Source organism: Ochotona princeps, chromosome 7 (genome assembly GCF_030435755.1).
Source record: "Ochotona princeps isolate mOchPri1 chromosome 7, mOchPri1.hap1, whole genome shotgun sequence".
Lineage (NCBI taxonomy): Eukaryota > Metazoa > Chordata > Mammalia > Lagomorpha > Ochotonidae > Ochotona > Ochotona princeps.
Window position 1 is genome coordinate 31,590,010 of NC_080838.1, and position 72,089 is coordinate 31,662,098.

General features: G+C 38.4%; 1 protein-coding gene across 1 annotated transcript; it reads left to right on the forward strand.

The window, feature by feature from the left end:
* The first annotated feature begins 6,950 nt into the window (after positions 1 to 6,950).
* On the forward strand, positions 6,951 to 42,367 carry QRFPR (pyroglutamylated RFamide peptide receptor). Its single transcript, XM_004594535.2, has 6 exons — positions 6,951 to 7,305; positions 33,054 to 33,212; positions 35,918 to 35,979; positions 39,560 to 39,795; positions 41,164 to 41,261; positions 41,967 to 42,367. The coding sequence occupies exons 1-6, from the start codon at positions 6,966 to 6,968 to the stop codon at positions 42,365 to 42,367; spliced, it is 1,296 nt and encodes a 431-aa protein (XP_004594592.2). The 5' UTR covers positions 6,951 to 6,965.
* The last annotated feature ends 29,722 nt before the right edge of the window (positions 42,368 to 72,089 follow it).

Here is a 72,089-nt window from a genome sequence, read left to right on the forward strand (position 1 = left end):
AGCAGAGCTGGGTCAAGCTAAAAAGAATATTCAAGAATTGAAAGATACTATTCAAAGGCCAAATATAAGACTTAGGTGAGTTCCAGAAGGTGCAGAAAGAGCAGCTGGGTTTAAAAATGTATGCAGTGAGATAATAAGGGAAATTTTTCCTAATCTAGAGAAAGATTTAGGAAACAACATTCAGGAGGGGCATAGAACTCCCAACAGGCTTGATCAAAAGCAATCTTCATCAAGACACATGATAATCAAGCTCTTTTCAATTGAACATAAGGAAAATATCCTTAGATGTGCACATGAAAAAAAAAATCAATTGACATTTAAAGGAATGCCGATTAATCTCACAGAAGACCTCTCACAGGAAACTCTACAGGCAAGAAGAGAATAGAGTGTCATTTTGCAGATTCTAAAGGCGAAAAATTGTCGGCCCAGGATAATGTACCCAGCAAAGCTTTCCTTTGTCTTTGAAAGTGAAATAAAATTCTTCCACAGTACAGGAAAGTTAAAAGAATTTGCCTCTTCCAAACTTACCCTACAAATGATACTTAAAGATGTTCTCTTAACAGAAAAAAGCATAACACCCACCAAAACCAAAGGCAAATGTGAAGAACATCCCAGTAAAATAACAGCAGAAGACTAAATCAATGAACAACCCATTGCCAAAATGACAGAACCAAATTACCACCGATTTATATTATCCCTGAATGTAAATGGCTTAAACTCATCAATCAAATGTCATAGATTAGTAGACTGGATTTAAAAAAACTATATGTTGCCTACAGGAGACACACCTCACCAACAAAGATCAGTGGAAACTGTATTTCATGGATTTTGATTGCTTTTGTTTCATTTCTTCAAAACTCTTTCTCATTAAATTCTTCACTGACTCATAGATCATACAGTAACATCATTTTCTTCAAGTTCATGTTTTTCATTTCTTCAGTGACACATTGGTCATTCAATAGCATATTATTTAATTTCATGGTGTTTTCAATTTCTTTTTTCTTTTCGTTGTTGATTTTGTTTTGTGGCTTTTCATTTAAGGGGATGTACAGTAACTGTGTAAAGCAGAGTATCACATCCAGATGTGAGAATACAATGCAGTATGCATCTCTACTTCCAGACAAAGATGGACTTACAATGAAACTGTTTACTATATCTTGACAATAGGATTCTGGACTCTCTGCCATTGTCCATGCCCACAATGATGAACATATGACTGTTTGTGAAGAACTATATTATAGCAGTAATATAGGGTAACCCAGTGAGTGAGTAGGGAATTTGGAAGGAGATAAGGGAAATTCCAGGGCCTATTGAACTGTACCATAAATTAGTAAGCAGAAGAAAAAGAAGAATTAGAATTAAAATAATAATAATAAAATGACGTGGAGTGAGTAGCTTGAGGATCAGGTGTTTAGTTTCTCATAATCCCAGAAGCCGGCAGTGGTTTGACTTCTGTGAAGGCTTTCCTCCCTCCTTGCTCTGTTTTCACAGGGTCTTCCTTCAGCATGTACTTGGAGTGGAAATCAATGGTCTCTATCATCTTACACCCATGTGACCAACAAGTATTGCATTAGATTCCCACTTTCATTACCTCATTTACTTTCATTATTCTAAAGAGCCTTTCTCCCATTACAGCCCTGTAGAAATCAGGGATTCAGTGTATTAATTTTATGTTGACAACATTCAATTCATGGCAATAGCTCTACAGTATAATACTTACACTATTATTTTAATGATAAAGACTAAAGCAATGATGGTGGCAGTAGCAGAGTAGATATGATAACTCCTTTCCATAAAATTTCTCAGTATCTAGAGAAATCAACTTGCATTACAAAAAAAACCCTTCTGTTACAAAAAAACCCCTTCTGTTACAAAATGGGCAGGTTAGATTCCAAAAGAAACAATTCAAATTCTTATGTTGTTGGACTTCTCTTCTGGCAGTAATGAGTGCAATCCTGTGTCTCTTTGCGTGGGGGTTGAATAAAGATCAGTAAGATGAGAACTAAATCGTATCTGGAGTCTCGTAATCTAAAATTTCAGTCTTCCAATTTTAATGAAAAACAGCTCATAATATCAAAAGCCAGCAATATTCCAGCTCCAATGCAGAAAGAGAACTAGTCAACATAAGCACCAAAATGACAGAGTTATTGGAATTAGTTGGTATGAATGTTAAATTTGCTATCATAAAAACATTTCAATAATTGTAAACTTTACAGGAAATCAAATTATAGATTTGACGCAAATAAATAAAATGTTTCAACAAAAAATAATAAAGTAGAAGAAATAAAGAAGCACCAAAAACAAAACTGAGAATTGGGAAATAAAATAATTAAAATATAAAACTCAAGAGATGGGTTCAACATAAGAATGAACAAGAAAGAGGAAAAAATGTGTTCTAAGAGATACAAATACAGAAAGTTTATGGGCACATGTTGTTTTGCATCAGATTAAGCTGCTGTGTTATATTACTGCAGCCCTATTGAAGTCCTCCTATTCTATTGTATTTGCACTCCTACCATTCTTGTGGGGGACAAGGTTGCAGTTCCTGTTTCCGACTTTGGTGTGGCACAATTCTGTTTGTTGTTGCCATTTGGAAGGTTGAAGGAAGTCATTGGTGGGTAGATGGTTTCTCTGTTTCTTTCTTTTAATTGTTTAAATAAATATGAAACTCCTTTTAAAAATGAAAAATAATAAATAAACACAGACATTTCTCAGTCTTGACAACAAGGAAAAAATAGACCTTTCCTGGTTGGGCCAAACCTCAGAAACATATGAGACCTTAAAAAATATTTAACCTTTGTGTCATCAGAATTACAGGAGAAAGGAGAAAGAAGACAGGGTTGAAAAAGTGTTTTTGGGTGAATATAGCATAAAAATTACCAAAATCTGATAAACAGCATAACTGTGGAAGAAACCCAGGAAACCTAAATCCAATAAGTCCCCCTAATTCCCAGGCCTCCCAAAGCAATACCAAGACACATCATGGAAAATTTTGGAAAAGCAGACAATAAAAGTTCCTTGAAAATGTCTTGAAATGTCTTGAAATGACATCTCACCCATGAGAAAAACCCATTGAATGAAGGCATTTCATCTCTGAAACCATGGAAAATAGAAGGAAGTAGATAAACCTTTTTCAAATGCTAAAAAGCAAAGAAAAATGAAAAGGAAAAGGAAAAAAAATCCACTCAGAGTTCTGTACCCAGTGAAAACATACTTAAGAGATGAGGGACATAAAAGGAAATAAAGTTTCTACATTTGATTCAAAGTGGTAAATGTTGACAACAGTGTATGCTGTCATGTAATATTGTCGACATTTTACATATAAAATGCAATAGCTAGAACATTTGTCAGAAAAAAGGTATAGAAATGAACACTCAAACACACAAAGGATAAATCTAAACAGAATGTTAAATGTTCATGTAATTCATAGATATATGGAGAAAAATGTCAGAGAAACAAAAGGCAGTGAGAATAAGCAGAATGTTTACATATTCGCAGACTTGAACTCCAAAATATCAATAATTAGATTAAATGGAACTGCTCTAACTCAAAACTGACATTGGCAGAGTAGTAAAACACATGGACAATGACACAGGATATGCTGCTTGTAAGAACATCACTTAAACTACGGATGGATTGAAAGTTAAAAGGGGAGGGGCAAACATGTTATGCCAATGTTAAAGTAAAACAGCAGTGGCTATATTGCTATGAGATGAAACAAACTTGAAAACAAGGAAACTTATTTTTGACAGAATATTAAATAATGAGTCAAGGCACTAAAAATGCATGTAAGTTCTACAGATGCATTCACTAGCAAAAGAACTGAAATTTATTCAGAACAAAAGTTGACAGAACTTAAAGGAGGAAAGACAAATGAATAAATACACAATAAGACCTGAACAACCCCCTGCCAACAAATAACTGAATTAGTGGACAGGAAATCATCAAGGATACTGAAGAACACAATTGCACCCTCAAGTAAAAGAATCTTTTCATTGAGTTTTCCAACTAAAACAGCAGGATACCAGAATATCTATTTTTTCCTAAATTTCAGCTGCAAGATTCAAATCATCACACAAAGTAGATCACATTTATCTATAATAGTTATGAATACAAATACAATTCCATGTGCAAATGCACCAAGCAATTGCGCTATATCATGTACTATATAATGACATTTCAGTCAACAATGGACCACATATACAATCGTCCTTCGATAAGATTTTAATAGTGTTAAAAATTCATGTTATGTAGTGACATTGTGCCGCTGGAGTTTAGTATCTTAATGCAGTTTTCATATTTTTGTGGTAATCCTGGTGTAGATAAACACACAACACTAATCACTTTTACAAAAATATATCATGCGCAATTATGTATAGTACATATTGCTCAATAACGGCAGTAGGTGATGATGTATTATGCATGATATTTAATGATGACTTATGTATAATACTTCTTCATTTTGAAGTGTATCCCCTATGTCTATAAAAATGTGTAAACCATATATATCTATATAACTAGTGTTTCATGAAGAGGCCAGATTAAAGGGTTGGCCGGTACCACCCAATAATGTGTGTATGAAAATCCAGGTATCTGTGAATACCCAGGTACTGTACAATATTTACACAATTATGAAATTCTTTGGATGCATTTTTCAGAACACATCCACATCATTGAATGATGCATGATTTTAATCAGGTTCAAATCTAACAGAATACATACTGGACTTTGCTGAAAATTAAAAATGTCTGAAAGAAATCAAAGATTAAACTACAGGTGTGTTTCAAAAAGGAATAAATAAAAAGTTGAGTTATGAAAAGATAAGCATGTTGTACTGTAAAAATTTAAATTATGTGCATAGTGTGTGTTTTTTAAATATTATGCACTTCCCATGAACTTTTTGAGGGCCCTGTGCACATGGAGAGACATTCTACTCTTGCATTTGAACACTCAACATGGTTGGGTTGTCAGTTCTCAAAAGTCCCAACAAAGACTGAAGACATTGATGAGTTTATTGTAAAATTGTATGGCTTAATGGCATAAACAAGACAAGAAACGGATAAATAGTTTCTCAAAATTAAAAATCTTATTCTGGGAAAAGTTCCTGGTAAGAGAAAAAATGTGCGACAGACTGGAATAAAATATAATCTGATTGCTTACTTGACAAAGAATTTGGACTTGGTAAATGAGAAGAACCCTTGACTTGACAGCAAATCAACCAGATGAAAGCTGTGTCACTGCCAGAGGTGCTGAGGGGTTAACAGGTGCAGGAGTTCCATTTCATAGCCATTACGGGAAAGCAGAATAAGACCCCAGGGGGGTGTCACTGTACATGTATAAAAAGGCAAAAGGAGATCACAGCACAGAATGCAGCCAGGGTGTGGAGAGGCTGACTCGGAGGCACTGCTGGCAGAATGTTGAAATGGTACAGCCACTCTGGAAAGCACCTTGGTAATTTCTTGAGAATTAAACATAAACATCTCAGGCCAACAACCAGACTTTCCCATGGAAATGAAAACTGTGGGGGCTTGCCTTGGGTGCTGACTTGCTTCCCCAGTGCCCCACTTCCAACCCAGCTTCCGTCCAATGGCCTGGAAAAAGGAGTGGAGGATGTCCCAAGTATCTGAACAGCTGTCACTCATGTAGGAGACCAAGATAGGGCTCCTGATATGATGACAGCCTGACCCAGCCTGGTCGGGTGTGCCATCCCAGGAGTGAGCCAAGGAACAGAAGATGTCTGTCTCTCTCCCGCTCTCTGTAGTTCTGATTTTCTATTCAACCAATAACTCTTTCTTTCAAAAAAGACTGTGAATACAAAACCTTGCACATAATTCTGCATAGCAGGTTTACTTGTAGCAATCCCAAAATGGAAGTAGCCAAAATGTTTGTTAAAGAAATTGTGGTGCTTTCCAGGCAAGAAAAAGCAATAGCTAGTCACGCAGGTAGTAACTGGGATGGATTTAGAGCACATTATGCTGAACGAGAAAATCAGTATCAAAGGGTTACATATGGTTTGATTCCTTTTACGTAATCTTCCGTGGAAAGGTCAGAGATAGAGCGCAGATCAGTCACTGGCTAGAGTTACGGATGATGGAAAGAGGATCAGGTCTGCCTAGAAAGGGGTTGCAGGAGGGGGACACTTGTGGCCTTGTGAGTTTTAGTTTGGATGGTAGTTACATAACATGACGCAGAATAGTGTACTCTCGTTGTACCTATGCGCAACTCGTGGCTCAGCCTTGTGCTGTAGTTAAGGACGATATAACCAGCCAGGGGGTGTCTCGGTGAAGCGTAAGCGAGACCTCAGTGTACTCCTTCTGCAACTTCCTATGTGCAATATATATAGTAATTGCATACAATAGCTGAAATCTCCTTTCTGCCTTAGGTGGCTGCGGCTCTATTATTTCTCAAGAAGTAAAACCACGAGATCCTGGAAGAACCCAATATCCAATATTTCCTCTCCTCCCACCTCCTTTATTTTTCTTGTTATCCCAGAAGCAGAAAGGAGTTGGGCAGTAAAAAGGTGGGTGTGGGGCGCGGAGGCGGTGTCCGCCCTGTGGGAGCCAGGAGCTGAGTGGCCAGAGCCCAGATCAGCCCCACCCTCAGCCGCGCCCAGAGCGAGCCGGCTCCCGCACCGCGTGGCCAGAAGCCTGGCGAACAAGAGGCGCTCCCGGGCTCGCACAGGCGCAGCTCTCGCCTTGGAGAACCAGTGGAGAACTTTTTTTGAACTGCAAGTATTTTTTTATCACTGGGTTGAGTGTGCTGTGATTTGGCTTCCCGCCTCTTTATTGTGGACTGAATCCCATCTCCGCTTTCCTGCTCCCAAACCTCCAGGTGCGTCCAGGAGCCAGGAACCCAGCACGGGAGCGCAGCGGTCTTCCGACTGGTGTCCCCACCGCACATCCCGTGCCTGGACGCGGATGGGCAGACGCAATCCAGGGTTGCAGAAGTCCCGGTGAGCGCGCGGCATGCAGGCGCTCAACATCACTCCGGAACGGTTCTCCAGGCTCCTGCGGGATCACAACCTGACTCGAGAGCAGTTCATCGCGCTGTATCAGCTGCGGCCGCTGGTGTACACGCCGGAGCTGCCCGCGCGTGCCAAACTAGCCTTCGTGCTCACCAGCGTGCTCATCTTTGCCCTGGCGCTCTTTGGCAACTCGCTGGTGGTCTATGTGGTGACCCGCAGCAAGGCCATGCGCACCGTCACCAACATCTTCATCTGCTCCTTGGCGCTCAGCGACCTGCTCATCGCCTTCTTCTGCATCCCGGTCACCATGCTCCAGAACATCTCCGACAACTGGCTGGGGGGTAAGCAGCGTGCCCCACTCCTTCTCTGGGAACTCACGCTTGGGGTCCCAGACAACGCACACAGATCACACGCTTGCCTCTCTAACATTTCTCTGCGTGTCAGATTGATCCTGTGCCCTGTCGTGGAACTTTTCTACCTGCGACCACCTGGAGATAAGATTTGGAGGGAGGGGGGCTGGATGTGGAGGGTTGCTTCTGATTCTGTCCTGCGTTTCATCCTTGTCCCTTAGAGATGCCATTTGGAAACTTTTGGAAAGTTCCCCAGAAGTGAGGTGGGGAGTTGCACCTTTTCCCTCTTATTTTAACTCCGAGTCTCAACATTGCTAGATTCAAACCCCTGCGCTCATGGCCACTATTAAATTAAAAGTAAAATAAAAATATCACAAATAACTTTTAAATGAGATTTAAAAATCCTGTTCCTTTAACTTCCCATTTGCTTGTGTGGCTTCTACAAGGTTTCTTGAATGTGCAAGAATATGTGTTTACACATATTGTTAAGAAGGGTCAATCCTTCTTAACAATCAGATGAATGGAGTCCCATGAGGAAAAGGGATGTGAAATGCTTATTCCCACTTGGTCCGTACAGTACAAGTACGTTTTGGTCTCTCTCCTTAGAAATACACCAGGAGAGAGGCTAGTTTTGCAGTTTGTAAAGAAGGGGTGTGTGGCAGGAATAGATGCTGTGTTCCTCCAAATAATCAACTCTTTTCCAGGACTGCTAAAGTGTGTCCTATTGTAATCCCTGCAGCAGGAGTTTAATCCCAACTCTGCTTCTAGAGTGCCTGGGGGAGGAGCTAGGGGTTGCACCCTATTTGTACAGGCAGGTGAATCCTTGTGGACACACCAAGATTCTCAGCCAACAGTCAGAATGTGAAATGTATTATTCTCCTTCAGGCGTTGTCATTTGCACCCCTCTTCAACTCTCAGGGAGTGCTGCTTACCCCCTGCTCAACTTCGATGGGGGAATTTTCAGGTATTTTCCTTGACATTGCTTTTTTTTTTTTTTTTTAACTTATACTGAGTCACTGATCGTGGATCCAGAGGCTAAAACTCCCGTTCCCGTCTTATCTATCATATAAGTATTTCCCAAGCATTACAGAAGGAGTGCATAGTACTCACTTGACAGTAACTCAGTGTCGCTGTACAGGACTTGTTAGGCACTCAGATGACATCTTGGCATTTGGGCATTTCAAAGTTGCCTGATGTAACCAACTTAATAGAATTAATAGGAAAAAAAAGATTTGGGGTCATTACAAAGAACTTGTAGTTTTGAGGAGGAGGAAGGGGTTTCAGTTGTGAATGTCTGTGAAGACACTGATGCCAAGCCTGTGCACCCTGCTGGCTGACAGTAGCTTCACTGGTAAAGGTGAGCACAGCTGAACAGTGGATCCAAACACCCGGTGATCTACACTGCTTTCACTGCTCAGTCAGTCAACGTTTCTGGGCCTCAGGCTTCCTTAAATGACTGGGTATTAGAGACGTTGGAGTGATGGAGGTGGATATTTAGCCACCACTTGTCCTGAGGTGAGGTACCAAGGGCAGATCACAGAGGGCATCTCAGAGGTTTCAGTCACAAAGTTTTCCTCAAGATTCCATTTCGTGCATTCTCTTTGTGCAGGACATTTCACTTGAGCTTGCAATAATCAAGAAAGGGTAGCATGTTCTTCACATATTTTGTGGGGCTAATGAGAGATAGTGTCAATTCTTCTCACAAATGTTTACCTGGAGTGTCCCGTGTTATCTAGGGCCAGATTCTTAGAATAAACAGTATTTATAAGTTGAGGGGGCAACCCTAAAAATGAAGTTCCAGGGACAAGAGAGAACTTTCAGAAAGCTGGAGTCAGCTATGAGAAGAGAATTGCTTTACATATTATAGGGTAAACTGATAACTACAAAACCACCTTGCTAAATCAGCAAAAAGCAGACAAGGCAAGGTAACTTAAGAGTGAAAATTAGTGCAACATTTATTGTTTTATAAAGCAAAACATTCTACTTTGGGAATGCAGCAATCAATAAAGCACATTTTTGCTCTTGAACGTCTCAGAGAATAGGAGATTCCTCTAGATGAACAAGAATAGATTTTGATAGAGGAGGATCTGTTTGGAAGCATCAGGAAGGCTTCCCCAAAGAGGTGGTGCTTGTTTGAGCTGTTCTTTGAAGAATAACTGAGGCTGTGCTCAGCAGAAAGGAATGGATATATCCAGGGAACAAACCGGAGGTTAAAGAAAAGAAAGAAGATAATGGGTTCTAAGAACACTATGTAAGGCGATTCAGCAACACACAGTTTGTGCCAATGGTGGGGAATGAAGTAGATGAATGTAACTGGTAGGAGAATTTCTATGAAAATTATGTAAAAAGCCCATCTGTCTTCAAGGATGATAAGAAAGAAAAAAAAAAAAAACGGTGAAGACCACCAGGTAGCAGAAGTAGCAAAAGGAAGCCTCTTCCCTTTCCATGAAGGCAGGGTGGGGCATGAGGGGTGTCTAATGTAATTGGTGTGAGTGAGATGACTGTATAGCATTCTCAGAAGTTCCCAAATTTAAAAAAGATTGCAGTTAAGTTTGAGAACCACTGATGGAGTGTAAATGCTGACAGCACTAAGATTCGGTTCACTTTGAAGACTAAAGGAAAGAGTGGACATGCAGTTTTATGTACTGTGGTGACCAACACATGTACCAACTCAGAACAGGCACTGTATTTTAAAGAGGATCAAGGGGCGTTGGAAAGTCTGGGAAGCAGATATTCCAGAACATAGCCTGATATACCTTTGCCAACACCCTTCATCTTTCTGAGTCGCCTGAATTGAATTTAGAAAGGCGTGGAAAAATGAAGATGTGTCAATATAAATATTCAAGAAAAGACTAGAAGCTGTTCTTTTGTGTGGAGCCTGAAACTCCAGTTATTCATAGCAATACCCCCAGAGTTTTGCAGCCTGTTTCACACAGAGCCTGTGACAGATGTGACTGTGTGATGGAGTAGGACATACCCCCCAGCTTCAACTCAACAGAATCCATCTCTCTTTTCAATTTTGTTTTTTTAAAATTCAAAAGTCAAATTTAGTTTTTTGAAAGATTTTGCTCTAAATGACAAATAGGTATCTTACTGGAAGAGAGCAAAGGAAGGAAAGGAAGGGCTTTCAGCATACGCAGCATGAAAAAGCAAGCATGCTCTTAGGAAGTCAGAGGTGAAAAATTGTGAAATGGGCCAGAGGAAATGGCTGAATGTTTCTTTGGTGAAAAGATTGCAATTTTCAGAGGGGGTAGTTTAGAGCAGAAGGCATAACCTGAAGTCTCTTCAGTTCTGTTTTATTGTTGCTTTTTTTTTTTCACAATTTGCAATTGTTATCCTAATTTTCCTTTTTCTGTGACATTTCACAGTTTCTGGGGAAATTCAAATTTGATGAATTTGATGTAGAATCAAAAGTACTGTGAGCCTTAAAAAAATCTTTCAGCAGGAGTGATGAAAGCTACTGATCAAGAATACTTTCTTTAAAGTAGAGAGGTATACACATATATGAAAGAAATCAAAGTGTGGCCCAACAGTGATTGAATTTTGGAAGCAAAACCAGAAATTGTGCTGCAGGGTTAGCCACTGGGTGATGTTCTGTAGAATCTATGCTATGCATTCTTTAGCAAAGAAAATATGTTGTAAGTCGTAAGAACTACTCTGTTCTCTGGAAAGGTGATAGGATGGCAATAACAAAGATGGGATTTGTGGAAAAGTTAACACTTATTTAGAACAGCAACAGTTTACAGTTAAAATAGTGTCAGGAAAGGATTTAGCAATAAGAAAGCCTGAACATTTTCATTGTACACCTGCCATAATGGTAGGGTCATTGGGGGAGACAGTAATGAGGATTTGGGGAAGGGAACCAAAGAGGCAGGGCCACAATGACTCCTACCTGGATGACCTCGACACAGTAATTTCGAGGTGAAATTGCAGGGGACACTCATGTCCCTGCAAGACAGCGGGGACTGTATAGGGAAGACTTGCTGGTCTGTTGGCAGGGGATGCCTGTGGGAGAAAGGTGCTACTTTGAGGCAGTTTCTTGACCCTGTTTTGGGGAGACTGACTGATTCTTATCTCTCTCCTTAGCTTGGCTTCCCACCTTGCTTTCGCTGCAGGCACAGCTATAGGCAGGCGGTGTACAACTGTAAGATAGCTTGTCTATAGCATACTAGTGGTTGTTCCCCATCAAAGCATCCTGTTGCTGTATGGAAATGGGATAAGCCAAGTTAATAATTAAAGTGTAACCCCAGTGGTCCTCTTAGCTTCCAAGTTTCTTGGTTACCTTTGATCGCTAGACCGGAATTTCCCTGAAGAAAGGCACATGAGGCAACCAGGTATGTTTAATGGAGTCTGTCTCGTGTTTCTATTACCCTGAATCCAATGAGCAGGGACTATAAACTTCCTGAGCTGCTTGCTTTTGTCATCAACATTGCTGATGGCCTTCCACCTGGCCAAGATCCTGAAGGAGGATCTCCCAGGATGAAGTTGAGCCTTTCATTATCTAACCTCTCTTGGTCTGGAATAGTGTGAGCATCTGCCTCTCTGCTGCCCTGGCTTTCATAAGTGGGTGCTTCAAAAGTCACATGGGATCATTGGATTTCTTCTTTTTTTAAAAGATGTATTTATTGTTTTTATTGCAAAGTCAGATATACAGAGAGGAGGAAAGACATCGAGGAAGATATTCCGTCCAATAATTCACTCCCCAAGTGACCGCAATGGCTGGTGCTGCGCTGATCCAAAGCCAGGAGCCAGGAACCTCCTCCAGGTCTCCCATGCTGGTGCAGGGTCCCAAGGCTTTGGGCCATTTCCGTTGCTTCCCTAGGCCACAAGCAGGGAGCTAGAAGGAAAGCAGAGCAGCAGTGACATGAACTGATGTGTGTAGGGGAGGCCATTGCTTGAACGTGGAAGGATATACACCTACCAATCATGCTGGCTCTTAATTCCATGTTCCCTGAACTTTCTGATGCACCTATTTTATACTTCAAGGTAGACTAACTCCCCTCATGCTGAGGTTGGGGTCCCTCTCTTCACTGAGCAGTTGTTAGCAGTATGTGAAACGGTTTAAGGGACTTCTTTGCAGTTTTTCATCGTTCTGTCTGCATCTCTAAGAAAGATTAAACAGAAGGTAAACTCATTTTTCACTGTGAAAACTAAGGTTCTCAACAATTAATTCCCAAGTACTGAAGTAACAGCTTGTTGTTTTATCTCTCTTTGTAGAATTACATTTTTTTCTCCCCATTCCTGGGTTTCTGATAAATATATTTCCTGTCATACCAGAAAGACTGTGGAGTTAGCAAGGATAATAGCAATCTTAAGATAACATGTTCTCACATCCTAGGAGAAATAGAAAGTCAGCTTAGCTTAGTGAAACTGAAAACTTATGGTGGCATCAATTCTGGGTCCTAATAATGCTCCGCTATTTCTTACTGTATTAATTTGGTTTTAAGTTAGATGACCTGGTGTCAAATCTGCTCATTAACCATTTGGTCAGAGAAATATATCTGCTGCTGCCCTCTAGTGGTCATTGAAGCAGTAGACACTATGATGAAGATGTCATTTTTTAAAGATAGATTTATTTATTTATTTATTTATCTATTTATTTATGACATTGCCTTATGTCATAAATAGGCTCTGGGATTCCCCCAACCCCTCCTCGTACCCTCTCACCATGGTGGATTCCTCCACCTTGTTGCAGTATTACAGTTCAAATTCAATCAAGATTCTGTCATTGCAAGCATATACCAACCAAAGATCCAGCATCTAATTGTCCAGATACATTCAACGGTTTCTTCAGGAGACCTTCTGTGATTTAAAGGTAGAGCTGGCATTATTATTATTATTTTTATTTGAAGGGCAGATTTTACAGGGATAGAAGAGACAGAAAGAGAAATCTTTCAACCACTGGTTCAGTCCTCAAGTGGCCATAATGGCCAGAGTTGGACTGATCCACAGCCAGGAGCCAGGAGTTTCTTCTGGGTTTCCTACATGAGTGCAATGACCCCAGGACTTGGGCTATTTTATGCTGCTATTTTAAGCAGGGAGCTGGATTGGAAGTGGAGCAGCCAAGACATGAACTGGCATTCATGTGGGATGCCAGCATGACAGATGGATAATTAAGCCATTATTGCCACTGGGGCAGCCCTGAAATGTCAATTAGTTATGTGTCAAACTGTATTTTAAGAATATTAATGCATTTCCATTTCTTATGGTATCCCATTTGATTTCATTCTGCAGTTTATGGTATTTATGAAATTTTTTACCTACAGAATCTCACTACAAAGTTCTTTTAGTGCATATATGAGAAGATATTGCAGAAGTTTTCCTTGTGGAATAGAGAAGCATTTAATATCTGTACATCTTGAAACTGGTAAATGCAGTGTAAATTTAGGACAATTATTTTTTTTCTCATCTGTAAACTTAGGGAAAGTGTGTTTGCCTTCGACGGCTGTTGTGAGAATTGATGAGACAGCATTTAGCAGGTATACAGTAAAGAAAAGCTATAATTGTTGTTTACAGTTTCAAAACCACTGTCCAAGGGTTGGTTCAGGGGCTCAACAGGCTAATTCTCCTCTGCAAAGTGCCAGCATCCCATATGGATACCGGTTCTATTCCTGGATGCTTCACTTTGTTTTTGTTTGTTTGTTTGTTTTGTTTTTGTTTGTAAGATTTATTTATTTTTATTGGGAAGGTGGATATACAGAGAGGAGGAGAGACAGAGAGGAAGATCTTCCATCCGATGGCTCATTTTCTAAGTGGCTGCAATGGCTGGAGCTGAGCCAATCCGAAGCCAGGAGCCTACAGCCTCCTCCAGGTCTCCCACGTGGGTGCAGGGTCCCAAGACTTTTGGCCATCCTCGACTGCTTTCCCAGGGCACAACAGGGAGCTGGATGGGAAGCATGGCACCCATATGTGATCCCGGCGCATTCAAGGTGATGACTTTAACCACTACGCTATTGCGCCGGGCCCAGGATCCTTCACTTTGGATCCAGCTTCCTGCTGGTGGTCTGGGAGGACAGAAGAGGATAACTCAGGTCCTTGGGCCCTGCTACCCATGTGGGAGACCTGGAGGAAGCTCTGGCTTCTGGCTTCAGATTAGACCAGCTCTGGTTGTTGTGGCCATTTGGGGGAGTGGACCAGTGGAGAAAAAGCTCTCTTCTCCCTGTAAATCAACTTTTCAAATAATTTTTTTTTTAGATTTATTCATTTTATTACAGCCAGATATACACAGAGGAGGAGAGACAGAGAGGAAGATCTTCTGTCCGATGTTTCACTCCCCAAGTGAGCCGCAACATTTGGATTTATTTCCTGTGTATCCTCATCATATTCCCTTGTGTTATTCTAAGACGGAGGAATTCAGTTGGCTCAGATTTGGGGTCCAGCATGATTGAATCAGAAAAGGGCTGGAGGGCTGTTCAAGTTAAACACTTCAGCAATGCTGATGAGAAAATGCAGTCCTTAGGTTGATGTGATTGCCATGTGACAAAGGATGTAGTTTTGAATTTCCTTAGGAACTCCTTGAACGCTGCAAAACGTACTAGGCTTTCATGGAGTTCAGAGAGGCTCATTGATGGCTTATTTTTAAAATGGCATATAATTCTGCAGTTATTACAGGAACAGTTCTCCTTGATAAGGTTACAAATTATGAATTTATTTTAATAACACTAGTAGACTTTTCCTGTCAGCTGGAGTAGTCCAAGTTGAACTTGCTGGTATCCTTACAGAGCCTTGCTTTAAATATTCTTTCTTTCTTTTTTTTAGTTGTCCTTTTTCACCCCTTCTATTTTATTGTTAATTTTAATTTTATGGCACAATTCCATAGGCTCTGGGATTTTCCTTAACCCCTTCCCAAATTCTCCCCTCACCCAACTTATTTCCCCCATATTATTACAATTGTATAGTCCTTCATAGATAATCACAAATCCATCATTCTGCTATTTAAGTGTGACCAGACATTGACGGTGCAGACAGTGGCAGAGTCCAGCATCCTGTTGTCAGGATATATCCAACAGTTTCATTGACAGTCCTTTGATTTGGATGCATCTCTGCTTCCAAACAAATGTTGTTTCTTGTAATATTTAGACTCATTCTTTTTCACAGAAACATCTAGTTCACTACCATTGTTGAAAAGATTGCTTCATTGTTTTGCCTTGACCCCTTTATCCATGGTCTGTTAACTGTCCTACTGTGCTCTTGGCTCCCTTCCATTGGTGTATTGAACTGTTCTTTCCATATTGTGCTGATGACTATAATCCACCTTAAAGGTAGTTAGGTAGCCTCAGTTTCCTTCCTTCCCCTTTGCCCCTTCATGTTGACTGTACTGAGTCTCTCACGCCTCCATATAAATTCTTGGATCCGTATGCTGATGTCCAGAAAATCCAAAACTTGCTAGCACTTTGTCTCATAAGAAGAATCGTTGAGGCAACTCTGTCTTCTCTTTGTTTTTTTCTCTGTGGATGGGTGTGTAGTAAACATATTTTTTTTTAAAGAGAACTGAATAAAAATACACTATTTCCCATCAGTTTCAGGAAATCTTAACTTAACAGATGTCCCTGACAGGTGGGAAAGTGACTATATAAGAAAGGAATTTGATATTCCTTATTTAAAAGCTGTAAGGAAATTTCTAATGGAAAAACTAATCAACAAACTTAGGAGCCCAAACTGTGTACTGGCTGTGTGGGCTCTGCATGGCTCTTGTACATTTTTGCCATCAGGCTCCGCTGTGACTTTTTTGTTTAAAAAATTTGTGATCCATAAAGTTAAATACAATAAATTGTTCTTCCATTGGCTGGTGGCAGATATCTTATTTTGTATCAAACAATACTGATTCCTTGTGTTTTGAAGAGGAAATAAGAGCTTGGTGTGGGAGGCAAAGGAGAAAGGACCTTAAGAAAACAAAAGGTACTCCTTTGCTAACAGTTTTGTTTCCAGCACATCACATCATAGGTCAAGTGGTCTGCGTGCTGGCTTGTGGCCCATTACCTTGGTGACAAAAATATTTGGGCGTAGGAAATGAAGTTCCCTAGAGGCAAAACAGAAAGTCTCTTGTGCACTTTTTTTTTTTTTTTTTGCTACAGGAGCCAGCACCATGAGCATCACATGGAACATTCTTAGATATATTCTCATCAGAAGGCAGGCATTATGTATTGACCGGTTAAATCACTGTTTGCAACACTGGCATCACTTATCAGAGCACTGGTTCAATCCCCCTCCAGCTCCCTGCTGATGCATTCGGGAAGATAGGATTGTTTGGGCTCCTCCTCCCCACATGGGAGGTCAAATGGAGTTTCGGACTCCTGACTTCAGCTTGGATCAGCCCTGGCCAATGTGCCCTTTTAGAAACTAAAACAACAGATGAAAAATTCTTATTAGTTTCTTTGTGTTTATCTATGCTTCTGTGTTAAAATAAATAAGTCCAAATTGCTTTTTAAAGAAATACTCTCTGGTAGCAAATCAGACCTAACAAATCAGAGCCTTTATTTTAACGAAACTCCCCCAGGGATCCACTTACACAGTAAGCTTGAGACTCACTGGTCAGTAATAGAGCATTGCTGTGTTTCATTTTTGCTTCCCAAGAACATAGGGGTAAATTAGCGTGACCATGGTAATAGACCACTACTGAACATTTTCATAAACAGATACACTTGGCTAATATATTTCTTTCTGATTATCTTTGTACCATATAGGCAGGCCCTGTGAAAATCAATACCTTAGGCTATTAAATCTTCTTTTCCCACTTAATCATTGTATCAAGGGAGGCACTGAATTTAGAATATGGTCATGTTTATGTGTCTGCTCAACTTATTGATGATCAAAATCTGCATGACTCACATCAAGTGGCTCAAACTTTGCTCAATGTTAATTCAGGTTTTTGAAAGCATTTATCATCATTTTCAGATTATATTTTCCCCTAATTACAGTAAAACTGAATGCTTTTTTTCTATTTCTATAGCCTGTGCCTGCATTTTCAGGTTGAAATCCTGGAATATGATTGTCCATGTGCATGCTCTGGGATTTGCTTTTAATAGAATTTCATTCATTTGCTTATGTATTTATTCCTTTACACATTCAAGTACTGCTTATTAAATGCCCAGTGTAGTCCAGGTGCTATGTTGACCTTGAGTATGAGGGTGAAATGGAACACACCATTTATTGGGTAGAGTTCTGGAACATTGACAGCTGGTTTTCAGGAAAATGCAGATGGTTCTGTATGCCTGAAGCTTGCCATAGCGGGAAGTGATGAGGGGTGAAGGTGGAGAGAAAAGACTTAGGTCAGGCAGAGCCTCAATGCTAAGGAGTTTGAACTTTGTTCTGGAGTAGAGAGCCCTACTCTAAGGCAATCTATGAGTAAATCACGAAGGCATACGGTGACTTCACGGTTTTAAAAACCTGAACAGATACATCACACTTGCATGTACGTGTGTGTGTAATGATTGTGGTCAAAAGCATATGAGGAAGTGAAGATGCATTGTAGTATGCTTCTCTATTGCTGCATAAAAGAGGACTCCCAATATAACTGTCAAATACACCTTGACAATATGATGATAGATTTTCTGTGATTGCCTTTACCTGCAATGCCATGATACGCTTAAATAGCAGAATGTTGGACTTGTGACTGTTGCTAAAGGACTACACTATTGTAGTAATACGACAGAAAACAGTGGTTGGGGAGAATGGGGAGGGATAATGGGGTGGTGGAGGGGGCATCCCTATAACCTATAAAACTGTAGCATGGAAAATAATATAAATAATAATACTACTAATGAATTTTACAGCAGTGCCACGATTTCAAGGGGAATCAGGCTATACTGGTCTGAATGATCAGAAGCAACTTAAATGCATGCAACCTCAGCAGTGCTGTGATCATGGCCCACTGCCACTCCGTATGGTGGATAATAAGCAATAGATGACATTCTGGCTGTTGGCCTCCATCACAGCTTCCCTATCGTCATGTCTCAACTCCAATGTAGCATTTTATGTTTTTGTTTTTTTCAAAAGGGATGGTTTGACTAAATTATCAATGTTTGTATTCAAACAGAACTCCTTGGAATGCTACTTTGTAATCATGTGTTTTTTGTGGGATTTTTTTTTTTTCTTTTTAGTGTCTGATTTCCTTCCAGGAAGAGGAGCAAGGAGTGTGTATTGTTTGCACAACCTATAGGCAAAGAGTCTATGAGTGAGAGAACAACTGCATACCTGAATAAGAATACACACACACTATATAAAATGAAAAAAAAAATTAGTGTGACAGACTAAGAATGTCCCCCTTCTGAGAGCTTTCAGTCCTTGCAATCAGAAGAAGTGTTAGGAAGTTTTAAATGAAGACATTCTCCCCAAGTCATTTTCCATCCTGGAACGTCTTTAGCTTTGCTGCATAATAAAATCACTTGGAATTTTTGGAACTACTTAGGCTGATGGAACACACCACAAGTTAGAATTTCCCAGAATGTGATCTAGAAATGAGTTTCTCTGAAAGCTTGTCTGATTTTTCTAACATGTAATTTGAGAAAAGTAACTAAAAGGTCCCAGAATCTGATCCTAGCTATTGGAATTCCTGGTGCACACCTGTTCTTTGAAACACAGTCTAAATATCCTTCTGGCAATAACTGCTGGAAGCTTAACTCACATGGAATCTTACCATCAGCAAGGATAGACTGGCTTCAAGTCCTGATTATAGCTGTAGAGTAAGCCCCTTTCACCTTAGCTTTTTGCAAAATATTTTGTGTGCTATTTTCTCTTTTTCCCCTGCATTCTTTATTTTCTTATTCTTGTTTTCAAACCCTCTGGGAGCTCAGATTCATGGGGTTAAATTAATAATATGCTTTTATTGTCTGAATATTAGTCCTCTTACTACACACACACACACACACACATTTAAAAATCCTCGGGCCCGGCGGCGTGGCCTAGCGGCGAAAGTCCTCGCCTTGAAAGCCCCGGGATCCCAGATGGGTGCCGGTTCTAATCCCGGCAACTCCACTTCCCATCCAGCTCCCTGCTTGTGGCCTGGGAAAGCAGTCGAGGACGGCCCAATGCATTGGGACCCTGCACCCACGTGGGAGACCTGGAGGAGGTTCCTGGTTCCTGGCTTCGGATCGGTGCACATCGGCCCATTGCAGCTCACTTGGGGAGTGAATCATCGGACGGAGGATCTTCCTCTCTGTCTCTCCTGTCTGTATATCTGGCTGTAATAAAATGAATAAATCTTTAAAATAAATAAATAAATAAAAATCCTCATTCCTGCATTGCTCTCTCCCTCCCTGCCTCAGAGTGGCTGCCAATATGTGTTTACTATGTACCTTTACTGTTTTTACATCCTTTTCATGTATGCTGTGTAGGTATTCATTTCCAGTTTGTTAGTGCTTTCTTTTCTTTTCTTTTTTTAATCTTTAAAAGAGTTATTTATTTTTATAGCAAAGTCATACATACAGAGAAGAGGAGAGACAGAGAGTATGATTTTTTGTGCAATGATTCACTTCCCAAGCGGCCACAATGGTTGGAGCTGAGCCAATCTAAAACCAGTAGCCCAGAGCCTCTTTCGGGTCTACTGTGTGGGTACAGGGTCCCAAGGCTTTGGGCTGTCCCTGACTGCTCTCCCAGGCCACAAGCAGGGAGCTGGATGGGAAACAGGGCTGCCAATATGTGATCCTGGCTCATTCAAGGTGAGGACGTTAGCTGCTAGGCTACTGCTCTGGGCCCCTTGGTGCTTTATTTTCTAAGCACAAAACTTCCAGCACACCTACAAGCAACTAATCTTTGACAATGAACTGAAATCGAACTGGAGAAAGGACAGTCTCCTCTGCAAACGAAAATTGGATCTACATGTGTGAAAGTATAAATCACGAAGTATAAACACAGTATGGAATGCTACTCCACCCTAAAAGGAATGTTATCTTTTCTTTTGCAGCAGAATGGAAGCCACTGCAAACCATTATACTTAATGAAATAAGCCATTTTTCAAAGTCATAGATGTCATGATTTCTCTCACATATGGTGGTTAAGATAGGATATAAAAAATGAATGGGAATGTCATTTTGGGATAGGATTGTTGTTTTTAGCCTTTGTTTATTTTCCTGTGGACCTGGGCTATTTCTACTTCTTGCTCAAAATTATGATTTGTACTTATTTAAGCCTGTAAATATAGAGATGATGAAATTATGTCTTAGCAAATCAGATAAAGACACAGAGGGAGGGATGGAAGGAGGAAGAGGGCAAAGTAAAAAGAGGAGTGAAGGAAGTGGGGCTTTTTTCTTGGAATTGTAGCTATGAATGCATAAATCCCTTTCTCTTTATATTAATAAAACTATTTACAAACATCTTCCATTTTTTGTTTGAAAGACAGAGGAGTGAGAGAGAGAGTGAGCAAGCCAGCAAGCCCCATCTGCTGGCTCATTACTCCAAATTTCCCCCAAAAATCAAATCTCAGCCAACTTGAATCCAAGAACTCAAGCTGCAGCTCCCACATGCATGGCAAAGACCCAGGTACTTGAGTCATCACCTTATGCCTCCCAAAATGTGCATTAATGGAAAACCTGGATTTGGAGCAGCACTGGGACTTGATCTTTGATTTGTAATGTGGGCATCTTAACTACCTCTCCAGAATTATTGTTCTTAACAATTTTGTTGCTATACTTATCTAATAATCTTATGATTACCTGGTAACTTAACCAGTTAGACACCACCTTAGAACATGTTATAGGAATCATAGCTCTTTATTTCTCCATATATAAGTACAAAGCAGCTATTCTCTATACAACCTAGAAGCAGTTAATCATTTCTCACTTACAGCATCTCTTTATTGCACACTCCCTTCCAATTGTGTGAGCTACTTTGAAACATTTCTAGAAATCTATTTCCTCACTAATAATCTCATAGAAAATGTCCCCCACTCTTTTGGCCTTTTTTGAGTTAATTTAGTTATGTATGGACTTGATCATTCCAGCTGCATTTAAAAATAATCCTGCCAGCTTTTTAAAGTAATCTACAAGGGTTTTTGTTGCTGTTATGCTAATATTACGTACTATCTTAGAGATAATAAACATATTTGCAGTAAGTCACTATGGAATATTAAATCATGTTAATTCTATGTGTTAAGACAAAATGGTCCTTTGAATATGCCTACGTCCCAGGCCCTACAACTTATTACTGTGTAACCTTACACGGCAGAGGAGACTTTGCTGATATGAGTAAGTAGTTTGAAATATCTAGGTAAACTCAGTGTGATTACAAGAATCTTTATGAAAAAATGGAATGAGTGTCTGTAGCAGACAAAGAGATGTGATGGCCATTAAGGTGTCAGGGTGATGCAGCTTCGTGAGCTAAGGAATGTGGACAACACCTAGAAACTGGAGAAAGTAAAGAAGTGGGTTCTCTCTTGGAACACGGATGGAATGAAGCCCTGTTGCTACATTTAAAATATTTGGCCTACACAGATGATACGATTTTTTGTTTTAAGATATGTGAACTAGGATAATTGTTATAGCAGCTTGCTTTGTGCTTGAGTGTGAAATAACTCACATTTTGTAGTTCTGTTTGATATAAACATGAAGCTAATTTGTTCAGTTATTGGACGAGCATTTACTTCAGTGAAGGTTAAGGCTACAGAGTTCCTTTTATATTAACTGATACATTTTCTGGTGGCGTGGGCAGAGGGGGATGAATGTGGTAAAGCACCGTTTGCGGTACTTGTAACTTGTATCACATCGCAGTGTCTCTGTATGCTGACTATTCAAGTCCCATATGGGAGAATTTGAGTTTCCAGCTCCAGACTTTAGTCTCATTTGCTGCTTACTGTTATAGGTATCAGTAGAGCAAACTAGCAAGTGAGAAATCTTTTTCCTCTATTGGTCTCTTCTCTCTGTCCTTTAAAAACACTGATGAATCTTCCTCATTGCTTATGCTGTTTGAATTTAACTTCTAGTCCATATTATCCTCCTTAATCTAGATAAAAATCAATGCAAAAAATGAAAGTTCTTTAGTTCAACATCAGAGAATTATGGTGAACATCAAGGTCTATTATGTTCAATGTCTTAAATGTGTCCTAAAATTTGCATATTTTTATCAAAATAGAAACTTTAACTATGTGTATGTATATTGATGAATGTTTCTTCTTACCATTGAATTTAATTTTGTCTGGTATTTATGGCCTTTGAAAATTGTTTTATGGTTTTTATTATATTGGTACTTTGTAGTTCATCAATATCCGTTTACAGTTCTATGTTTCACACTACCTTATATTAATTGGGAATTATCATACTTGTATTTTTGGGTAAGAAGAGCTGAGTGAATAAACTATATTAATAATTCTCTGTATTAGGTCTTCTATAGAAAATACCTTTGTAATGCATTTTTTTGCCCATTGATTTTCAAATTCAAAAAATCTTCTCTACTGCCCATCCTGACCGTTTCAACATCTTCCCTAGTTGGTAATTAATCCATCATTATTACATAATGCATGATTTTAACATTCTGAACATAATGAACTGTTATTTTTGGTTTCTTCATTATTGCTCTAATGTTTAATGTAAGATAATTTTATTCCATTATTTGAAAGTCTAATTTTGTTCTCAGTAGAGAGTGCAAAGCAAAAAAAAAGTAGCATTTTTAGTTGTCATAAAAATGAAAAATAAAAGAAAAATTTAAAATAAGCCTGATCTTATTCTGGTGAACTTGTTTTATGGCAAGTCATATGCATGGAGACAATTCTCATCATGTGATTCAAGGAAGCACTCTAAAGAGAACTTCAGAAAACTTCCCTATAAACCACAAAAGTTTTCATTTTCATTCATTCTAAATCCAAGCTTTCCTTTTGACAACTGTAGCTCATACACACAGAGCAGTCTTTGATGTTCTCCCATTCTTAAATATGCTAGGATAGTTAAGGATTGTCAGAAGAAGAAAGCTTTTCTGAGAATAAAACAGACAGCTGAAACCTTGAATGTACATAGTATTTAGATATGAGAACTTAGAAAGAAGCTCATATCTGGAAGAAAATTTTTTCATTTACCTTCCAAGCTTCTACAATAAACACAACTTCCAACACAAGCAAAAAAAAAAGTTACTATTTATATAACAAAAATGTGTGCTTTCAACATAAGATGATGGATACCCAAAATATCAAGTGATAGTCCAAACACAGTTGATAGCACATTACGTTTACAAATAGTTGTTTTGAAAAATATGGATGGTGTTGGTCCAAGTATATGTGTTCCGTATGTTGGTGATACTTATGCAAGGGCCGCATTATTTGAGTCATTTGGGGGCCATTCTGTGAAGCTCATGACTTTCACAAGGAAGGCTATCTATAAGAAGAATTTACAGAAGATGTGGGATAACACTTTAAATGTCATGCTAAGACACTGGCAAGTACTAATATATTTGGAATATCACTCTGAATAAAGCCATACATAGAAATAATATGAAAAGCATTTAAGCAAACTACTGTTGATGAAAATATTTGTGAGCCACACAGGTACAATGATATACATTATCCTTGAACTTGGTGGGCTATGATTGCATGATGTGTTTTGGAGCAACACGCTGGGAATTCTATAAGCACAATTTGAGAGCAAATAAACCTCAACTTTACATTTTTTTTCCTTGCCTTAGCATGAAAATGATAATCCCTGCCAGTTTCTGTGCTTCATAGTCTGACTAATATTGCCCTTTTGCCACCTACCGCACCCATAACATCACCTTCCACAAGTAATGAGTATGACTGTATTTTAGCCTTCCTTTCATTTCAACTTCCTTCAGATTTCCAATCTGCTCTTTTCTCTATAAATTATAGGTTATTCCAAATAATGGTTTTGTCTTTCTAGAAAATTTTGCCTGTGTTTTTAAGCTGTATATCTTTGGTTCTGGTTTGCTATGCCGTGGGAGAAGTGTATTTAATGTGCAGCATAGAAACTATACACGTTATGGATGCAGAGCAACAAACCTAGAAATGACTTGAAAATAATCTCCTGACTTTTTGCGAACAGTGGCTTGAGTTATAAACATTCAGTATACTTAATTATAGTGTTCTTTTCTTATTTATGCTTAATAAAATCTATTAGGAGTTAATTTGATATTTGAACATAATGTAAAATTGGCAACATGTATCCATTTTTCAAATAGAGCGTCTCATTTTTCAAATAGAGCATCTCATTTTCAGGAATTGTCTGCTGATAATAAGTAGGCAGATTTCTGGGCTTTAGAAAATATTGACCTAGTAGATTAAGTACAAGCTTCTGCAAGAAGACACAGCTTAATATTTTTCTAATATAATTTCATTTTATGACACAGTTTGTTAGGCTCTGGGATTCCCCCAATCCCCCAATCCCTCCCCATGCCCTTCCCCCATGGTGGATTCCTAAACCTTGTGGCAGTATTACAGTTCAAATCCAGTCATGATTCCTTCATTGCAAGCATGTACCAGCAAAGAGTCCAGCATCTGATTGTCCAGATAAATTCAACAGTTTCTTGGGGAGACTATCTCTAGTCTCAAAGTAGTCCTGCAGAATATCATCCTGCCCAATGAAAAGCCACAACATAACATCACCAACAATTTACAACACTATGAAGTTAATTGACATGGTATTGAGTGACCAATATGTTAGAAAATGCAATTTCTTATCCACATCCTGTGACTACTCCATTGACATTTCAATTTTAGTTTATACACAACCAGCTGCTATACACCTTAAAATGGCTATAGGGTACAATTCAGCTGTCTCGTGTCTATTTCCATTTTTATATTTAGCAGTTTATAATGTTGAAGCACAATTTTTACTGAACTTGGCGAATTTTAGGATAGTTCAAACTGTCTTATAACTCTAACAAGGCATATGTCAACCACTGAGGCATAGAACAGTTTTACTAAGGGTGTTCAGAGAAATCTTCAATACCCCAGTGAGGAGTAACTAATCTTTGTGTCCTACCTAGTAAGGCTTATGTGAGTCCAAGCTGACCGTTTCCTGTCTGGTTCTAAGCTTTCCTTATTGGTCTCTATCTAATCTAATTTTTTTGGGGGGGGGGAGGTCTCCAGAGCGATCCTGATGGTCCTTGCAAGAGAGGATGCGGATCCAAAGTTGGAACTAAGTAAGGACCAGAGAAAGCTCCTCTCCTGAGTCCTGAGGGGAGTTTACTGTTCTTCCATTTCTGAGGTCCACTCAGGGCTCCTGGCTGTTGTTTCAATGACATTAGATCCTGTGAGGAAGGATCTGGGCATCTTCCATCCCATGTGGGAGATCCGAAAGGGGGTGGATGACCTCAGAGTTCTTGGCCTACGAGGGCACTCCAATTCCCTGTGGTCTCCTTGGCAGTTGGGATATAGCCCTTGGTGCCCATACTGATAGTCCTTGGTGAGGATCCAAGAGCCTCCTCCTGTCCTCCTGCTCCAGCTTAATATTCACAGGTTAATATTAAGAAAAAACTTTCAAAGTAAAAATATGGTTGTTCAAATCATACACAAATTAGAACTATTGGAAAATATGAAAAGAAAGTCTCTGTGTTGCTGGATAAAAAATTTTATGCCATCAAAAAAGTAATAATAAAGAAGAAGTGTTATCTTAGGTGAACAATCCAAGAATCACAACATTTAATTAGTAGAAGTTTCTAAAAAGATAAAGAAAATTACGGAGATTGAGGAGTGAGAAGTCTCCAAATTGAAAAGGCATGCAAAGAAGCTGTAAGAGTAAAAAAGGACATATATCTGAACACAGTCTCATGCCATGTCTAGATTCCAGTTACAAAGAAATCAGTAGACAATCCCAAATGATAAATGAGTTTATTTTTAAGAGAGCAACTATCAGTTGGACAGTATACTCATGTTAGCACTAATAGTGGATGCTGGAAGTGAACTAAGACAATTTTTAAAATTTTAAAGATGGTAATGAAATGCATACGTAGCATAAAAGTAAACTGAGAAATACAAGACATGAAATTAGGGAAATATCGGAGAAGTTCATTGCAAATGTATTTAAATCATGTAGCTGTCAGGCAGGCACTAAATGCAAAACACACACTGAATTTATCCAAATTGGGAGTTAGTGATCTTCTCAAAGGAGACATAGTGGGATTAATTGCAAGCTGTATGCATGGATAGTAGCTTTCCACTATGTTCAATACTGATGAGTTTCCTGGGATGGAAATTGCTTGCTTTGGTTTACAGTTTGCAGGCTCACAGTGCAAACAGTGGCCCCATTAATGATTTCTGCTGGGAACTGGCCACAGTAAAACAGATGCAGAAGAAGGAAGCCACCAAGAGCCAGGAAGAAGAGAGACATGGGGAGCACTTGTGGCTAACTCTCATCCAAGGGCAAGCAAGCCCCAGTATCATACTCACTCCAGGATCCACCTCCTAGAAGCCTAGTATGATCAGGTCCACAATTCAATTCTATTCACGGTTGCCATTAATTCATAGACTGTTGGCACAAGATGTTGGAGTTTCAATGTCTGCATGAGTTTGGCAAGCCAAGTCCCATTCAATTCATAACAGTATTTCACATTAAAGTTGAAATGTAATAGTCAAGATGAAGATGATAGAATAGCTAACAATAATGAGTGGATTTTCCCATAGTAGGCACTGTCCTAAACACACTGATTGGTCTCGTTTATTTATGGAGCAGGTTGTTGACATCTGTATTCTATTGTTGAGGAAACTGGAGACATACTAAAGAAAGGTGATTTACTTTCTGTCACACAATTAGCAAATGATGCATGGATCCAAGACTCAAAGCCAAACACCCCATTTTGAGCGCTCATACTCTAAACTACTATACCATCATGTAGAAAGTATGCTGCTTTCAGCTGGAAGAAATGCAACCCAAATTTAAACAAAAATATAGAAGTCATATTGAACAGAATAAGCATATTAAAATGATACAGCTTAGAGTATCAGGTAAATTAGTAGGATCTTGTCTATGAAATCAATGAAAAGGAAATGTATTTAGAAAGAAAACTATTGGTGTTGTAATTTATAATCATGGTGATGAAAATGTTGCTTATAGTTCCAATCTTTTATAGTTAAAATGTAAGCCAAGTGAAGAAAATGTTATATGATCATAGAATAAATGGAAAATCTGTCATTCTTGAAAGAACAAATATCAAAGTATCACTTTAAGAAGTTTAGGGGAGGGCCGGATGCGATAGCCCAGTAGCTAAAGTTCTTGCCTTACACACACAGGGATCCCATATGGGTGTCAGTTCGTGACCCAGAGGCTCTGCCTCCCATCTGGCTCCCTGCCTGTGGTCTGGAAGAGCAGTAGAGGATCGCCCAAGGCCTTGGGACACTGCACCTGCGTGGGAGACCAAGAGAAAGCTCCTGGCTCCTGGCTCCAGATCATCTCAGCTCTGCTGTTGTAGCCACTTGCGGAGTGAACCCGTGTATGGAAGATCTTCCTCTCTGTCCCTCCTCCTCTCTGTATATCTGACTTTGCAATAAAAACAAATAAATCTTTCTTAAAGAATGTATAGGGGAGGAAGTTAGCCAAAAAAAAAGAAACAAAGAGGAAGTATCATTATACAATAGGGACTGATTAAATAATTTGGTATTGATTAATGAATAAAGTTTTAGTATAAATTATATATAATATAGAAATAATGGGAGTTTTGTCAAAAGGGGAAAGTAACATCCAAGAATTTAAGAAATATATCCTCATCAAAATTTTGATGATTTTATTTTAGCTTTGTTTTTTTCTATTATTTTAATTTTTTATTTTTCAAAATTTTTTTATTTTTTTTTATTTTTTATTTTTTTATTTTTTATTTTTCAAAAATTCAAAGTAAAATATATTTTATGAAAAAGCCATGCATTTTAAAATGTTTGCAACAAAATAAACCTATATTTTAATTCCATTTTGTATAGATATGTCTAAGTACCCTGACAGAGCATTAGTCATGGCTTGTATAACAATTTCAGTTTTGTCTGTATTTCATGTATCAACTCTCCCACTGACCAGATGTGGTTGAGGGGATGTGAATAGATTCAAATTTGGTAAACATACTCATTATCGCTAAGATGGTTGGCACACAAGGGAATATCCAAGAAACGTAAAGAGTCGATAATAAAAAGGCATCTGCTTAAGTTTCTGGGAACTCAGCTGTTCACTGCAGATAAATCACATTCTAGAACATTTAAGGAACTTGGATATCTGATCAAGGAAACACTGCCAGTAATTATCTAAAGTTGGTTGGAGATGTTAGAAATAACAAGTTGGGCAAATGTCTGGATTTTCTGTGCAGGTAAGATGACGGATGATAGAACTGCAGGTTGGCCAACAATTCTGAAGTGAGTAACTAAACAGATGGTCTGTGACCTTGTAGACAAGAAAGCTCCCTTGTAGCATGGGTGCATTAGGTTAAGTGAGAGTGAGTAATGGAGAGGACTGAAATCAGACAGCTTGGCCTCTGGCACTCCTCCTGTCAGTTCATGGTTGTGCAGACCTGACTGTGCGATCTAACGCCTTTGAACTGCAAGGTCTTTATCTTGAAATTAAGGCAATTAAATCAGATGTCCCTTAATGCTCAGATTAGTCACAGGGAACATGTTAGCCTGTGTGCAATAAACTTACCTCAGTTCTTTTGTTAGGCTGCCTGGTGATGAGAGAGCTGCCATTTATGCGAGAGCCCATCCTATAGCAGGTGTTTTTGTCATTTTACAAAACATATCAAACCTGTGACAGGCGGATATTATTACTTCTATTATCCAACTGAGATGAGTCAAGATCAGAGTATATCTTGGTGTCTGGGAAGCAGTTAATGAGTGAATTGTGCTATTGTCACAGGCATAATAAATGTAAGAGGGACAAGATTATAATGATATATATATAAAATACATATAATGATATATATATACACACACTATAGTGAATACTGCCACAAAAATCATTTATCTTGATAGTCATACTTAAAATACATTGATATTGGATGCATGTCTGTATCATGACAAGTTTTTTTGCCATATTCCTTTAGCCTTGGGACAGTTTATCCTTTTATAAGTAATTTGGTTGGAAGAATGGAAAAATCTGACCAAATTTGCAAGAGAACCTGTGAGAGTATACACAATAGCAATTTACTCACATATTTATTTACTCAAGAATTCCACCTAAAACAGGAATTGAAGCTAGCTAATTCATTCACAGTATAACAGATATCCAAATACAGTGAGATTACTGGCATTGAAAGTAAATTCTGTCACTTGTTATCACGGCTATCTTTCTAAACAAAGGGGACAGACCTGCCAAACAGTTTGAAGGTAGTGAATTGCAGCAAAAATACCTACCAATGATACACAATAGCAAGGATGAAAACATCAAAGAGGCAGAACCTGAAGAATTCATGGTGGAAAAATTACTGGACTGATGTGTGCAGAGTGGGAATGATGAATATTTTCTGAAGAAGAAAGGCCTTCCAGGCATCAAGAATCCCTAGAAACCTGAAGAAGACTTACACTGAAGTAAACCTGAAGATTTACACTGAATAAATAGAATCATTTCTCAAAAAGTTGACAAGGAGAAAGCTAGTGTAAAAAGAAGATCTTTTTCTGAAAGCGGATCTTATAAATCAAAGAAAGGCTCTACTGCTGATAAACTATCAGGCTTTGCCGGAGGGCTTGATTCATATCAAATACTTTGTGTCCCAGACAGCAGTAGAGAATTAATAATCCTCATGAGATGGAAAGGTGAAGATGGAACTGATGTGGCACTGGCCAAAGAACCAGAGAAGTGTCCTAAGTTTGTAATGGTTATCTATGAAGGAAGATTGCTTCCGTATCCTTGTCTTGGAGATGACGAAGCTCAGTGATTTGGATTTGAGTTTTTAAATTACTAGGGTGAAGAAACAAGTGTCTTTAGTGAATATTGATTGGTATACTGATTTTGAAAGTGATGTTGGAGCAGTTTTATTTTGTATCAGTAGCACAGATCGTTTCCAACAGTAAAAAAAAAAAAGAAAAAAAAAAAAGCTTCTAAACAAGAAAGAGCCTTATCTTTGAACAGAGGTGAAATCTGGCAAAATGTAGCAGGGTATGGGAATGAGTCAGATAAGATCTTGGGCTGCCATGTGGAACTTCCAAAAGGGCTTGAACAAAGTTAATCTAGAGTGATCTCCGCATAGGTTTCCCCCTTAAACAATTGGATAGGAGGTAAGAGGATCTTGAGCTAATACAATTTTCTGTTATTATAGTTCATTTCAAACTAATTCATGTTTAACAGAGGATAACAATTTTTTAAAATCAGAAGAGGGATTTAATAAATTTTTTTATGAATAATAAGAATAAATAGTAATAAACTTCTTTATGAGGAAGAATTGCTCCTTATTTTTCAAATAAATAAAATTTTAAAATAAAATAGAACTTAAAAAGCCAGTCCTGACGCTGCTTCCAACTCCTGGGTCTCCTAATTTGCACCCTGGGATGTAACAGAAAATGATTCAAATAGTTGTGTTCTTGTCAATCACAGGAGGATTTAGCATGAGTTCTTGCCTCCTGGCTTCAGTCTGGCTGCGTTCTAGCTATTGCAGAATTTTGGAGAATGAATCAACAAATGGAAAAGCTCTCCACCTCTTCCTTCTCTGTTTCTATACCTTGCAAATGAAATAGATATCTACATTTTAAGTTAAATTTTTAAATAAAGAAATATGTTTTTAGATTCAAGAAGGTAATATAATTCTATAGTCCCTACCTAGAATACATCTTGAACATGGGGGTTCTCTTCTCTGTGGTCCAGGGAAACAGTAGGTTGGAGAAAGCATATCAAGTAAGGGGCAGCAAGCTACTAGGAAAGAATAGAGCAGTAACACAAAAATTTCTTTCACATATATGAGCAGGAGATGTTTAGGAAAGGTAATTGATCGGTTCTGAGACTTGCTGAAAACAAAACCAGAAATAGGTGAAATTGCAAACTTTCTACTCTACAATTTCCAGACCTCTCCAAAGTTGAACATGATGTTTTTTATGAATGAAAAGCCTCCTGGTCGTTCATTCTTCTTGTTTCTGTTAGTATTTATCTAGGACCTACTAGGTATCATGCTAATTTCTGGGTATAAACAAAGGAGAAAACTGCCAAAATTCTCTGTCATTGGGGTGATTACCTTTTACTAAAGCTGGGAACACTTTCAATCATGGTAAAGACTGAATAGAAAAAGAGAGATTATGAGTGAAAAAGGAATGGATGGAACAGGCTGTAGTTACAAATATTGGTGCCAAATATGTTGGCCTCATTGAAAGGGGCCTATAATCATGAGTTTGAAGGAAAAAAAAAAGAAGATAGGTAGATAGATAGATAGATGATGATAGATATGTGTGTGTGTGTGTGTGTGTGTGTGTGTGTGTGTGTGTATGTAGAGATACAGAGATGAGGAATTGCCTTATGACTGAAGAATTCAACAATTTACTCTCTTCACGCTGGAGGCTCCAGAATCCCTGTGATGTAGCCCCAGCTTAAGTACTAAGGTCTGAGAACTGGAGGAACCAATGATATGAGTCCGTATTTTAGGCTGAACACCTGAGAATCACAAGCACTGATGACTGAGAATAGAAGACGACGTTCCAGTTCAAGCAAAGAGCAAATTCACACTTGCTTTGCTTTTTGTTCTATGTGTGCCTCACTGGACTGCTTGATGCCCAACTGCATTGTGAAGACAAACTTATTTACTCAGTCTGTGAATTTGAGGGCTAATGCTTCCCAGAGACAGCCTCACAGACACACCCAGAAAGAATATTTTAACAGCTGTCTGAGTACCTGCTAGCTGGTCAGCTCGACACATAACTTTAACCTGACATATAACCAATCTGGTGACATTTGAGTAAACATTTCAGTTGAGGATGCGAGAGTGTTATTTTAGAGAAGAGCATTCTTTGTTGGAGTAAGAAGGAAAAGCAGGGCAAAGGCCCATGCTAGAAATGTGCAAGAAATTTATTTCTTTTGGAGGTGCTTGAGCTTGGGAAAGCCTTTGTGGGCGAGGTTGAAGAAAGGACCTCTGCTTCTGGAGCAAGTATGGAGTGCATGACCTGCGAGATCTCCTCGTTGTTCATATTCTCTGACTAACTGGGGGTGGTGAGCATGATGGACTCAAGAGTGGTGATGCCAGCCAGAAGTAATTCCAAATCCAAATGGTGAACAAAGGGTCTGGATAGATAGTCCTAGCATTCAAAATATTACATTCAAGTATTTTGAAAATGTTATTATATCATCTGTATACACATGTATACCAAATGGTATATATTTTCAGGCCAAATCTTGTTCTATAGCTGACAGTTTGAGATTTTTGCATTACAGTAAGTGAAATCAGTTAGGAATGTAATATTGTAATTCATAAAGGTAATCTCAGACAGTCAAAGAAGCATTAAAAACACAGAGAAAGCTGGGCATCTTTGATCAGAATTATTCTTTCATTATGATTCCACAGGCTATCAATACAAGAAAAAAAAACTAAGAACTTATTCACAGTTTTGACAGCAGGCATCCAGTTCATGCTTACTTTTCTTTTTCCTGAGCAACAGTAATATTGATTTTCAAAGCCTATTGTCAAAGACTAGATAATTATTTGCCTAATATGTCTTCTTTTGCACAAACACACACTTTTTAGAAATGTGGAGTCCAGTTAGAGAAAATGTAGTCCAATGCAACTTTTCTCAATTGTTGTTATAATATAATCATAGACTTTTGAGTAAAGGCTCATAATTTATTAACTGTGAGCATTACAGAGCTAGCTGGAAAGTTTATTCTTCCGAATGTATGAATTATCCTCTTTCTTTGCTGCAGGTGCCTTCATTTGTAAGATGGTTCCGTTTGTCCAGTCTACTGCTATTGTGACTGAAATCCTCACTATGACCTGCATCGCTGTGGAAAGGCACCAAGGACTCGTTCACCCCTTTAAAATGAAGGGGCAGTACACCAACCAGAGGGCTTTCACAATGCTAGGTGAGGCCACTGTGCCCGTGGCAGTAGTAATGCCATTCTTCATGACAGAGCACAGAAAACAACACATTACCTAACACAGTAGCTTTTTGTCTGACGTGTGGACATTAGGGTATAAACTGAGGGTTTCAGTTCTCTGCTTATTTGACTAAGATGTGTCATTTTGCATACACTTCTTCAGTTGGTGCTAAATTTTTAAGCCTTCTGTTCAGCAACTCTATGAGAGCCCATCAGTGACATTGGCACATTAACATTCATGAAAATTGACAAATGGTCCTCAGTCAAGAGATTCCAAGCTGAACAGTGATATGGGATAAGAAACAGTAATTTGAAAAATGCAGAGAATAGAGGTTCTGACCAAAGATGACCCTGGCTATAAGAGCACACGAGCTGAAGGCCAGAGTGTCTGAGGACATTGTAAACTGAATTCTAAAATCCTTGACAAGGATAAATTCCACCTGCTTCATAATTATGCTTCGGGAATTTGAGGCTTGCCAGCTTGCCTTGCTTCTGATTTGGCAAGCCATGATGAAAATGGAAAATGGAAATTTTAAGAACAAGTCCTAAAGCCTTGTACAACAAAAATGGAAATATTTTATATTCAGTAATTATAATTGAGCCATTAAAAACCTTAATGTGCTCCACAGTGCTTCAATTTGTTATACCAAATTTGAAGATTAAAAACAAGTAATACAATAATCAAAGAAAGTAATTTTTTTCTATCCCACTTGAAGGAAAAGTGAGTAAACATTGATTTATTTTGTAAGATTTAGCCAGCATTGATTGGATTTTAGTTACTAAAAGAATCCCTGAAGGCTTTGCAATGCCAAATTCATTTTATACACTTTGATGCGAATTGGTTAATCAATGGGAGAGGACATTGTTAGTGTTAGTCAGCCATTTTCAAATTTATGTCACATCTTCCCTGCAAAGAATTCAAGGATTTCTGTCCTGTTAACAATTGAAATCCTTCTAACATCAGGGCATCTAAAAATTGCTTGTGGTTGTAGATGGTAGTTAAAGAAAGGAATGCACATAGGAAAGGAGTTATTAAAAAATAAAAGAGAAGAGAAAGTTTCAACATCTAAAAGCAAATTTTTTAGTGGACTTTCAAGATAATTTCTACTCACAAAAGTGGCAGAAAGAAAAGAAGGCTGTGAAACAAGCCTTCAAGGCCTTCTGTCCTTTGTTGCCTGGCATCTTTGTATTAATATCATTCAGTCCTACAAGTCCCTATTTGTCCTTCCAGGTGAGAGTGCCTGTCCCCAGAGGTCTTTCCTGAGAGTGCAGTCATGCTCCTCTAGCTCTAGACTATCCCCAGGCAGTTATGGGCCCAAGATGGTTGGCGATGAGCTAGGCCAATTAGACCCAATTCCTCCAGAGTGTACTTGTCATTAGAAACACAAAAACATCTGCATGGCTGTATATGACAATACAGAGATGGGGTTGGGGGCAGAGAGAGAGAGAGAGAGAGAGAGAGAGAGAGAGAGAGAGGTTTGTTTCTCAGTGATTCATGATTGCTGGATCATAGTGACTTTTTTTAGGCACTGTCAATTCATGTACTTGTGATACACATTAATTCTGCTTTAGGTGAGTCTCAAAGTCCTAGAAATCCAAAATAACATGATTGTTTTCTTAGTAATCCCACACAATATAGAAATAACAAGCAGAGGAATTTCCCCCTAAATCAAAATGGGTGCGCTTGGCTCTGTCTTCCTCTTGGTTTGTAGAGATCCATATGGGAAATGCCTCTTGGAACTTGATTTCATTTTTTGTTGTTAAATTGCTTTTAATGAACTTGTAGAGGACAGAATTTGGAAAGAGCACCTAGTGTTTAAAGTAGTAAGTATTTGTTTTCCAAATAAGAAAGTAATTACAGTATCATGATGCTGAAAGTCACTTTACTTTGGATTTTTTTAAAAAGTGATCTAGGCTCCTCTGTGTCATGCTCAAAAATTTAGTCATTCAACACATATGGGTGTACTCCTGCCACAACTGGGAGTTTTCCTTGGAATATTGTTTGAAGAACAAATAATAAATAATATTGTCCTTGCCCTCAAAGGAGTTCAGAGGAAATTAAGAAAAAATGTGCCAGAGTAGTAAAATTGCTGTGCTGTTCAGCACATGGAGACAAAGAGGCAGTCCGTTCATTTGGGAAGGGTGCTGTCTTCAAGGGATTCCTGGAGAAAGCGATTCTTAGTCATTTCCTGAAAGATGAGCATACAGGTAGACAACAGGCATGGAATGGCCAGTGCATAATGAAAGTACAATAGTATAAAGCAGTGCTGTGCGTTAAGGGAACCAAACATTTCTCAGTGAAAACTGGTGTAAAGCCCTCAGGACTAACTCTGGGAGGACAGAGGCAAATGACAGTGGAGGGAATCCTCTAACCAAACTAAGGGATTTGGTTTCATCTAATAGGCAGCTTTCATATAACATTATGAAAGAGTTTTAAGCTTGAAAACATTGTTCTAGAGGTCCAGCAACAGTTTTGAAGATGGTGAGAGAATGGAATCAAGAGCCTGTGAGGAAACATGGTGCTGCCATGAGAAAGAGGTGACAGAATGCACTGAATAGAAGGAGTATTTATTATTACAGAAATAAGTGTATACATATATATTTGTATATAACATAATTATCTCTCTCTCTATATATATATATATATATAACTTATTGAATTGTATGCTAATAATTTTCCTGTTTTACAGGTGTGGTCTGGTTGGTGGCAATCATCGTAGGATCACCCATGTGGCATGTACAACAACTTGAGGTAGACCTGTGGCTGGTATTGATAACCATATTGTTGAAATATTTTTCCACATTTAATTGTAATCATTTTTCTTCCTGCATTACAAAAAAGATTGTATGACCTCCGTTGTTTCAATAATGATCTTACAAGTAGAATACAATAATTTTTGAGACTTTCCCTGTTTTAAATTGGTATTATATTACTAATACTTGAATGCCTAAAACAAAACTTTATAAAAGTAACAAAGTCACTTTCCCATTTAACTGCAAGCTGTGAAGATTTTTCTTAATGATCCTTAATGTTTTGCAATTTTTTTTAGCAGTTCAGTGCTCATCAGAAAGTGAGCTGTCAGGTAAAAGTACATTTTAAAAGTAGCTAGAATTTTTAAAAATGAAATTGGCATACTGAATGAGCTGTAAGCTTATAGGTGAGAGCAAAAGAGCAACTTTCTAATATGCCTTGCTACCTATAAAAAATGCATCTTAGGACTTCCCAATTCTGAAGATGAAACACTGTGATGAAACCTGGAGCACATTTTGCAACTCTTCTAGTCATTCATATAACAGAATTCCTGGGGTCACTTTCAGTCACTAGAACTGTACCACTTCTGTTATTAAAATGTCGAGTCCAGTGTCACACTCACATAGAGTCATACACTCAGTCACTTAAAGTTCTCCCTCCCCCTGCTGTGGTGTGGATTCCTGAACAAGGTTATCATGATCTGTTTCCTTGCCTCCTGTGTCTTTCGTTTCCTGCGACTTCCTTCTCTTCTCTATGCCTACTCAACTGGCTGCCTCTTTCTTCCCCTAGACTTGAGGAAAATGGGAAGAAGGAGGAAGAGAGGATCTTTGGAGTCAGTACCTTCTGGGTGCAGCTCATGCCCCTAACTTATTCTTGAGGTTTTTTGTTTGTTTGTTTGTTTTTGTTTTCGTTTTTAAGATAAACCCATTGACAGTGCTGGCTCCATTCTGCAGCTGCCTACTCATGAAGACATTTTGGATTCCATACACAACTTCAACCACCTGCTCCTCTCTGTTGAAGCTATCTTCATCTCCTGTAGGATGCTCCTATTAATGGAGCCTTTTCATTGCTTCAATCCAGCTTCCAATTGTGAGGCCGATTCCTGGCCCGTAAAAAAGAAATGCAATGACTTTTTAAAATGATGTAATTATATCATATGCTGTAGAAAATGTGTACTGTATAACTTAATTGGCGAAGATGATCCTCTCTCTTACATAGATCAGCCAAATCAGATTTGTTTCTTGTAAAAAAAAATTCTGATTTTGTATGCTCAAATCAGATAAATTCTTAATGTGCATCCCACAGCCAGCTTCACCTTCACACAGAGTGTTAGAGAGAGCGCAGGTGAGCATGCAGAGATCCTTATCTCCTCACCTGGATGGTGTGCGGTGTGCTGTCATCCACACCGTTCACTAGTGGTTGCTTTGCTTTGTTTTTACTGGGATCTCACCCAGAATGATGTATTTGACAATTTTCACAGGATAGAAGCAAGCCTGTGGTTATATTAAAATTGTCATCACTTTCTGTCCCTTCACTGTAGGGGGAAAATATGAATTTACAATTTCCCAATTCTTGTCAAAATGCTTTTTTTCCTAATGCCAGGATTTGCCTTGAACCCTCCCTCCCTACCAAAAAAAATATGTCAAATCAGAGAAAATTTGCAAGGCCTACCATGGGTTTATGATGCCTGGACCAAAGTAGTGTTGCAAGAAAAACCCAGGTCATAATTTGTAACATTCTTTCTTTTAGTGAGTAACCAAAAAGTTTATTTTCCTCAGTTGGTTGAAATTAAATATTAGTTGTAAAACTAAATATTGACTGTTCAGGTTTTGGGCAGTGAGACTAAAACCTTAGCAGCCATCTGGAAAACTCCAGAGTGACAAAAAGGATAGTGGTTTTGATGAATTCATTTTCATTTCTATCACCAAGACAAATGACTTGAATGTGCCTTAAATGTTTAGTTTTTTCTTTGAAATAAAGTGTTTTGGAACTTTCTGCTGTTATCATTTTTATTTTAAACATCTGAAAATAAGTCTAAACATTAGAAATCATGCAACAGAGTGATAAATGAGGAAAACAGATTGAATATCATTTGTTTGTAAAATAGCAAAATATTTGCAATCATAAATCAGATTTTGGAGCTATTGAAATTCAGGAATATTTATCTGGACATTATCAATTGAAAATCCATGACCAAGAAATATGAGATTCAAAATACTCTAAAATTCATAGTCTCTGAATGTCTTCACTTAAAAAATTTAAAGTTTTGGTAGTACTTTGGATTTCAGATTTTCATAATAAGGATACTCAACTTGTACCAAAAAGAAATCAGATCAATAAAACAAATGCATTCTAAACACTTTTAAATTGACTGAAGTTTGAATCACAATTTCTCATTAATCTCACAGCTTATAAGATGTTAATTTCATTTTTAGCATTTTCTAAGCCATCTGATCCATGCATTATGAAATGCCAGTAACAACCAATGATGGACTTTTGATACTGTTTGATTTAAGCAAACTTAAACCTCTTCAAAATTTCTCTGTTCAATAATTGAATCACATTTAACACTAAACTAGCCAGAACACCTGAAAGAGGTGTGTAATAAATGCTTCAGTAATTATTCTGTTCTTTCAACCAAGTGAAATTTGTGACTACTGGAATTAAATGTTGATAAAGATAAGTAAATAAAATGAAAGTGAACAGTTCATGAATTTGTTTCACTTAAATTAGAAAAAGAATAAAACTCTTAAGAACTCGAGCAGTCAGTTGAAAAACACATTTCACCATAAAAGAATAATCACATTTGTATCTCCTTAAAAATACACTTGGCCCTTTACATCCAGAGGTTTTACAGCTATAGATTTAAACAACCACAGAGTGAAAGTAATTGAAATAGTGTTCTATCCATACTGAACGCATGCAAACATTTTCCCTTGACTTATTCTGTAAAAATAGGACATAACAGCTGTGTTACAAGGCATTGGGTAATCATGAGAAGTATCGAATACTACTGCATGTACAGATCAAATTTTTTCCCAGCACCATTTGTAGAAGAGACCATCCTTTGTCCCCAGATTGATATGTTTGCTTGTCAAAAATTAGCAGGCTGTATTTCTGTGGGTTCATGTCTGGGATTTCTGTTTTGTTCTGTTGATCTTCATGTTTGTTTTTACTCTATTTTAAGTCTGTTTTGATTACACTTGCCTGTGGTTTGTTCTGAAGCCTGGTATTATGATACCTCCAGTTTTGTGTTTGTTGTTTAAGATTGTTTTAGCTATTCAGGGTCTCTTGTGCTTACACATGAGTTTTGGATTCATTTCTTCTAGATATAAGAACATATCACAAGTATTTTGATTGAGATCACATTAGATGATATTAATTCTACAAATCCATGATTGTGGCAGATTTTTCCATGTTTTGATGACTTCTTTTATTTCTTTATTTAAGGTTTTATAGTTTTTATGATATAGATTCCTAATGTCCTTGGTTAAGTTTATTCCAAGATATTTATTTTTTATGACTATTGTGAATGGGACTGATCTTACAAGATTTTAATGGAATTACTCTTTTTATAAAGATTAAGTATGACTTCTTATATGAAAAAGAACACATCTGCTGCTTGGAAGAGTGGACCAGCCCCATGCACCAGAAAATCTACACCACATTTATCCTTGTTATTCTCTTCCTCCTACCTCTTTTGGTGATGCTCATCCTGTACAGTAAAATTGGTTATGAACTTTGGATTAAAAAAAGAGTTGGAGATGGCTCAGTGCTTCGAACCATCCATGGGAAAGAAATGTCCAAGATAGCCAGGTATGTCTAATGGAATACTCACCACTGTTCAAAATAGTTTTCTTCAGTTGAACTGGGAAAGATGGCTTCAAGGCATTTTAGAACTGTATAATTTAGTCAGAACATCATTCGTAAGTTACTCTGATTGCATTTGTAAACTCTTGACATTTTATTAGTGACAGAAAGAACAAGATCATCAATCCCAATTCAAAGGGGATGTGATAAGTAGAGAAACTTCCTTGGAATTTACAACTCTTTTGTATTTTCATCTATATGTAAATAGGAAATAATAGAAAACACTATGGCTAGTGTCAGAATCCTGTGGCGTGGTCTCACTGTTCTCTCAGCAGCTTATCACCATGAGATACAGATCAGTCTTGTTCCCAAGCTTCCATTTTCATTACTCATTCCAGGGAGCATCACACCCATCCTTACTTCCTCCCGCACAGGGATGGTGCCAAAATGCATGAGATGATATGTAGGAACATCCTGTGGGAGTCAGAGGATGCATTTACTTCAAATTATTATTGTTGATACACTTATTTTATTTTCTTTCTGATCATGATGAGTAAAAATTTTAAAACATAGTGTGGTTTATAATCTATGCTAAATGTCTATGATAAAAACGACCCTAGATGAAATCTAATAATGTGATGGGATCTTATTTAAGTGTGCAGTGGCCTCTAGTGTCTAGTGTGTATAAAGAAATTCTTTGTGAACTGGGGTACAGGACTGTGTTTATCTTGGGATCAGCTGCCAAGTTGGCAGTTTCCCTCAAAAATCATACTTTGAAATAAGAGAAAGTGAGTATGAACTGCTATATACTTAAAACACCATGAAAAACAAGTAGATGCTTTCTACATTTTAAATTTTCAAGAATATTGGATAAAATTAAGTGTCTGGTTATTCATGTTATTTAGGTTTATGAAGAGGATTACATTTTAACTCTACCTTGGACTTCTCACATGTCATAATTGTTGCTATTTTGCCATCATAGACATGCATGTTCCTCAAAATAGAGCTAATAAAGCTTAGCCACTGACACTCAACTGCCACAAATTCAAATTCCAGGTACATGTTTTAGAAGCCATCTTAATTTACAGGATATTAACTAGGTGTGTGCTTCAGTTTTTGCTTCTGCCAAAGGCTCATTTGGGAAAGTTAATGCCATCATCCATGCCAAACATCTTACGGGGTGCCAGACCCTCAACGAGAATCCGGCCTTACAGTACTCATGATGTAAGGTGTGGGGGGAAATGATGAGCAGCCCACAGCTCACCTAGTATGAACTTTTAAATTTGAAAACTTAGGTTTAACAGCATCGGCTCTATGTTTATTCAATAACTTTACAATCAGTTTAAACAACACAATGTTTGCTTGTGGGTCTAGGAAGAAGAAGCGAGCCGTCATTATGATGTTGACAGTGGTGGCTCTCTTTGTAGTGTGCTGGGCACCTTTCCACATAGTTCACATGATGAATGAATACAGTGAGTACTTGTCATTCTCACTTGATAGATGTTCTGATTCATTTCCTGCTAGAATCAATGGAACTTGTTGCTATTCATTTAGATAATCAAGTACCAGATACCTAATATGTTACCTTCATGTTTTCAAGAACATTGGTTCATGATGGGATAAGTAATTATGAACAGTATGACTAAATCTTTAATAATTACAGAATAAAGAAAAGCTTTGAGATTTCTCTCCCAGGTTACTCCAGTTCTTTCCAAGTTATTTAAATATTAACAGAGTTGTGACATTTTTTGTGTGTTCCATATTTAAAACTCTGACTTGAATCATATAAATTTAATCATGCGCTTGGATGTCAATCTGACCTGAAATGTTTTCTCTCTGGTAACTCAGCACTTACTGGGGTCCTCATTATGACTGTGTTTCTGTGATTCAAGTGAACATTGAAAGGTAACTGTGGTTTGCAGTTTCCAGTTATAATGCTATGCCCATGATAACTGCCAGGCTATGTTTATAAGGCTAAATTCTCTAAATCTGAAGACTCATCTCAGAAGTTATTTTTGTTCTTATATCAAATGCCTCCCCAATATGCTCTTGAGAACTTTCCATGTTTTCAAGCCCTTGTGTAAGTGTAAGTTTTTGGGAAAAACAGATAACAAACTGAAGTTACATGATATGTTCATTAAAACCAATGTTAATTCTGAAGTATTTCTTTATTTCAGGTAATTTTGAAGAAAAATATGATGATGTCACAATCAAGATGATTTTTGCTATAGTGCAAGTAATTGGATTTTCCAACTCCATCTGCAATCCAATTGTCTACGCATTTATGAATGAAAACTTCAAGAAGAATTTTCTGTCTGCGGTTTGTTATTGCATAGTAAAAGAAACCTTCTCTCCAGTACATAGGCATGGAAATTCAGGAATTACACTGATGCAGAAGAAAGCAAAATTTTCCAGAAGAGAGAACCCAGTAGAAGAGACCAAAGGAGAAGCCTTCAGTGACGGCAACATTGAAGTCAAACTCTGTGAACAGCCAGAGGAGAAAAAACATCTCAGACGACATCATGCCCTCTTTAGTTCTGAACTGTCTGAGAATTCTGCTCTAGGCAGTGGACATTAGCTGCATCAAAATCTTCATAACTAATGCTTTTCATTTGTAACTCGAAGAGGAAATTATTTTGAACAAACGTCAAAGACCATTTTGTGATGCAAATGTCAACCCCCAAAATCACTTTTCCATTGAAAGATGGCATTATACATAAATTTAAGATTTTGAAAAATTTATAAACAATCTATAGAGAAAACATTGTTCTTGAGTAACAGTTTTCCCCTGTACAGTCAATGTCATGTGATTTTCAATGTAATACAAAGTTGAATGAGAAAGTTATTTGGAAATTATATCTTCAATGAATATTGTTACTAGTCAGACATTGTACTGTCATGTTTAGTGTGCTGCGGAGTTAAATGCTATAGTCTTTTGCAAATGAATCATATGCCATAATCATAAACCCAAATGAAATGGAGAAGCAGCCAAGTGGCAGATAAATGAGACTGCATTGGGGCTCCTTGCAGCCCTCATGGTGATGGTTTCTATGACGAATGGCCGATATCTTAACCTTTTGTAAGCTTATGTATTTCTCCTCTGTTAACTGGCAGTGAACCTTCCTTTATTCACAGAATTGCTATAACAGGAACAGAGAAGCGCTTAATTTTCACAAGCACATTCGTATTCTAAAGCACTTTAAGGTCTAGAGAATTATGATAGCTGCTTGGGCTTCCTCTTTCTGCTGCCTTTTCTTTCTGAGGCTTTTACCCATGCCTGTACAGTGTCTTCCACATGCCTGTTTTGTCACTGCAATCTCTAACCAAAAGAAGGATATTTGGGAAACTTCATTTATGATTGACTGTAATGTATTTAGACTAAACTATGTCAGATGTTTATGATTATCAGCCTCTGGTTTTACTAGCGGATTGGAAGGTCCCATATATGATTAAGAGAGTAATGATTGAATCAATTTTAAGCCCACAAAATGTGATAATGCCCTAAGCTGGCCTCCGAGAATAGGGTCAGAAAGAATTCTCCATTCAAGGCCTGGCGCAATTACCTGGAGGCTAAATCCTCATCTTGCATCCACCAGGATCCCATATGGGTGTTGGTTTGCATCCTGGCTGCTTCACTTCCAAAACCAAACCTCCTGCTTGTGGCCTAGGAAAGCAGCGGAGGATGGCCCAAAGCCTTGGGACCCTGCACCCACGTGGGAGACCCAGAAGAAGATCCTGACTCCTGGTTTCAGATCAGCTCAGCTCTGATCATTGTGGTCATTTTGCGAGTGAATCAGCAGATGGAAGATCTTTCTCTCTGTTTCTCCTTCTCTCTGTATAATCTGCCTTTCCAATACCAAGATAGATAGATAGATAGATAGATAGATAGATAGATAGATAGATAAGAGAATTCTTCACTCACTTTCCTTACTCCGGTCTCCCTTAAACTCCAGGCTTTTCTCTGACATCCCAGCATCCTGGATCCAGAGGCCAGCATAACAAAATCCTCTCACTTCTGCTTCAACATTTGAGAGTTTCTGAGTTCAGTCGCAGCATCAAGATATCAAGACAAAGATAAAAGATTGTATGGTATTAGGAAAATTGTCTCTGAGACACAGGAGAAAAAACCTCAAAACAAAGAGTGGTACAAATTAGTTTGTATGGAAGTAAGCAAACTAAGAATCACTTACATGAAGTGTCTACTTGTTATGTCTGATAACCCTGTCGCCATACAATGATTATTATGAAACATTAAAGAATTGAAAAATTAATTGATTAACTAGTTTGAGTTATATGTACTCATCAGCCATGATTCTTGTGACACAGAATTCAATAATTTTTGACCAGTTAGTTAGTTTTTATTTTTTAAAGATTTGATTATTTTTTATTGGAAAGGCAGATTTACAGAGAGAAGGAGAGACAGAGAGAAATATCCCCAGTCCACTTGTTTGCTCCCGAAATGACTTCAACGGTTGGAACTGAGCCGATCCAAAACCAGGAATCAGGAGCCAGGAGCCAGGAGGCAAGAACATCTTCCAGATTTCCCACAAGGGTACAGGGTCTCAAGGCTTTTGGGACATCCTTCACTACTTCCCCAGACTGAAGTAGAACAGCCGGGACATCAATCAGTGCCTAATGGGATGCCAGAGCAGGCAGGCAGAGGATTATTCAATTGAGACATTGACTATTTAATTAATAAAGTTAGTAGCTTTCAACTTCTTAAATATTTCAGAACTTCATCTGAAAATATTGAGGTTCTGGTAATAAACTCTTACTGTAAGAAAGTCCAGACATTTTGCAAAGTACATTTTTTTACTAGCATTGAATTAATGGTGTTCCAGAAACAGAAGTAGTCAAGCATAATTTTGGTCCTTCAAATATTCTATACCTTTGCTATATTATAAAAGTTCAGAGGAGGAATGTGGTGTGACTGCTACTTAGAATTTCCTACTGTGAGACACAAGAGCTCTGAGTCCCATCTGGACACTGAATACCGGTGATGGTAGAACACAACTTGTGAAACTATCGAAAATTCACCCTGAGTTTGCCAGAGGCACCCTAATTATTGCCTTTTCCCCTATTCTTCTCACTTTTAAAAATTCTTTGAGTCTTAGAACCCCTTGACGAGGTATCTGCTTCTGTTCTTGTTGTCTCTCCATATGCTGTCACTCATTTCTTTTTTCCCATCCACTTTTCCTTTCCTGATGTTTGGAATAAGGATTGGAATGATTTCTGGGGGTCAAAGAGACAGAGTTGGGGATGGGAGCAGAAAATTAGTATTTCATTTATTAGCATTTAGATAAATATCTACAGAAGCAATAGAAAAGATCTATTTCACAGCTCAGCTCCGTGAACCTCTAAACCTGGACCATTACACTAACCAAAGTTACTTCATATAATTTCTGCCCTTCACAAATAGCATTTGCCTCCTCTCTTAAAACTTTTAATATATTTATTTATTTATGAAAGTCAGAAGTACAGAGAGAAAGATGAGAGAGAGAGTGAGAAAGAGAAATTGTTCATCTGCTGGTTTATTCCTCCAATGACTGCAATTGCTGGGCTGGGCCAGTCCAAAGCCAGGAGCTAGGAGCGTCCAGCAGGTCTCCCACACGGGTATAAGGGCCAAGATTTGGGGCCATCTTTTGTTACTTTACAAGGTGCATTTGGAAACAGTCACATTGGAAGTGGAGTAGCTGGGGTTCAACCATAGGCCGTACTATGCTGGCATTGCAGATGGCAGCTTTACTCATTTTGCCAAAATGCCTTCCCCATCTTTTTCCCCCATAGTTTGATATAGGTTATAACAGCAGCATTATACATTCTGGTTTAATTAAGACTTATTACTAGCTCCATTAAAAAAAGAACACGATTGTAGGCCACTTAATAACTTACTTGAAGTCTTATAAAAAACAAAATAATCAAGAGAGTGTATGTTGACCTTAGAACAGATGGTTTGCAAAATACAAAAGAGAAGAAATAAGAGAAGTAGGTACACAAGTATATTGTTGAATTATTTTGGTGAAGGTGACCATATAACTTAGGCAGAGGAAAAACTATTCAAATAAAAGCTTCCGAAACAGTTGGATATCCAAATAATAAAATAAGTTGTTGGTCATTTTTTTCAGATAAGCTAAAATTAACTCATAAGGCAGCATGAAACAAGCCCTTGTTCCCTGAAATAGGCAAAGATTATTTAGGATACTATAAACAGGAAGCATAAAAGAAAGAACTGTAAAAATTAACCCCATAAAAATGAATACTTTTGCTATTGAAAGATACATATAAAGAACACTTTCAACCCAATAATAAAGTTGGCAGATTATAAGGATACACAAATGTCCAGGCATATTACTGCTTCTCATCAACACTTAGCAGATAATGTGCAAAACAACTAGAATAAATGAGGTGTATTTCAAGGATGTTGAGCAACTGGAATTCTCTTATGTCACTGGGGGAATACAAAATTACATAGCTAGTAGGGAAAAATTTGTTAATAAATGAATTGTATACTTGCTCTATAAGTAAGAAATTTTGTTCTTGGTTATTTGCTTTAGGAAAATTTAAAAACACACTCATACACCTTACATGAATTTCACAGCAGTTTAAGTCATAGTAACCAAAAACTGGAAACAACCCACATTTTCATCAGCAGATGAAAGGATAAATTGTGGCAAAGCTATCCAACTCAGAATGACTTACTAATTAAAGGAATTAACTATTGATCTCATGAAAGAACAAAGATCAGTTTGGGGGGGGGGGGAAGTAAGCTATGTGAAAGAAATCAAGTGGAAAATCTTATATACTCTATGATTCCATTAATATGAAATTCCAAAAAAGACAAAACCATAGGGGAAGAAAACATGTAGATGTTCGCCAGAAGCTAGTTATATTGAAGTAAGTGATTACAAGAGGCAGGAGGAACTTCTCTGTGGGGCAGAAAAATGCTTGTATGTGGATGCTGGCAATAAATACTTGACACATTTGTCAAAACTCACTGATCTTTCTCTGTACATTAAAGGGATGTATTTACTGTGCACAAATTATACTTTGCTTTTTCAAACCACATGGGGGAATTTCATTTCTCAGTATAAGAATACCAACTCATCATGGTGTTTCCTCAACATAGCTAAAGAATTAGATTTACTATAGTAGAAAGAGCTTTGGAAAAGCCTTTAACATCATGTTACCACCATCACCAACAACCAATGCAGTAAATAAAAATCTTTTTTTCCTTCTCAAGGAGCCCAGAAATGAGTGCTGCTCTAAGACTTAATACCACATATATGCTCATACATTCTAATGTAATAGACTAATCTAGCTCCTGAATACATAATGAGCAATGACCGTAGAGATCTACAATCTTCAAGAGTCTCAGCTGAATCTTAAAGTCTAAGTTCTATGAACATTTGCTTCAGTGCATCTGAATTCATTACGTTTTGTCTTTTAGGTACCAATGTGCCTAATTAAACTTCTAATGTCAGTCTGAAGCATCTTCATTCTCTTTAGGATCTCAGCCATTGTCTTAGATCTTCGTCAATTTTAAATGTGTGTGTGAGTTCACACTTTTTTTCTTCAGTACTCTGAGCTTGACATTTCAGCTGGAACTTGCTTACTTTTATTTTTAGAAAGTTTTTAGTTAACATTTATTCAAACATTTCCTTTATTTATTTTTCTAGCATCTTAAAAAGTTTAATTACTTATATTTAATTTAAAGGAGTGACAGAGAGAAAAAGGGTGTGAGGGAGGGGGGAGAGAGAGACTGAAAGCAAGATCCCTTACTGACTGTACAGTTTCTGAAAGCTTTGCTGTAGATACCAATGATTTCCTGCCTTGGTAACAGCAACAACAGAAAGGGATTAAAACTCCACAGTGAGCATATGTTGCTTTTTGGCATAATTTTAATGATAAAAATTTCTGTTGGAAAATCACCCTTATCTAAGTCTCTAGCAACTGCCATTCTGTTTATAGCATTTTGACTACTCTGACTGCCTCAAGTATGCAAGTTGTGTGTTATTTGTCTTTCTGTAACTCACTTAGTTCCCATAGCACAACATTCATAAAGTTAATTCTTATAATAATATATGTTGATTTTTTTCTGTTTAAGCTGAATATGCTACTGTGTGTACATGCCACATTTTGCTTATTCATTTCTTCCATAGATGGGCGCTTCAGTTGTTTAACCACTATGGCAAACAATCATGAGTGAACAAACATCTCTTCACAATTATGCTCTTAACTGTTTGGGATATAAACCCAGAAGCAGAACTCCTGAATGTTAGGATAATTCTACTGTGAATTTTTGAGAACTTGCATGCTGTTTCCTAAGCAGTTGAACTATTTTACATTCCAATCAGTAGTGCTCAGTGGTCTTGATTATTTTCCACATCCCCATTCAACACCTGCTACTGTTTTCCCAGTAGGCTGAGGTGGCATCTAATTAAAATTTTGTCTTACATCTATTAATTAGTGCCTTTGATTATCTTTTCATATTGTTATTAGTGATTAATGCATCTTCTTTCGAGAAATGTCTTTCCAAGTTCTCAATAGTTTTTCATTTATTCTACTGGAATTTTCACTGTTGTCCAGTTTTAGAAGTTCTTCCATATTCTGAATTTCGTGCCATATAAATGATTTGCAGATATTTTCTCCATTCTATGGGCTGAATTTTTACTATGCGTATAATAGATTTTTTAATGCACAATTCTAAAATAAATAATTAAATTAAATTTATCTTTTTTTTTTTTTTTTTTTTGCTATTGTTGCCTGGCCTTTGGTGTCATAGTCAAGAAAATCTCACCAAACAAAGCAGTGTCAACATTCTCCCCTTTATTTGTTTCTAAAACCTTTGTAGCTTTACATCTTAAGTTTTGTTCTTTAATTCATTATGAGTTAGATTCAATTTCTTCCCTTTTTCATATGCATATCTAGCTTTTTAATCTTTTCTTTCTCATTTAGTGCTCCTTGCACCTTTGTCAAAAACCAGTGAATACATTTTTGGTATATGCAGTCCATGTCACTGGTTTGTATATTTGTTTTTATTCCAGTTCTGTATTGCCAACTGAAGAATATTAAATCTTCCAATCATGTTGAATATGCTTTCATTTACTCCTTTCCCTTTTGATTTCATTCAACAATGTCCTGTAATTTTCCATTTCCTTCACTTCCATGATTATGTAATTATTACATATTTTATTCTTATTGATGCTATTATAATTGAAACTTTCCCAGTATCCTCTTTAGATTGTTCACCTTTGAATATGTACAAGTAGTTTTCTTTATGTATTGATGCAGGATCCAGCTACTTTATGGGTTTTATTGATAGTTGTAATAGTTTTTTAGTGGAATTTAGGGCTTCATACACATATGATAGTACCCACAGAGTTACTTTTACTTTTTGCCTTTTCAATTGGAACTTCATTTCTTTCTTTTCTCTCTATTACATTGCTGTGGCTAGATTTCCCAGTACTGTACTGAATACAAGTAGTGAGAATGAATATACTTATGTTTGCCTAATCTTGGAGGAAAAATACGCAGTTTTCCACACTGTAGTTTTCCCATGTATGGGTTTTATATTGGTGAGATAGTTTCCTTCTATTTCCAGTTTGTGGAGTATCTTCTATCATAAGAAAGGTTGAATTTTTCAAATACTTTTCAAAATGATTTATTTATCTCATTAAAATGCAGAGTGACAGAAACAGGAAGAGACAGAGCGAAAGAGCTGTTTCAGCCCCTGATTCATTGCCTAAATATCCACATCACCCATGGCTTCATCAGGCCAAAGCTAAGAGTCAGGAATTCCATCCAGTTATCCCACAGAGGTGAAAAAAAAATCCAAGTCTAACTCTATAACTTTAACAGGACATATGTCAACAGTTTAGGTGAACGTTTTTGGGAGGGGTGTGCAGAGAAATCTTAATCACCCCAGAGAGGAGGATCTTTGTGTCCCACCCAGTGAGTTATAAGTGCATCCCGGCTGACCGCTTCCTGTCTGTTTCTAAGCTTTCCTAGTTGTTCTCTATCTATTCTAGTTTGTTTGTTCATTTGTTTGTTATGAGGGGTTTCTGGAGCGATCCTGATGGTCCTTACGAAAGAGGGTGGGGACCCAAAGTTGGAAGCAGGCAAGGGCCAGAGGAAGCTCCTCTCCCTAGTTCTGAAGGAATTTTACTGTTCTTCTGTTTCTGCAGACCTCAATGCTATAAAATGCTAAATACTAACATTAAAATAGACAAGAGACAGCTGAATAGCAATCTATAGCCATTTTAAGGTATATAGAACATGGTTGAATATAAACCAAAATTGAAATGTCTATGAGGAAGTCACAGGTTGTGGTTGAGAACCTGCATTTCCCTAGTAACATATTGGTTAATCAATACCATGTGAATTAATGCCATAATGTTGTAAATGGTTGTAAATATTATGTTGGATTTTTTACTTGATTGGGATGATACTCTGCTGGTTCTACCTTCAGACCAGAGATCGTCTCACCAAGAAGCCATTGAACTTACCAGGACAATAAGATGCTGGACTTTATGATTGGTCAAAACCTCCAATGAAAGAATCTCAACTGAATTTGAACTATGGAAATGCAACAAGGTGGAGCAATCCGCCTTGGTGAGGGGAGGGTTTGGGGAGGGGCGGGAGGAATCCCAGTGCATAAAAAAAATGTGTCACATAATGCAATGAAATTAATAAAAAAAAAAAAAGAAAAGAAATCCAAGTATGCAAGGACATTATCTACTGTTTTTCAAATGCCCTCGCAGGAAGCTGGACCATAAACAAAATAGCTGTGACTCAAGCTGGCACTCCTTAATGGGATAAGGCCCTCCTAAGATGTGGCTTAGCTGCTATGCCTCAATGCCTGTTCTGCTACATACTTTTTCTCCATCAACTGCAATGATCATGTAACATTTTTCTGTCGTTCTTTTAGAATGATATACTACATAGATCCATTTTAATATGTTGAGCTATAGTTCTAGTCCACAAATACATCTTATTGGATCATGGTGTATATTAAAAGTGTTAATAAATTTAGTTGGTTGGGAAATGTTTTGTGTGGATTTTTTTTTTTTGCCACAATGTTCATAAAGGGCATTCATCTGTAATTTCGGGTTTGCACTATATTTGTCTCACCTATATGTCAGGGTCATAGATTGAATTAGCAGGTGCTCCTCTTCAATTTTTTTTTGTTTGTTTGTTTTTGGAAATGCTTTGAGAAGTGTGGTTGCTAATGCTTTAAATGGTTTTTAGAATTCCCTAAGACCAAAGAACTCCAGGATTTTTCTCTGATGGAAGATTTTCTACTTGCTGATCAATCTCATTACTAGACTATCTATTCAAATATCTACTTCTTGATTTCCCTGGTATCTGTTTTGGGTTTATAGGAAATCATCTTTTTCAACAAAGTGACCCAGTTCATTGATGTACAACTATTTATAATGTTCTTCTGTTTTTATATTTCTATAGAATCAGCAGTAATGTCCCCACACAGATTGCCAGGTTTTTTTTTTTTTTTTTTTGTAAATTGAATGTTCTTTATTACCTCTCATTTATCCAGGTAAGGCTTTATCAATTTTATTGATCTTTTCCTAGAGCCAATTTTTAGTCATGGATTTGACCTTATTTTTTACTGTGGTAATGTTGACAAATTTCTCCTTAGCACTGCTATGCTTTACCTTGTAAGTTTTGATTTTCTGTGTTTTTATCAAATCATCTCTGTATTTTGTAATTTGCTGTTTGATTGATTGATTAGCACATTGTTGCATAACAATGTGCTAATTTCCACAACCATGTTAAGTTCCCAGTTGTACCTCTGTTATTTATTTGTGACAGTTTGTGTAGTATTTGTCTTTTTTATTTTGGTAAGATTTAATTGTGCATCACATATGGTCTATCCTAGAAGATGGGAGTCTGTGAAAGCCCTTGACATCTCATGGAAGCTACTTCAGCCAGAAGAGAGGCCCGAACTAAGGCAGTTAATGTGACAACACTGAACTCTCGCCTCTTTGTAACGATCAGCTGTCAGAGCACACACCTCAATATTTGGAAGGCAAGGTTCCTTCCTCCCTGCTGACTTTTACAAGCTGTGTTCAGACTGCTCCCTGTGCAGTGCGGCAGCAGAGATGGACAGATTCTACGAGGTTCGCTGAAATTAACTATTGAATAATCCAAGACTTCAACAAACATTAGGCTTACAATAAGGTAAAATAGACATGCTGCCAATGTAACTTTTGTGTAGGTGCGGAGACAGATTCCTGGTGCTTTGCTTTTCCAATTTTCTCTATGTTTTATGCTAATATATATTTGTTCAATGTTCAAATTATGGCTCACTGTTTCCCATTAGAATTTCTTAGTTTTACCGACTTTTTCTCACATCTTGCTATGTGATCTTTCTACATTCCTTATTAGTACAACAAACATAGTAAGGAAATCAATAAAAGCATAATATATGATGTAATCATATATTACCTTCATACCAGAGATGGTCTCACCAAGAAACTATTGAACTTACCAGGACAATAAGATGCTGGACTGTATGCTTGGTAAATACCTCCAATGAAAGAATCTCAACTGAATTTGAACTGTGGAAATGCAATAAGGTGGAGCAATCCACCGTGGGAGGAGGGTTTGGGGAGGGGTGGGGGGAATCCCAGTGCATATAAAAATGTGCCACATAATGCAATATAATTAATAAAAAATAAATAAAATATGAAAAACAAGTAAAAAAAAAAACCACCTCTGCTTCAGATCCAGTTTTCTTGGGAGACGGCAGGAGATGGATGGAGCTCCAGGCTCCTGGCATCAGCCTGGCGCAGCCCTGTCTGTTGCAGGCATCTGGGAAATGAACTAGTGGATCAAAGATCTCTCTTTCTGTGTTATTCTGTCTTTCAAATAAATGCAACTTAAAAAAAAAAAAGCTGATGAAGGGTTGGCACCATGGTGTAGTAGCTTAAACCTCCACTTGTGCTATCCACATCTCATATGGACCCTGGTTGAGTCCTGACTGCTCCACTTCACATTCAGCTCCCTACTTATATGCCTGGGAAAGCAGCAGAAGATGGCGTGACTCCTAGGACTCCTGCATGTGGAAGATTTGGAAGGAGCTCCAGGCTCATGACCTTGGACTGATCTACTCCAGCCCTGCTGGAGGAGAGAGCCAGCAGATGGAAGATCTCTTCTGTCTCTCTGTGTGTGTCTTTCTCTCTCTCTGAATCTGCCTTTCAAATAAAAATCTTTTTTAAAAATAAAAAAAAATCATAGCATGTAGTAAATAAATATTTAAAGTTAAATAAAGGTATAAATACTTATCTTAAGAGTTATTGTGAGGATTAAGATGTGACAAAAGGACATTCTTGCTCATGGAAGAGAGGGAAACAAAATTCAATCTACCCTGAGCCATTGCTCCCTAACTTGAGACGTTATATTCTTTAGGAAAAAGAGGAATATTTCAAGCAGAATCTTTCCATGTCAGAATCTTATATTCCTAACACATTCTGTGGTGAATAACTGGGTCAGGTCAAGGCCACAACGAAAACTGTCAAGTACTCCATTTAACACGACTCTTATACTAGAATAAATTCAGATTTAAAACTGGTCTCAGAATATATCATGACATGTTTTATCTAGTTTGTTTTATTTTCCTGTTTTTGAAACATATAGCAAAAATGAAAAGATAAATAATCTAAAATAAAGGTGCGTAAAGAATTTGAATGGATATTTTCCAAAGCAGACCCCTGGCAAACACCTGAAAAACACCCATCATCCATTTTTGCAAATCAAAACCACAGTGAAAAACCACTTTGTACCTGTGAGGATTTTTGTAACCAGAAAGGTGGAGTGCAACAGTGATGGGGAAATGGTAAGTCTCATATATTTTTAAAAACGATTTGACAGTTCCTCCAAAGTTGAATATAGAGTTATCTTCTGATCTATGCTTTCACTCCTGAGTATGAACACAAGAGAAGCAAAAGCATACTCAGATAAAAACTTGTACATAAATGTTGATGGCAACATCATTCACAATGGCTAACAACTTAAAAAATTATGTCCAGCAATTAGTCAACTGATAGAAAATGTGGTATATCCATGCATTGTGATATTATTTATAATGCTGTGAAAAAAAAATTGGAAATCCATACCTATGGCTATGAGGGTTCCTTAGACATTTCTTAGAATATCTACATTTTGAAAAAACTACACATCAATTTCAATCTGTGTAAGAAAATAAAGTTTACTTTTGTACATTTATTTATTTGAGGGCAGACAAACACAGCTCCCTCCCATCAATTGTTTTATTCTCCATCCGTTGTTTTACTCTCCAAATTTGCACAATGACCAGTTCTTAGCCAGACTGAAACTGGGAGCCATGAATTCAATTCAATTCTGTTTTCCCTGTGGGTGACCAAAACCCCCCTCCTTCAACCATAGTCATTGCCCTCAGAACCCACAGTACCCAGAAGCCAGAGACAAGAGCATTGAAAACACATTGAAATCACATGTCAGTTTTATTCTAAATCTGTGAAAATAGGCTATCATATTTCCTCGATTTTTTTTCTTTTTTTATGATTTTTTTTCTGACTGATTTGTTTTCCTGCTCGGTTGATCCTAGGTTGGCTAGGTTAAATTGGCAGCAACAGCTATAGACTATAGCCTAGGATATTTAAGCAAAATGGGCTTTAACAAAATTCTCAACTCTCTTTGGGTGGGGAACTGGTACCCTATTCCTCTGCCAGTGCTCAGATCGTAAGACTTTCTCTATGATTCATGGCCGTAGAATGAATGTCCAGATACTACGGTTCTGCAATGAAGAATAAACAAATCAGTCATCTGTTCTCTGCTATAGAGAAACCAATTGGCACTGCTTTAGTTTTGTCTGTTTTTACATCAATACCCACTCTGACACAATTAGATATTCTATTTTTTAGTGGTGTTTCTGTTACTTACCACAGGATGAACCACATAGGCATACTAGAGAAACTTAGAGAGCCATATTCTCTTAAGATGAAAACATTCTTTTTCAAGACAGATGAATGTTTTCTTTGTTTATTTAACCTTTTGTATTTTTAGAGGGTTTCTATTAGACTCCTCACATAACTCACACTTACATTACTGTTAGTGTTTGCATATTTAATTTGATGATTTAAAATTCATTTTGACCATTCCCATATATAATCATTACATGTTTGTGGGAGAAAAATACTTACATTTTTCAAATATTCGAAAGAAGAGTACCTATATTAAAATGTCTGTGACAATGAGCATATCACACTGCAGAAGAAATATCACGTTGGACACAAAAGAAAAAGAAGTTATGTGACAAGAGAGAAGAATACTGTAATCTTTATTTGAATGAATGGGGAAAGAACCAAGTGAGATGTAATTGAAAGATAATTTTTAAAACAAATTCTTATGAACTTAGTGTCTTAAAACAGCATTTAAAAATGTGTTTAGTTATTTGATTTGTATTTTATTAGAAAGACAAAGAACTAGTCAGATAGACAGAAAGAGATTATCCATGTACTGATTGACTTCTGAAATGCCCACAGCAGCCAGGTTTGTCCCTGGCTGAAGCCAGGTTTGACCTCAATCCAGGACTCCAAGAGTGGTAGATACCTACAAACTAAAGCTGTCATACACTGCCCCCAAGGAAGTACAGCGAATTAGCTGGATTGGAAGCACTGTCAGCAGGGCTCAAAGTACCCTGATACAGGTTGCAAAAGTCTCACATAGTGCCTTAATTGCTGTGCCAAATGCTTACCACCAAAGGGTAACTCTTAAAAGTTGTGCATTTTTCCATTTGAATTATAGTGTAATACATAAATCTATTTTTATTATGCTGTAAAACCAAAAGTTCTTCAATTTGAAAAGCAGTTGCTAAGGCTCAAATGTGCTTTGTCTCCACCAAAACTCATATGGAAATTTGGTCTCCAACAAACCAGTGTAGGGAAGTCATAGACCTTAATTAAATGATCATTAGCCTTTGGGGTGCACTGATGCTTTTCTTGTGGGACAAGTTCTTGATTTTGAGGAAATAGTTTAATGTGCAAAAGAGTGAGTTGTTTAAAATGAGCCTGACTTCATCTTTCAGTCTTGGCCTACATGTATGCACCCCGTTCCCTTCTGTGTTTCTGCCATGAGTTGACATGTGTCGATACAGTTAAGCAGATACCAACATCAGGCTCCAGGACCCCAGAAGTGTGTGCAGAATGAATTTACCTTCTTTACAAATTGCCCAGTCTGGAGTATTATGTTATAGCAATGGAAAATTGGTTGAAACATTAATATCCTGTGTCAGGAGTCTCAGAACATAACTGATTGTTCCTGTTTATTGTTCTCTTCTTATTACTCCAATACTCCTCTGCATTCAATGCCCCTTCTTGTCCTAGAGTATGTGAAGATCATGTTCTGGCATTATTACAATAAAATTTCTTGTTAGTCAATTTTGTATTTTTAATACGAATACATTTTTAATGTTTCTTGAAAAAAATATTTTCTATTTATCTGAGAGAGTTACAGAGAGACATGGAGCTATAGAGTGATCTTCCATCCTCTGATTTATTTTGCCAAATGACTGCAATGACCTGGGCTGGGCCAACATGAAGCCAGAAATCTGAAGCTTCATCCAGGTCTCCCACATTAGTTCAGCAGCCCAGACACTGGGACTTTCCTTTGCTTTTTTCTAAGACATATTAACAGGGAGCTGGGTCAGAAGAGAGGCAGCTGGAACTCGAACTGGCACCCATATTCAATGCTGGCTCTGTAGGTGGCAGCTTTACCTGCTATACCACAATGCTGGCTACAATCACTATAAACTGCTTATGGAATGACAACAAACAGAGGAAAAATAGGTTCAAATAGCAAAAGGTGCTGTCAACATTTTTTAAAATATTGATTTATTTTTATTTGAAAGGCAGGTTTACAGTGAGAAGAAGAAACAGAGATTTTCCATCTGCTGCTTCATTCCCCAAATGGTCAAAACAGTCAGAGTTGAGTCAACACATCACCAGTAGCCAGGATCATCTTCTAGGTTTCCTACGCTGGCACAGGTCTCCAAGGACTTAAACCAACCTCTGTTGCTTTCCTGGGCCATGAGCAGGTAGCTGGATTGGAGGTGAAGCAGCCAGAACACAAACAGGCACCTCTTTGAGATACTGGTACTACAGGTAGAGGATTAATCCACTGCGTTCTTGTCCTGGATCCAATTTCAACATTTTTATACTGATGTTAATACTATCTGTATGATTAATTATGTTCCATATGTTTTTCCTAAGTGAAATATTCCAATAAAAGTAGTTATCCAATAGTGTGTAGTTAAATATCTCAAAACTTGATCATTTTTAATTTCTGGAAGAGCCATTTAATATGTCAGAATGCCTGAAAAGCTATAAAATACCTATCTGTTTTTGATATTCAAAATTACTCAGTAATCTTGATCTGAAAAATATTTCTTTGAAATCTAAATGAATCCTCCTGGGATGTAATGTTCCTCTTAGCTCACAGTTAGGAGTCTGCTGCTTATGAAGATGAAATAGGCAGAGCAGGATCTAAGGTCAGACCTCAGGACAGAGTTGTGGCACGAGTTACGCTGCCACTTGCCACACCAACAACCCATATTGAAACATTTGTTTGAGTACTGGCTTCTCTTCCTGATCCAGCTTGTTGTTAATGTGCCTGGGAGGGCAGCAAAAGATTGTTCAAGGGCTTGGGTCTCCGCCACCCGTGTGGGTCTGAAACCATGATGAAGTTCCTAGTACTTGGCGTCAGCCTGGCTGTTGAGATGATTTAGGGAGTAAAACAATTAATAGAAGAATCTCAGTGTCTGCTTCTTTTTCTCTCCCTCATTCATTCTTTCTGTGACTTCTCCCTCATTGCTTAACCCCTCAAAACAATTGATCACTGCTTGTTTTTGCTTGTTTGTTTTTTAGTAATGTTTCCAAAATCGACAGTCTTCCTGTATCTCTGGGTGTTTGATAGAAGCATACAAGGCGAGTTTTTGTGGCACGCACTTGAACATTTCAGAATTTAGATATCATATATTTATCTTGTGTTAGAAAATATAATGACTATATATAAAGCTTATGGTTGTCCAAATTTACTTGCCTAGGAAAACATTGAAGTAAAATTATCAAATTAAAAAAAATATTGGGCCCAGTGGTGTGGCCTAGCAGCTAAAGTCCTCACCTTGAACGTGCCGGGATCCCAAATGAGTGCCGGTTCTAATCCCGGCAGCTCCATTTCCCATCCAGCTCCCTGCTTGTGGCCTGGGAAAGCAGTTGAGGACGGCACAGTGCTTTGAGACCCTGCACCCGCGAGGGAGACCCGGAAGAGGTTCCTGGTTCCCGGCTTTGGATTGGTGCAGCACTGGCTGTTGCGCTCACTTGGGGAGTGAATCACTGGACGGAAGATCTTCCTCTCTGTCTCTCCTCCTCTCTGTATATCTGCTTTTGTAATAAAAATAAACAAATCTTTGGGGAAAAAAAATAAACAGGCACTAAGCTTGACTGTGATAAATGACCGACTCAAATTTAAAAAGCACTTTTTAACATCAGCTGCCATTGGTAACCAGGCTGGCTCTGCAGAGAGTAAAACAGAATTTGGTGCATCATGGAAAGAACTTCCAGGCTGCCTGTGGGGTTAACGCTGGAACCACCAAGGCTTACAACTAACTTTTTCAGATGCATGTGAAGGTCTGCCTTTAGTGGGACCTAGCATGGGCATGGGATCTGGAAGACACAGTCTTCGAACACGATTGTCTAATTCCCATTCTAAGCAACTGTCACTTTGTAACATTTGGAGTGTATAAATGAGTAGGATGCCCATTTCCTGCTGCTTGTGTGGGTTCTGAACATCACTATAACCAACAAGAACAGATGGATTTTCATGACAGCTGCAGTAGAGGTCCCCTGACTCAAGCCTAGAATTTAAGCAATTAATTTCATTTCCATATCATCAGAGATAGAGTCAGGCTTAGGTTAACACAACAGAATCCCCAGGGTCTGGTTTTTTTGTTTGTTTGTTTGTTTTTTTGCTTGTTTGTTTACCTAAAAAGAGGTTAAACAGCAGTATACATATGACATCCTGAATGTTTGGAGGCCTGGAGGGCTGGGCTAATGGGCTGTCATGAGATGTAACTGGCCAGACAGGAGGCACTTCCTGGAACATAATCCAGAAGAGAAACATCAAGAAATCACCACCATGACTGCTGGCTTCAGAGCCCCCCACCTCATCCTCTATCAAGAACCATGCACTTTATGGATTGGGATTTGTTTCTAATTTATCTTCTGCACTATGTGTCCCTAATTTTATACAAGCTGAAATATAATTAATTCTAGAAGGGGAAAAATATTGAGGTACTCTTTATGTCAAGGTAACATTATCAGCCTACTAAAAGCATACAGAAACTAGGTTATGAAGTGCTACACATGGAACAATTTATATATATATAATTACATTCTTCCTCTGACTGCAGTCTAACAGGTGAACCTTTATCCTCCCCAACATTGCTCTACAGATGGCGCCATTGCTGCATAGAGGCAGCTCTGTTGCACTGGGAATTGGCTTTTTCTTAAAGACTATCTGGAACTCTAGCACATGGTTAGGTCAAAGCTAAGTGTTTCCAATTAACCCCTGTGACTAAATGTTGGTGAGTTATTTCTAATGTTGAAAATCAAAAATAAAAATAATCTTGGATATCACAGTCTATACGTGGATTAGGCAACAAAGAGAAGGCACAATGCTTTAATATTTTTCAGTGTTTGTTAATTTTCTTCTTCTTGACAGGCAACGGGCAGTGGAACAGAGAATCTTGCATCCTCTGGTTCATTCCTCAAATGCCTTCAACAGATAGGGCTGGGCCAAGCTGAAGGCAGGAGTCCAAAACTCTATCAGATCTCACAAATGGTTCACAAGGGCCTAATGATTTGAACCATCATTTTCTTCCTTCCAGAATGCATTAGTAGGAAGGTGGATTGGAAACAGTGCAGCCAGGATTCAAACTGGCATTCAAACACAGGATGAGGTTGCTCCATTATGCAACAATGCCCACCCAGGAGCTTAAAAGGTTATTGTGCTGACCCTTGCCAGCCCAGTTCTTACCTTGTCTTACTCTAGTTCACCCGAGTTGGTGAAACAAAATGAACACTCAAATCCTGAGTTGGTTTTAGCCAGTGGGAAGGTAAATTGGGTGAATTGCCTGGTGAAAACGACATGACAGTGAAAAAGGTGTTATACATTTTTACACGAATTTCATGATTTTTCTTCCTTTTGTGTCTAAATATCCTTTCTTTTCTTGGTTACAAAACATTGATTGTGGGCCCGGCTCAGTAGCGAGTGGCTAAAGTCCTCGCCTTGCATGCACCAGAATCCCCGCGCAGGTGCAGGTTCGTGTCCCGACAGCCCCACTTCCTGCAGGGACACTTCAGCTCCGTGCTGTGGCCTGGGAAAGCACTTGATAACAGCCCAAGGCCTTGGGATGCTGTGCCTGAGTGGGAGACTTGGAAGAGGCTCCTGGCTCCTGACTTCGGATTGACTCAGCTCTGGACATTGCGGCCACTTGGGGAAAGAATCAGAGAACAAAAGATCTTCCTCTCTGTCTCTCCTCCTCTATGTATATCTGACTTTCCAATTAAAAAAAATCTTTTTTTTTTTTTAAAAATGAGTGTGCGTCTTTCTGACTTTTGCTTTATGGAATAAATCTTTTCCATAAAACTTTATGTTTTGAAAGAAAAATTAAAGTAGGATATCAGTGATAAATCCCACATAAAGATAAAGCAGTTCCAAGATGAGTAAACCTACTCAGAAAACCAAGCAACAAAACGAAAAAGAACACTGGCTCTCATCCGTTCTTTTCAAGTCCACATCTTGTTGAATTCCTCCAACAAAATTGAAAATATGTGGAAGAACAAACTTTAGAAAATGGCAACAATTCAGATCAATTTGAGTCACCTATTTGTGAAAGTATGCAATTACATTAACCACATACCACACTGATAGGTCGTCCTATAAGATGGGCTTGTTTGGCAGTCAGTTATCAACCATAAATGGAAGAGTGCTTTCTATATTTTAAAACAAAAACCTCCTGAGCTCCATCGGTAAAGATTCAGATGATGATGATGACAAGGATGAGGATGTTAGAGCTGGGATGAGGCAGAATTAGGGAATCACTGACCTTATGAAATAGACAATGGAAACAGAAGGAAATTGAGTGTAGCTATACAATCCAGGACTTGTGGTGCAATTAAGATTTACATTTGCAAAAGCAGAAATGAATAAAATGATAGACCCAAGGTGGGAAATGAAATTCGCATTCGGAAATCCTGGAACCTAAATTTACTTTTTGCTGAAACCTAAGCAAAATTGTTGTGACCTTTAACTTCTTTTTATATCATTAGAGTAGAACCATAATTATTTTCTGATAACTTTTGACAGAAAAACAAGGTTCTTATGAAAAAAATAGTCCTTTTGTAGTTGGATTCTTCATGAGCTTGGTCCTCTTTCAGACATTGGATGCATTGCCTAATAATCTTACATCTCTTGGCTCTATAAATCTTAGTCTAGATAAAGCACAATGGTAAGGTTTTAGAAGTTAATGCACAGTGATCTATAATCTAAATTATATGGAGAACAGTAGTCCCAAATTGCAAGCATACTTCTGTGGAGTGGAAAAGAAAAGGGAGAATGGAGTAAAGAAAGTGTTATTTCTAATGGCGTATTAAAATTATATAAAACCTGCACCCCTGAGGGAGGGTGGCCCGCTGCCATTCTATACCCATGTGAGAGGGTGGCAGGTCCATGAGGGACCGGGAGTCTGGAGGATGGAGCCAGTTGGGGCAAGTGGGGACCTGGGAGCTCATGACCAGGCAAGCAGAGTGAGCCTGAGCTTTTCCTCACTTGCTTGGTCCCAGTCAGGGTAGGACAAAGGTAGGGGAGAGAACTAAATTAGTGTGCTGGCCTGGTGTGTTGGTAAACCAGGTTTGGGGAATTTTGATCGGCCTGGGTTTTGGGTGTCTGGAGGAGTAGGGTCTCAGGACAGCACATGTGCCAGGAGCTTTGGATCCTGGTGGGTGGGCAGACCTCAGACACTGGAAGATTGGGCTTATGGATGCAGGGACCATAGATTAAATAGGGGAAGAGGCAAAGGGATGTATGGGAAGGAGGACCAATTAGGTAGTGTGTTTCATGTGAGGAGTGACTTCGTAGAGATTTCCAAAAACAAGGCCACAGTACTTGCAGGTAAGCGAGGGGGCTGAGACTGAATGGTTTGGAGGGGTGAAGCCAGAGGACATTTATGGGTCAGACCAATGCACCAGCCAGTCAGGGCCACAACACCTGTTGTCCTACATGTGAACATGGTTAGGGGAAGAGTCAGACTGGGATAACCGAATATACCCACTGGTGCATACATGAGCCAGAGTAAGCACAAGCTGGTTGGGCTTTGCTGCAGCATCAACTGACAAGTTCTGGGACTGGGGGCATCCTGTCAAGCTAAACTGCAGTTCCACTTGAAGAGCGCAAGACCTAGAACTGGAAGTGAGGCCAGTTAGGAAACTGTGGGCATCTCTCTGATGGGTTGCAGCTCCCACTGATGAGCATGACAGCCAGGACTGGAGACAGCATGGCCAGAGAGGCAGTGGAACCTGCTAGCATGTGTATGGGCTGGATAGTGGAGTTCGTTGGGTTGAGCTAGACTCCAATGCTTACTGATGTGTATGTACAAGAGCTAAATGGGATGTGGGAAACTGTACCATACTGGCAAGAACAGGAACTAGGACTGGGGGTGGACCTGGTGGGGGTGATTGGGAGTTCTTCTAACTAGGCTGCAGTTTCCGCTGGTGTACATGAGAGCCAAGTGTGATCTGGGATCACTTCAGAAGAAGTTTGTTTGGGGAATACCTCCCTCCCCCAAACCAAACTGCTGAACTCAGAACTCCAACCAAGGGGATTATCACAAGATCTGTGTTCTGACTGTGGAGTGCATGTGTCACAAATAGATTTTCACTGTGGCTTAGAGCAAGGTACAGATATCCAGATACACATGGGGGGGGTATGGCAGTCCATTGGACATCTGGTACCAGTACAAAGAAAGGAGGATAGAACAAATTGGTTAACTAAGTGTTAACCAAGGTAAGTGTTGACAGCAAATATCTGAGAAAATGAAGACTGTATGTCAGCCAATGGGCCTTGGAAGGATTTCCCCATTTTCGGGTCAGTGAGATTGACAGCATTTCAGAATTATTGAAGCCACTCGAGTATAACCTTCAGAGCATTCTCCACATTGGGACCCTGGGTTGACACTGGGTGGCAATTTCCCATCCCTGGGTACTGAGGAGTTTGGAAGGCTGAGTGTGGCTTTTCCCCGTTGACAAAATTCTCCCAGACAAAGGAAGAAGAAAAGGAACACTTGCAAATAATGGTCTCATCCACTTTTCCTTAATCCTTTACCCTTCCCATCCTAATTAACTATGTAAACATAATGAAAAATAAAAATTCATATAAATTAAAAAATAAAGTTACATGAAAAATGCAAAGTAGAGCATATTTGTTCAAGCAACCTCAATCTTGCATTACAAAAATAAAATCATATAATGTCTGCATTCTTTACTGACAGAATGCCTACTTATGTGCTAGCTAAAAATATCTGTTATTGAATTCTAAAGTTCTCATTAAATATTTTATGGCATTATCTTAGAGATTATCTCAGAAATTATAAAATCAAATTGTAACAACAGTATGCCTTTACTGTTTTCCAAGCACACTTCAAAGAATTTATGATAGCAGACTTAAAATTATCCCTCTTTCCTATCCTCTCTACTACCAACATCAGATTGTTTTATTTGTACGTAATTTATTAATTCTTCTTGAACCATTCCTGTATTGGAGTCCATACATCTGGAACCTTCATTCTTTGACACAAAGAGCATCCTTTGATATTCTTTGCAGCATATATCTATCAAAAAATTGCTTTGTCAGCTTGATTATCTTAAAAATTCCTAATTCTACACTTTCAGAAGGATACTGTCATTCTGTCTAGAATTCCAATTTGGCAAATCGGTTTTGCTTTGTTTCCGTTTGGCTCTTTGATGATGTCTTTCACAAAGTATTTTTGGTCAGTGAATTTCTTATTTTTATTCCCACTGAATGTAATTTTTTTCTGTATTTATTTGTTTCTAGCATAACAAAGCTAAGATTCTCTGTGCTTACTTTGTTTGGAGATCACAGAATTTCTTGAATTTGTGTAGTATTTTTTTATTAGATTTTAAAACTTTTGACCATTCTTTCTTTTTTTTAATTCTATTTTTGCTGATGTTTACATAGTTGATCAGGGTGGGAAGGATCAAGGGTTAGGGAAAAGTGGGTGTGATCACTGTTTTCAAATTATTGGATTCCTCCTTCTGTTTCTGGGGAAAGAGAGGAGGTAAGGGGGTGAGCCATACTCAGCCTTCCCAATGCCCCAGCACCTGGGGATAGGGAATTGCCACCTGATATCAACCAAGAGTCCCAGTGTAGAGCACACTCTGAAGGTTCTGCCCAGGTGACTTCGATAGCTCTGAAATGCTGCAATCTTGCCAAGCCAAGGACAAGGAAACACTTTTAAGGTCCATTGGCTGACATAGTCGACCTTACACTCTCCATTTGACCCAATTTTTGCTATCATCATTTGGCTGGGGTAGTTGTCCAATTTGCTCTGTCCTCCTCCTTCCTTTGCTATGGCACCAGATGTCCTCTTCAGGTGCCAATGGGATACCATATTCTCCATATGCATCAGGGCCTGCCATTCACTGCTCCATCTTTTCCATTGAGCAGATCTAGCTCTTGCAAATGGGACTAAGGGCCATGGCCTGGTGACTTGGGCCCTACTGAACCCCTGTTCCAGGGGCTCACATGCCTGATACCCCCTGTGCAGGCAGGCCCAAGGACCTAGGCCAGGTGACCTGGGTTCCCCTGGGCCCTCACCCCAGGTTTCATGGTCCTGACACCCACCGTGCTCAGACTGTTATGGCTGGCTTCACCTTGGCATCCACTAGCAGATGTTGCACTGTGACTCAATCCAGCCTACTCCCATTTCCAGCTCCTACCAGTTGGTCTTGCAGCTTAGCCCAGTCTAGCCAGTGCCCAGTCTTGCCCCTAAAATGGACTGGCTGGGATTGTGGTCCAAACTGGCCCATCTGTACTCTGTTCCAATTGTCAAATCTGCCAGTGTATGTTATGAACTGGCCCAGCCTGGACCAGTCCCAGACCTGACTCTAACGTATGGTAACGGGTACAATAACCTAGCCTGGTCTGGGTTGCCCCTGGCCTTGGTTCTTGTACTTACCTGCAGAGACTAACAAAGGAGTTCCCCAAGCTCCTCTATCAGGTCTCCTTCCAGTGGCAGATCCTGCTTACATAGGTGGGTCCTTGGCCCAGGTTAATTTAGTATACCTCTTGACCTGACAGGTAAAGCATTTCCAGTTGGCCCATACCCATTCTGGTTTTACAGCCCACCCGTGCCTGGTCTACTCCCAGCCACAGATCTCATGTGTTTCAGTGGGAACCAAGACCCAGCTAAGCCTTCCCTACATTATCTTACCTCTCATGAGTACCAGTGGGTGCTGGAATCTGGCCTAATCTGGCATAACCCTGGCCCTGTCCACACCCATGCCAAGGGAGACTGCACCCATGTCCAGCCCAGACCATCACCTCCATTCCATACCCCATACTCACCAGAGGGAACCCCAACCAAGCCGGTACAACCCCTTAGTTATCCTACCAGGTCAGTTCCCAGCCACAGATCTTGTGTGTGCCAGCAGATTGCAGTTTCATAGGGGGTGAGTCCACATACACCCCCACAGATTCTGTCTCCAGACCTGATTCTCTCCCATGCTAGTTAATGTCATGGGACAGCCTAACATTATCCATCCCCTGTTCCAAATCTCTGAAGTAATGTATTAACTTGGCTGTTACTGGAACTTGTCTTTGCCTCAAATAATTTTATAAATATTTGAGTTTTTCATGATCTAATTCCTCTATGATACTTTGCAATAACCAAAAAAAGAAATGAAGACAAGATAGAGTTTGTATGTAATCTATTCACTTGACCTTATTTAACTCATAAGCCAACTAAAGTCAAATAAGAACTGCAGCTGGGATAATATTTAATAAAGCTGAATTTTTAGATGGAAATCGACAAGGAAATCACATCTCAGCAACATAACTAAAAAGATCCCACTTTCATATTGCAGAAGTTAAAAGTGCTAACAACAAAAAGCCAGAGTGACTACACAGAAGTGGAACCACAGCCCTTCAACTTCCTCAACGCTTAAGTTTCTATAAGCTACAGCAGCGCAGATCCTGCAGCCTGCAATGATGCTTCAGTCACCCCTACCAGACTGCCTACCTGTCTTGTAGGATCAACCCTATAAACAAGAACTGTAGTGTTTGCTCCCATCAGAAACATGACAAAAGGCAATTTTAAAGGGCTTTTGTAACACTTTAATTGAAAAGATAAGCAGATGTGCTAGAAATCCTGGTCTCCCTGTCCATATAGTTTCTTTGCAAGTAGAATGCATTTGGGAGAGAAGACTGTATTTCAGAGCCTTGTCCTGCTGAGGGCCATGGTAAAGTGCAAAGCTAGTGAAAGACTGCCAGTCTGACTAGTGAATGATGATGTGATAACCAGAGACAGTCATCCGTAAGAAATGAGATGAAAGGAACATGTCTAGAATCACCAAATTTTTCCTTTTACAGTAAGACAAACTCCTGCTTTCTCTTGCACATAAGTAGAAACAGAAAAGTCTTTTCATACTGTTTTATCTCATTTTATTTTGCATTGATTTCTTACGTTCAGAAAATTTAATGTCTTTTGTACAGTTTAACGAAAGGGAGAAGTATGTGAGTAACAGTAGTAACAGTATCTTTTCTATGTGAATGGAGTGCGTGTGATTCAGTCTTTTCTTGGGAAAGAACTGCACTGACTCTTTCAGATGAAGAGCCATTTGAGGCAGAACCATTCTTTGAATATTTTCCCCCCTGCAAGAGTCATTTGTGTATATGATGAGTAATTTAAGACCCAGGGTACTGGCAAAAATTACATTTAATTTCACACTGTTAAAACTGGGAGGGTCCCTGACAGATGCACTTTATTCTCATAAGACTGTGTCAGTCACTTTTGAGCATTTGATGGTCATGCAATGCTTGTGAGTTTGTGATGGACTGAATCCTAAATGAGCGTGATGAGCCCCATCTTGGCTCTTTGAGATGGTTGTTGGAAGCAACTTTCTGAGCTTCAGCAGCTGCTGTCACCTCACTGCCTCCAGACTCCATGGAGGCATCTTAATTAGTCCTTTTCTGGTAGGTGGTTTCCAGGAGAGAGGGTTTAAAGTGGCTAAGAGACACAACCTACTCTTGCAAAGTACAGTTCAGAACCTTTGGCTTTTGAGAAATTTTGGCTTTGTTTTGGATAGATGTGCAGAGTTCAAGCAAGGTATAAAGAGCCGCATAGAGAGCTCAAGAAAATTCTGGAAAGGAAAGGGCAGAGGAGAGATTCTAAACTTTACTGTTTACAATGTGAAGTTAGGGAAATGTGCCTCACTGGGATGACATTACTCAGAAATGGCTGAAAGAACGCCTTTGGAACTTTAGTGGATAGGAGAATGACCTCAGGTGATGACACAAGGTTCCAACTGCAGAACAGATTCATGCACAAGGCTGATTCAAAACATGAAGGCCCTCTGGAGTCCACCTGAATAAAATCTCAAGAATAATTGAATAACTAACCAGGCCTGCCAAGACATTCTTCTAGGAACAAATCAGCAGTGAAAACCTCACAGGACTCAAATAGCTTTGGGGAAGGCGCTGTCTGTTGTTTGGAAAAAGGAGCCTCTTTCTGGACCTCTCTGAGAGCATATGGAAATAACCTTGAATCGCTGTATTGCAACTAAGTAAAGTGAATGTGCTAGTAGCCTGAATTGATGAGGTTATCAAATCACAAGTTAGCAACTACAATCACAGTTGGTTGAATCATTATATACCTTGCCTTAGTTCAGGTGCTTTTAAGGATTTAAGAAGTTTACAACATGGAACTTGTTTAAAGAATTTTATTGCAGAGCATCAGAGAGAAAAAAAAAAGCAGTTAAGGAATAAAATAGCAGCTGACAGCATTAATTGTGCACAACTATTTATTATACAAATGTAACACACATTAATAGAATCTGCTTTTGGTGGTCAACATATACTTTTAAAAATTCACTTCTTTTTGTTGGAAAGGCAGATTTACAGCGAGAGAGGCAAAGAAAGAGTTTCCATCTGCTGGTTCACTCTCCAAAAGGTTGCAATGGCTGGAGTTGAGTGAATTAAAAGCCAGAAGCCAGGAGCTAGGAGCTTCTTTCAGACCCCCCATGTGGGCTCAGGGTCCTAAGGCTTTGGGCCACCATCTGTTGCTGTTCCAGGCCACTAGCAGGGACTAGATAGGAAGTGGAGCAGCCTGGATATGAACCAGTGTCCATATGGGATCCTGGCCCTTGAAGGTGAAGGATTAGTCAATTGAGCCACTGAACTGAACTGGGCCCTAACATCTACTTACTTACTCAAACCTCACGACTATTCTGTTAGCTCCATTTTACAAGTATGGGTCCTGAAACTAGCAATTCTTGTTACTTGCTGAAGGTCAAATACCAGCAGGGAGAGGAGGAAAGAATGAAAACCAGAGTCTGACTCCAGAATCTTCTAATTATATCATTTAGACATTATGCATAAGTATCACAGGAATTCAGAGTGGACAATAACAAAACCTGGCACTGTAGGAAAACACACGAGAGTAACATAATATTCAGAATCAAGCAAAAAATACGTTACAGAGAAGCTGGTGAGGAGGTACAGTAGGGCAGCTTATAATACATGTGATTTTGACCCATTAGGACAATTGGACTGATAGGTGTTCTACAAGGTTAGCCTTAGAGCAGGTAAAATTTTCAGAGGAAAAAGCTGGTTCCCTAGCAGCCAAGCTGTGGGAGCTGTGGATTGAGAAAAGTGTTTCTTCACATTAATCCTATTAGATTTTTATTATCATCCCCACTCAGAAAGCCTCTGCCAGACTGTGAAGTTAATCATTGAGTGGTAAAACTAGAGCATATGTGCTATGAAAGTATATGCTCTTTGTAGTCAATCACAAAGAGGAGGAAAATGAATAAAAGGAAAATATTTTGATACCAAAAAATGGAAGAATATGAGGTATGGGGCAATACAAGCTATGAAGAACTAAGAAGCAAGTGTACTTGGCAGAATCAAGAAGGTTAGACTTAATGCATGGCTATATATGAATTGAGAGGAACATGGAGAAAAGGCAGGGTTTGTTCAGGTGCTAGGAGTCCCGGTATATAACTGAGAAGTACACAGCTGGAGCTGACACACTGTAGAAGCCCCACTCCTTCTCTGGGTTGTATTGCCTGGCAGGCCATGCACCAAGACACGACCCGGAACTTCATATAGAGTCTCCGTAGTCCCTCATTTGTCCTACTGAGATGCAGGGGCATTTCAGGACACTGGTCAACGGACTATCTGTTTCAAAACATTTCATGTTTATTTCTTAGGACCACTTGCTATATAGAAGTACTGATTTAGTGTTACTCTAGCAACTAAAAGAAATACTGCTTTATTAAATTTCATAGATGTAATTTAGACATGGACTGTGACTAACTAAACAAATGATATTTCTGGGCATATTTAAAGGTTTAACCAAAGGCAGATTGATTCCTTTAAGCTATCCTTTATAAGTGGTAAAATAAAGAATTTTTACAGCAACCATCAAGATTTTTGAACACTCCGTTCTTTTTGCCAGAGACCACCCAAAAGCAGATTAAGTTCATTTTCATTCATCTTGCTCATCATCAATCTTCCTTCCTTATGTTAATCTATTCTCATGCCAGTAATTCATTCAGCAAATATTGAAGAAGTGCTAGGGACTCCAGAATGAAGAAGATACTCTTCTTGCCTTAAACTTACAGAAGCTAACAGAGTTGAGTGGTTAGCTCAGGGTGGAGTCAGGGAAGTCTGAACTAAGGAGTCCAGGTGTTAGCTTATCCAGGGAAAAGAGGGTCAGACAAACACTCTTGGTAAAACAGAGTTTGATGCATTTTTAAGAAATAGAAGCATTTCATGTGTCAGAAAGGCTGTTTCTGTGTGGAAAGTGATTTGGGGGCCATGGAATCTGTATGATATGATCAAGATAGTACTATGAGTGTCTGTTTTGCCACATTAAGACTTAATAATTCTATTGTGATGACAGTAAAGAACTATGGAAAGATTGAAAACATAAATGCATTAAAAGCACATTTGTCTTAACAAAAAAAAATCCTAGTTATAATTTAGATGACAGTGTGGGGAAAACTGAGATGGGGTGGCAAGGGAGGTGATAAACCAGTACAAGGCTATAGTCCCAGGCAGGTATGTGATATCGAGAGCCTTGCGTTTGAGAGCAGTAGTTAAAAGTGCACGGTGGCTTAACAACCATTAAGAAAATCTATTCATGCCTATGGAATTGTATCATAAAATTAAAAATTTAATAGAAAAAAATAAATTTTAAAAAGCAAGTGACATACAAAAGAAGAAAAATTATGGCCTATGAAAATAATCTTCCTTAAACAAATGCATAGTGTAGGATAAGGGAAAAATACTGTGCTTTTTACTTGACTTAGTTTCATTTTCTTGCTTACATCTTAGGTATCGGATGCATCAGCTGAAATACCGTTGTTGGTCTGTAGACAGTTTTATTTCTGTTAGCTATGCTTTGCATATTATTCAGTGATGTGTTCTCTGTGACACTGCCAATGATTCCTACCTTTAATAAAGTCTATTCTGTATTACAGTCTTAAATTATAAATAACGGCATGTGCCTAAATTACTGAGGTTGAATTTTGAGTAATTTGTTTTTGTTTTTACTGTTGTAAACTCAAGTCTTTAGCTAAATGAATTAAATGATAATTCAAAAAAGTAAGAAAGAAAGATAGCCGATTCACTAAATCATTGATTTAGTAGTCACTGGAGCCAAGTAGGATTTCCACATTTCTGATGTGATCAGATGGGTGAATGGTGATAACGCCATGTTTGATGGGAAATGCACTGAATTTGACCTCCTGCAGGAACCTCCATATGGATACATGTGGTCTTGACTCCCCTGATCTGAAGTTGGGGTGGACATAGTGGGAAGGTGATCTCAATTGCTGTAATGAATCTGGGGATTATCACCAAAGAAATGGAAACTGAAGCCATGGAGGTGGCCGGGGCTGGAAAGGGTATCTGAATAGTGAGACTATAGTCTGTAGAAGAGCAAACATTTTGAGCTAAATGTGCCAGAGTGCCCAGGAGGCTGTCGGTGATCTTGCAGAAAGCATTTCAGTGGTGGCAATTGGAGCCCAATGGGGTGACAAGCATGGGAAGTCATGATGCAGACATGACAAGTAGGAAAACTCTTGGTAGGAATTTGGAAATTTAGGGAAAAGTTGTTGAGATGATACTTTTACTAATACAAACCAAATCCCAAGCACAAGTGATACTTCGTTAAACAATCCAAACTCATACCTGTAGACCTTTGTTGGCCACCAGTGGACCTAACTCAATGGGAAAAAAAAACATAGCAGCTCCAAGAATAGTGGAAATTCAAAGATGACTGGAAACTTGGTGTAAAGGGTTATAGTATATTAGTTTCTCTTCTTCTTATTCTTCCTTTGTTGATTCTGGGAAAGAGAGAAAAGTGACTTGTGAAGAGCAAATGAACTAAGACGAATTGGATATTTGAATATTTTTTTTTCTTCTTTATTAAATCATCTTGTCCCATCTTGTTCATGGTCTGTCTGGGCTTACCAAAACATAATAAACAATTCTTTGGTTTATTTTTTAAAAGGCCAGAATCATATTAAATATTCATAACATTTCAAGTAAAAGTTAATAACTTTTCATGTACAAAATGCTATGGATAGTTGAAAATAATTTTTTAATTGTTATGACATTTCAAAGTTTTATGAATAAATACTAAAAAGGTAAAGGTATTTTTAATTCAGGTGCATCTTCTATAAAGATATATAACTCATGTCCCTTTGCTACATTATCTATAACATGTCTTTGTTTACGCAGACTGATCTCTGCTTAAAAATAGTTACTTCCTTATTTGAAGTGTTATAAAATGTCATAAGTACAATCTCAGGATGGATTTTTCACCATGAACCTCCTTCCGTTAACAGTCTCTTACCCAGCCTTTCCTGTGCCAAAGCTTCTTTCTTTCCCACAGTGAGCCTGCTGTGGATTACATCAGCCTCCAGCATTTGCCCCATGCA

Excerpts from the sequence above, each read along its gene's own strand:
- QRFPR (XM_004594535.2), top strand. The coding sequence starts at position 6,966 with ATGCAGGCGCTCAACATCACTCCGGAACGGTTCTCCAGGCTCCTGCGG. Across the intron at positions 33,213-35,917 it reads GAGGGCTTTCACAATGCTAG|GTGTGGTCTGGTTGGTGGCA; the intron begins GTGAGGCCACTG and ends CCTGTTTTACAG. Across the intron at positions 35,980-39,559 it reads GGCATGTACAACAACTTGAG|ATTAAGTATGACTTCTTATA; the intron begins GTAGACCTGTGG and ends CTTTTTATAAAG.